Here is a 72,089-nt window from a genome sequence, read left to right on the forward strand (position 1 = left end):
ATACGTGCGATGTGCGAAAAAGTTGGAGTAATGTATTGGTCATAAGAAAAATGGATGTGAGGTTGTAGACGCTGGTAGTTGTGGTGTTAAAGGGTGATAGTGATGGGGATGATGGAAGTGCACGTAGCGCCACGGATGAGTGATTGTGATTTAAAAAAAAGTTGTTGGGGGGCTGTTGGCTCATTATTCTTAAATATGTTTGGCGCAAAACTCAAAGGCGATAAACAAGAAGGGAGACGGCACAAGCGCTTTCTGTGCCCCATGGTGTTTTGTTCGAGTCAGTTAGAGAGTGCATTGGCGAAAACGATTCTGTTGTGGAAATTTAAAGCGCAACAAATTTAGACACAAGACGAATGACACAGGGACAAGCGATTCTGTTGGTTTTCAGAACTCAGCTGGTGTGTCAGTGAAGCACTTTATTTCATTGCTTGAGTTTTATTTAAAGTCTACTTTTATTTCCTTTGACAACGGTATGTCTCTGCAAAGACAAGGGATTTGTATTGGTGCTTCTGTGGCCCATGTAGTCTGTAATATATATTTAGCCGCAGTTGACCGTTCCTTGCACAATGAATAAGACGAGAAGTTAGTCTTAACTTTTTTAAATATGTGGACGATCTTTAGTGGTTCTAAAGAAGCATAGCAGTCTGACGCACACAGAATCTGTTGACTTTATTTTAGCCGCTTTTCGGCGCCATGGGAATGGTTTAGTTTTTACGCGCGATATTTCTTTACACAACTCGTGGCAGTTTTTAGATATTAACATCCGTTTCGGTACCAAGCATGTCTGCTGGCGTCATTCCCGAAGGGCACAGAAAGAGCTGCTCCCTTTTGACTCTGCTGCCTACAAGACTGTGAAAAGAGCAATCGTGCATTCGTGCCTGGAAGCGCCTCTCTCCAAGTCAGGTCCCCATTCTATGGAGGCTATCTTTGATAAGCAAATCGAAAGACTGCTTTCAGCCGGCTTCCCGTGCGCGGTTTTCAACTCATTCGCTCAGGCACTCCTCAAGAACGTAAAGAAGGCACCTCTAGAAGAACGCCTGAGCCAGCGCAAAGTACGGCAAAATCCGCAGTGGTGCCGTACATCTACAAACTCGCCCATCACCTTAAGAAGGTGGCCAACAGGCATGGGATTCTGATCCTGTTCTTGGCGCTGCGCAAGCTGGCCCAAACTTACACGCGCACTTCTTCCAATGGGCGCAAAAAGCAAGGATGCGACAAGACGCTTGTTAGACCCTTTGTGGACTGCGCTATAGGCATAGTTTATCAGATTACAGTTAAATACGGGAAAGTCTATGTCGGTCAGACCGGCGGATGTATCAAGACCGAGCACGGGAACATGAATTGTCGGTAAAGAATAAAGGAGATGCGCGTTTGCCCGCTCATTGCCAGGCCTGCAAGTGTGAGCCACTTCTGAGGGAGATTAAGATTTTTGCTAGGAGCAGAGCTGCGACAGCACGGGAACTCTTGGAAGCTTTTTATATGAATCAAAAATACGATGATTGTATCAGTGATACGTCGGTGGTCTTTTTTTTAAATCAGAGAAATCTTTTTTTTTTCGAGTGTTTCGGTGATTGACACATATGCGTACTTGTGATACCCTACTGTGGCGCATGGTGTGCATGCGCCGGTTGTTTCTATATTTACCGGCTCCGGCGGTAGTTAAAGTTGAATTGAAAATTAGCGCTTGTCCCTTCTCCTGTCTTGTGCACCGTCGTTGGTTTTTGTGCTAAACATATTTATGGATGATTGTGGTGGTGATGGTTACGATCCGGATAATACCTGACAATTTTGGGGCTTCGGGCATTTTAACCGGGGTACCCCATGCCGGCTTTGACTCCTTTATCACGCAGAGAGTACCTTGAGGCCATATTTTTATTTACCCTCATGACGCTGGCCATGGTCAAACAAAAATAACAAAAAAATGCCTTTGCTATGTTGAGCGCTATTTAAAGAAAGCATTAGTGAACGTGATGCTCCCCCTTAATTGTGCACAAATAGGGCTAACATTTTCACCATAAAGTCGTGAAAACTTTAAAAAGGCGAAACAAATATTTGAACATTTTACTTTTAATGAAACACAATAAAAGAGCTCATAGAATACGCGAGTAAAATTTAACATCGCATTTTTGTGCCTCAAAAAATGGCACATATGCTTCCCTACACCACGGCAAAAAGATGCTTATAGGCGGTATTTACTGAAATGTTTAGCGGGCAATTTCTACGTTTTCAAAACTAAAAAATTTCCTGCCTATTCCTTCGTATTGCGCCCGCAACTCGCAAAAAAAAAAAAAAACTCCGGCGTACGTCGTCAACCCATGGCGCCCGATGTCAGCCCATTTCTCGGACCGCGGTATCAACAGACATACAGTTAAACCTGGATGTAACTAACCTCCATGTAACGAATTCATGGATTTAACGAAGATTTTCGATTTCCCATGTCCACCTGATTGATTGATTGTAGGGTTTAACGCGCCGACGCAACGCAGGCGATGAGGCGCGCCGTAGTGGAGGGCTCAAGGATTAATTTTGACCACCTGGGGATCTTTAACGTGCGCCGAAATCTCGTACACACGGGCGTTTTTGCTTTTCACCTCCATCGGAAAAGCGGCCGCCGCGGCCGGGAAACGAACCCGCGACCTTGTGCTCACCAGCGCAACGCCTTAGCCACTGAGCCACCGCGGCGGGTCCATTTCCACCTTCATTGAAGCCTATGTGTTTGCGACCTGAATGCAACGAAGGAGTTGCGACGGTTTAAATGGATGTAAGGTATTCGCTACTCTGATAAGTGAAAATTTCTTGCTTTTTTCTGAAAAATCGTCGGGCAAAATGCACTAATTCAGCGAATTGAGCTCACACCGCAATCTCTCGAGCGTTTCCACGTGTGAGTGCGGTGTCGGTTAGGTGCTAGGCGTCCCTGTGGGCGCATAGTCGCAGTGTGTTCCCTGATACCTGTGGTATGGATTAGTGGATGATTTCTGTTGCGTGAATACGAAAATATTTGTCTTTTCAAGGCAAGCTCGCATTTGAATGCCGTCTCCGCCGGCGAGAAAGAAGAACGTCACCGCCCGGTACAGTATCACAGCTAACATGCCTTCAACAATGTTGTCTGTAGAAAAGAGCATGAAGTTCGCAAAAAAAAGGCGCTTTTTTAGCATAAGTTTGGTTCTTGAATACGCTTCCCGCGACCTGGGAACCGCTCCGTCTGGTGTCTGAAAACGCCTCGAGCTCAAATAAAGTTACTACTACTACTACTACTTTGAACGCGTTAAGGCACCGAAAGGTATCAAAAAGCAAAATTGATACTTAGTTACGCTCGTGAATTCAGGGGCCGTGTATAGTAGTGGGAAGCCAGATCAAGCACTTTTTCTATTGTGAAATCTTTGAAGAAGGGTGAGTTCAGCATCACTGATGTCTAGTATATTGGTTTCGTTTCTGCGTCATTCCCGCGAGCCTCAACTCGAAACCTGCATGCAACGACAACCTGGATGTAACAAAAAATTCCAATTTTTGTCAACTTCATTAAACCCACGTTTAACTGTATTACTAATCTCGCTCAGATTATGTGGTGGCGCTCTTCTTGCTCTCGAGAACGTCGCATCGCCGGGAAATGAAACGACGGTTGCGAAAGAAAGCAACACGTTGCACAAGAGGCGGATACTGGAGTCGCCTGCAAACACGGATGTAGACACAAGACATCCTGTAATTTGCGGTTCAGTACAAAAACAAATAATTGGCCTGAGGAAATGTTTCGCGCTAACGAAGATTTAGATACGATGGTAGCGTAGCAGCAAGTGCATACAAGGCCGTTTGCCGAGGCGTGCTCTGCTTGCACTCATCTCTCAGCTCAAGCGCTGGCGAATCGCAAGCCTTCTAAGAACAAATCATTTATGTTTGTCTTCCGCAGGGCAAACGTTTCGCCAACTGTGTTCTGTTGCTGTCCTTGAACATGTGACAGAGCTTAAAGGAGCGATTGGCTTCCTCTAGCATATGCGCGCCACTTGGTTCATCATGACATAAATTCACGTGTACCTAACCTTCATTTCTCTACTAGTATTGCGACTATTTCGAACGTGTCTTTCGATATATAGACTATAAGGTGCCGCATGAACCAATATTCAGCTCGAGGTATTACTTTCCGTTTGGTGAAGCAGTTCCGAACATCAAACAGCCGTTTCTGTTGTCGTCTGCTGTGCTTTTTCTGGCTCCAGCACACACAAGTACCGCACTTCGAGGAGCCCGACGGGACCAGTGTCACGTTAATTGGTGGCGTCGCCTTGGCAACACATGTAGCTGCTTGGCGTCGCAAACGCATGTGCTCCCGCATGCATGCTATGCTAGTGAATTCGGCCTATACTTCCTCTGTGGTTTAGTTAGAAATGCATTTGGATAAAACAACTCCCACCGTTGCTGCATGAGCTTTGCACAGCTGTTGAAACGTGTACTGATAGTACAGGATTTGTACGTTCTATTTGTTTTCGCTGCTATGAGTGCCTATTAAACCAGCAATTATAAAATGGCACATTAGATGTTCTACCGTAGCGTAAGAATTTCCGCAGAAATTTGATTATTATCCACTAATGCCTAGCATTCTTATGCCACTTGTCTTGAGTGTCACTTCTTCAAAGCCAAATTTCTTGTTTTTTCTAAATCCTGTCCGGCCAAATATCTCTATGTAGGCTATTATAACGATCACAGGTGGAAGTTTCGCAAAATATAGATTATAGCGAAATGCAGGGCGTTACACTGTTCGCCATCTTCCGTACTTTTTATATTTTGCTTATTTTTCTTATGTTTCAAAATCGACCAATTATCTTATTTACGCTATTATAACGATTCCTGGTGGAGCTTTTGCGAAATCTGCATTATTATGGAAATAGGGGTGTTACACGGTTCGCCATTTTCCGCAATATTTTAAAATTTTCCTATTTGTTAATTTTTCGAAAGTTTGTTTCACGAATTATCTTCATTTACGCTATTATAATGATTACAGAAGAAATTTCCGGAAATTTGCAGTGTTTTGTGAATGCAATGCGTTAAATTAAGCCATTTTCGTATATGTTTTTATTGCTTAGTTTTGAGTGTTTCAAAATTTTGTTCGACGAGGTATTATTTACGGTATTATTACAGTTACTTTCGCAATTTTCTAAAAATCTGTATTATTGTAGAATTGCAGGACGTTACGTGATTCGCATTTTCCGTATTTTTTTATATTCTTCTTAGTTTTTTTTAGTTTTCCTAAAGTTTTGTTATACCAATTATCTCCATTTACGCTAATATAACAAGTACAGGTCAAACTACCGCGATATTTGCATTTTTGTGAAAATGCAGGGCGTTACACGTTCATGGCTGGAGGGGTATGCGGCAAAAAAAGCGACGCATTAATAATTATTTACAGACTCCTTTATTTGAGTATGATTCGGTTTGCCCAACGAGCACCAAGGTAATCGCCATGACACGACGGCGCTCTTGACGTCACTGTCCTCGTCCCACCACGGCCGGTCTGCACCTGCGCTATTGACCGAGGGGGTTCGTCGAGACTGTCGTCGTACGCACTCGGGCGGCATGACGTCAACCCCAAAACTGCGCCATGCGACGTGATTCACAAGGCCGAGCGGCGCGTGTTAACATAAGCCAGCGCCTTAACTACGTAAAAGGAGCAGCTTAGTACGAGGCTCATGGCAAGGAAATCAAGCCGTCATGCTGATGCCGGTTTTGAAAGGGTATCGGTTCTGAGCTTTCTTCCCTGTGGAATACGGATTGCTGTCAACTGACTCCAGAAAAACAGTAATGCATGGGTTCTTTCAGAAAATAGGGTTGTTGTAATAACGTTACGCTACCGTAAAAAACGGAAATATAACCAATCCGCGGTGCGACGGCTAACTTTTCTGCTAGTTATGTTTAGATCACTATGACAACTCTAAAAAGATATGGTAATGTTTTTTTTTCATCCCATCAGTACAGATGTTTCTGATTTTTCTCAGTCCTGGAACAGGCCGTTTTAGTCAGAGCAAGAGTCAGTGAACGGCATTTTGCACAGAAATATGATTTTGTTTTTCATACGTCAAAAGAATTCCAGCCAAACTTTCTGACCCTTGCGTCGGTACATTTTACAGTCTCATATAAATAAGCAGTTAGGCACCCCTTCTTTTGTTAACTGGAAATACGGCTCCAGTGAAACTCTTCTCTTGTCAAGGGAAAACAAAGCGACAGCTCTTGTTTCGAAAACATGAATGCTTTTTATTTGATCACGATGAGTAAGTTGCACCTATGTACTTCAATGGTTCCTGTTATTGGTACCCTATTACTCAGGGGAATATGTCGCGATTTCACGCAGTTTAAATTCTTGAAAATTTTAATGCAAACGAACGTGACGCATAAGAGGACACATGCATCAGTTTGTAGTTTTTGGGCACTGAAGCACTACACCGCAGTTTAATCCCGGTCGCAGTCAATGCTTTTATTGGAAGGGAAGAGCGAAACCGCCCGTTAGTAGAGACTTCGGCGCACGTTAAAGATCCACACACGCTTGAAAATAATCTAAAACGCTCTACTAAGACCTTCAGCTCTAGCTTCGGCGCGTTAAAACACTAAAATAGGAATACTCCGTTCGCAGGGTAGAACTTTATAGTATATTCAATTTTAACATATCTAAAAACTTTGCATCTTTATTTCGGTCCATATTGCTTCTTGTTTAATGTCGTCGGGATTTCTTCCCTTTGAGATTTTTCTCAACATAGGCTTCGATGCCTGTTACTGTTTGCATGAATAAAAACCAAAGTTAACTGCAAAAAACGTTGTCCAGTTATTACCGTTAATGTCCCCGCAAACGAAGCCCTTAAGCAGACCAATGCCAAGCCCGTACTTGTGCTCACGAAAATGTCTAAGCACCTTGTCGAAAGTGGTATTGCCATGCAAGGGAATCGCCTCCGGTAGGCGTGATAGTGGCTATCGCCGTCGCAATTCGCTTGAAGCAGGCTGGCACAGCCGATGAGCCGACGTGACCACCGACGTGACCGATCAGGCTAGGAAAGTGGTGGTCGTTTCCCGCAGGTGCCGGATCGGGCACTATATTAAAGGGATTCACCCATAATTCTGATAAACGATTCTTCTCTTTCCTTGGCGTGTTGAGGCTTTGCGAAAGCTGTATTTATCGCCATCACCGAGCGGCACTGCCTGATTTCCTCGTGAGCGGAGATGCGCCTGCATGCCTGCATTGCATTTGTGGCGATATCTTTTACAAGCGGCCATCGAGTGTGGTCATTGCGGCAACTGAAAGGTACGCAACTAACGGCCGGTACAACACTATAATGACGTAAATTGAGAGCTCTGAGAAAGCCAAAACTGGGAAAGATGGAAAAATATTTTCAGCCAGCGTCTCAGTTATCTGATGAGAATAGAGAAGTAATTTAGGGTTGATGTATTTTGTGACCCCCTATTGTAAGTACTGTATGTGTTTATTGAATACACTCTAAAATATTCAACATATAGAAAAAAGTACAGAAAAGTGTGGCAGGCTCTGTTCAAAACGATTGGTGCCTAAAGCCCGTTGCCTAGGGAAAAGAACGAATGCCGCGTCACAAAGCAGAACCAGTGCATCGATTGTACAGAGGGTGTCGTCTAAAAGCTGCCAATCTCTAGTGGTAGGCTTACGTGGGCCAGGTGGGTCAGTGTCTAAACAACCGCCTGCTGGAACATGTGAATGGAGCCGAGAAGGGCACTGATGGATACTTGACCATTCACTAAGGCGAGGTCCTGTGTACGTCGCTGTTTTGAGAAGTCCCTGTTGTCTTTCGGGACGCCGATCAGCGCACTCTGGAGGTTGCTGGTGTGGCCTAATCGTAGCGCGAGGGCAGTTATTCTGACCCTATCTCTGACCACCAAGGAACTAACCTTTCTGGGCGGAGTATACATCATAGTTGACAGAAGAGGGGATGCGGACTTGTGAACTACGCAGTTCTGGTGTAATACATTCTGTTTTGGGGGGCTTGTGGTATATTGAACTGCCAATATTCGGGGCAGCCTTCTATTCGGGCGATAGGGCCACGGAATGGCAAATCACTCCATGATGATGATAATCAACAAATTGAAGAAGAGGCCTGAAGCTACTACAGGGTGATGGGGATTTACAGGTGATGTACGGAAATGTGCCCTTGGGACGGCATTGAGTCCTTACACTAGTTTGTCCCTCCAGGCAGGCAGCCGCAAGTCGCAATCAAGACGACTGTGGTTCTAATGGGTTGGTGAAGGTTGATAATTAAAGATCAGCGCGGTTCAAATGCGGCACAAAAGAATGAGAACAAGGAGCTTTTCCTGGAGTGTTTTTTCACGCCCGGATCTTTAATCATGCCGCAATCAGTCCTCATGATACTATATATGTCTCGGCATGAAAGTAAAAATCACTTGAAAGTAAGCACCTGTAAATATTTCTCACGTATTTTTCTAGAAAACCTTTTCATCCTTAAGAGTTGTTGATCATGAATAATCAACCAGTTCGAATAAGGTTTTAACGAATGCATGCATAACCTTTTTTCATTGTATATATGATGCGCTGCGATCACAATGGTTGTCTAAAGTTCACCAGAAATTTTTTTACAGTAGCTTTTAAGGCTCTGATATGGAATCTCTTCTTAAAGTTTGTAATTATTGCTGACGGTATTTCCGCATACTAAGTATGGCAACATTAAAAACCTAGTTTTGTCTTTGTTGATTACGTACACTTGTATTTGAATGCAAACCTCTATGACCTAAGCATTGGCCCACAAAAATTACATTTCGAAACATGGCGATAAGGTAATGCTTCTTTCGACAGCCAACTTTCCTGCCCCGGGGGTCACTCAATGTGACACCCTTCTTTCACAACCTTATGCACAGCGCTAAATTTTCACAGGGGCTTTGAGGCGGTGTACATCTCTAACCAAAACCCAGAATTAAAACAGTATTTTTTTGGAAGTGAACTCGACCCCGAACCATTATGTATATTTTGGCAATCTGAACTCAAACCGGTTATAAACGGGGAAGGATAGTTGTTTTGAGATAAGAAGGGGCTACATGTTGTTCTTTGTTCGAAATTACAGCGACTGTCATAGGTGGTCTTCATGCATTGGGTACTTCAATCACCTCATCGGCAGATGGTTCATCTACGCACAACTTGAAAAATGTACGAACTCAAGAATCAATATCTATCCAGTCCTAGAAACGCGCAAGGTTTGGATGGAGTATTTGTGAGCTGATTGGTCCTCTGAAACTGCTTATAAGGTACATGTCAAGATGGACGAAAGTTGCAGCTTTATTGACAAGTGATGGTGCAAAATGAGAGGTGCAGGGCTACAGAGTTTCCCCAAATATCCAAAAAACTTCCTGATACCTCTGAAGGATTTCTGTAGTTGTATTTGCAGCGTGATGGTAGAGTAACCGCGCAGCAGATGATTCATTGGAATTGTGTTGTAATGCCAAATGCATCGGTAAATTGCAACTTGACTTCTGAGAATCCAAAATTTAGCGCAATGTACTCTAAAAGTGAAGCAAGCGTCACATCCCATTACGGCGGGTTTAATGAAGACAAATTGCATTTTTGTGTAAGAATGTAGTCGGGGAATAAAATTATTATGCAAATGTGTGATCATGTTATGGATTAATCAGAAGTACCATCAAAGAAATCAAAAAGACCGAATGGCACGCCCCAAACAGCCAGGGCTTTATGACCTATTAGAGAGCTGGGAGAAGAAGGAGCCCAAGCAGGAGGTATAAACACGTCTATGAGGCAGCCACCCTTGGCGAAGAATCCTTATTCCAGCAAACCTTGAGACCTTCCGGCTTCTTCGCTTTTTTTGTCACCCACTAAAACTGGTCGTCAGTAATCAAGCTACAAACGGCTCTCTTCCAATGCTCAGGAGTGGAAAAGGACAGTCGGTACGTGGTTTTTTTTTAACAAAGCCCCACATAAATAGGTAGAAGGTGCCAGGGGCCTCTCAGAAGTGGCTTCGCGAGAAGACCAGGGATGAGGCCAAAATGAAGGCGCCAGTTAGGCGGGGAGAGTAGTAGGTTTGAATGCCTCAGAAGTGGTATCCTTGTTTCGTGAGGCTGTTGTGTGGATGGGCATATATTGTTCGCTCCACGCGATAGGGATTCCTGATTTTTTGAAGGACAAGAGAGGACAGATTTTCCGCTGCTCGCCGAACGCCAGGCTTTCCCGGAATAACAGCTCACGGGCATGCTTGTGGATAGCTTAATTGCCAGGAGCGACGACATAGGCCGGAGCCCAAACAATCCGTATGTGGTTTAGTAAAGCTGTAGATTGGGCTAGTTGGTAATTCATAGCGGTCACATTTACCACAGAACAAACACAAGAGACGAAAAGTATACACAAGGACGAGAGCTAACTTCAAACTGATTCTTTATTCTTGCGACGGCAAATATATATGCTTTGCTTTGCAGAAACTTTAAGAAGAGGAAAGAAGAAAATACTGACAAATCAAGAGCGAATACACCCAACATGCGCCAAACGTTTCGACAATCACCGTGGCCTGTCGCAGCTGGCCTCACATTGCAAGGAATGTAGTTCACGGCCAGATAGCGCAACCGACGGTTTGTTTGCACAGTCGTTCCTTTCATGCGCAATCTGAGCTGCCTCACTGGTTAAGCGCGCTTGCTGGTCGTTAATTATATCGAACACTGTGATGCCAAGGAATTGCGGAGTGCAACCCGGACGCGTGATGACAGGCCGTGCCAAAAAGCCTGCCTTGGCATTAGGTACATTATTTGCATGCCCAGGTCTGCCCAGGCGAGCAGACGGGCAGATGCTCATTGAGGCATCTGCCCCTCTGTCCCACGTAGGTCGCGCCGCATGACAAAGGAACTCTATAAACTACATTTTGAACACGTTCTACGAACGGTGTTCTGTGTTTGACAGTGCATTGGAACTTACGTGGCTTTATGTGACAGGTTCTGATTGCCACCTGGGACAAGTTGTCAGCAGCGCTGATAATTTTCAAGTTAACACGTCGTCCCATTTCCTTAAGGCGATGGGACACGGAGTGCATATAAGAAATCACGGTCACTCTCTCTCGTGTTGCCGCTGTAGTTTGTCCTTGTGTGTCGCCGGCAGTGCCCCTGCATTACTGCTTCCTTCGAATTGTCTCGGCTACGGAAATGAGCAATGGGCGAGCGTACCCTGCTCCGTCTAGGCGCTCCGACTGAGCCACGTGACTGGCTAACGATGCATGGTGGCAAAACCTTTGCAAAGCGTTCGAAAAACTTCTCTGCACAATTGCTCTCTTAGCAAGTTTGCTATGAGCTGATGTTAACGGCAAGATTGGCTTCTGCACGCGGGACTCGTAACACCAGCACGTGTATTCCTCAAAGAAGCGAGTCCTCATGTATAGGAACCGGATATGGTCCTTGCCCTGCATCCCCTGTGTACCCGAAACGTTTTTAGTACCTGGGGTACCAGCGGGTGGCACATTTGCGAATCACAACTCAACGTGAAAGTCGTAAGGACTTTCCGTTACGTAGATGATGATCTCGTCTCATTATCTCAACGTGAGTTTCAATGCGCTGACAAACACAGAGCACCCTTCGTAAAATGTATTGGAAATGTACTATATAGAATTCTTTTTCGTACGGCGCGAGCTATGTGGGAAGACGGGCAGATGCCTCAATGAGCGTCTACGCGTGCATGCCAATGATATACGTCATGTCAAGGAAGGCTTCTAGGCACAGCTTGTCAGCGCGTGTAGGGGTTGCACTCCGCAGTTCCTTGGCACCACAGTGCTCAATATAATTAACGGCAAGCATTCGAGCTTAGCCGGCGAGGCAGCGCAGACGGCGCGTGAAAGGAACGACTGTGCAAGCAAACGGCCGGCTGCGCTATCTCACCATGAGCTACATTTCTTGCAATATGAGGCCAGGCATCACCGGTCACTGTGATCGACAAACATTTTGGCGTGTGTTTGGTGTATTCGCTCTTTCTTTGTCATTATTGTCTTGCTTCCTCCTTTTATAGTCCCTGAAATGGAAAAGCACATATATTTTCAGTTACGTGAAAAAAGAATCAGTTGGAAGTTAGCTTGTATACAACCGACAGAAGGCTGATGGCTTTGTAGTTCTTAAGATCTTTGTTCTCTCTCTTCTTTTGAATTAAAACTATGTAGACATTTACCCAGTCTTTTGGTACTTTTAAAGTCCTTAAACCTACTAAGAACAGTTCAGCAAGCTTTTCTAGAATTATATATCCACCCTCTTTAAAAGGTCTATGGTTATGCAGTCGTCGCCTGCAGCTTTCCCTCTTTTCAGGTCCTTAAGTGCCTTTTCTACTTCCTCTTTCGTTACTGGTGGAACATCGCAAGCCACGCTTATAGGCTCGGTACTCTGTCTCGCTCCTGAGTCGCTGGCTTATAGCCTGGTGTAGAACCGTTCTGCGATTTTTATTATCTCTTTCATATTGTGCGTAACGTTACCCTGTTAATCTCTAACTGCGTACATTCTGTCTCTGCTAATAGCCAGCTTCCTCCTTGTTGCCTTCAACAAGCTTTCTCTTCTTTTTAAAGTTACCTCGATGGCTGCCAAGTTGTTCGCACGAATGTCATTGGTTTTACTTTTATTTATGACTTTTGACAGCTAAGCTAGTTTAATTTGAACCACCGTACTCGAAAGTATCATCTTCTGGCACTGCGAAATAAGTTTCGTTGTTTGCCTAGGCAGTTTCCGAGTTTGCTTCCTACATGATGCTTCTCCAGTAGCCGCTGCTGACTCCGTGATTGCTGTTGTTTGGTTATCATTTAGAGTGTCCACACTGTCCTCGTTCTGACCACCTAGAAGTGCGAACTTGTTCTGAAGGGTTATCTTAAACTCACGCGTCCTGTCTCTTACTGACCTGAAGTTGGGCTTCTTACATTTTCCGAGCTTCCTTCTTTCTTTTTTGAGATTTAGCCTTACTTTGCACCTAACCATGCCATCATCACTGCACCGAATCTTGCTTAGTACCTCCACTTCTTGCACAATTCCTGGGTTGTCACTCAGAATGAAGTCAATTTCGTTTTTTGTAATCCCTTCAGGGCTTTTCCAAGTCAATTTCCCCCTTTTACGTTTCCGTAACAATGTGTTCATTAGTTTGAGGTTATTTCTCTCTCCGTATCCAACAGGTGTGTCACCTCGACAGTTGCGAGTACCTATTCCAAAATTTCCCATTGATTTTTCTTCTACTCTCTTTGCACCTACGTTTGCGTTAATGTTTCCCATTACAACTGTGAACTGCGCGTTTCCCTTATTCATTGCTGACTCGACGTCTTCGTAGAAACTATCTACGGCCTCATCCTCGTCGCTAGGTGTTGGCGTATACGTTTGTATTATCTTTTACCTGTACCGCTTTTTAAGCTTGGTCACAATGATTCCGACCCTTTCGTTCATACTAAGGAATTCTTCCACATTTCCTGCTATTTCCCTGTTGATCAAAATTCCTATCCCGCGCTCTTTCGTTTCGTGAGGCCCCCGATATCACAGAATATGCCAGCTAGTCAGTTCTATGCAGCCCTCTTCTGTTTTTCTAACCTCACTTAGCCCAATAATATCCAGCTTAACGTCTTTCAGTTCCTGTAGTAGTACAGCTAAGCTACCCTTGCTAGAGAGGGTTCGTGCGTTGAACGTTGCCAAGTTGAAGTTCCATAGGCAGCCTGTCGGGATCCAGGGATTCTTAGCACTCTCCGCTGTATCACTTGCCTGACCGCCGCCGTGGTCAGGTGTTCTACAGCTGCTGGGGACTGAGGGTCGAGATTTGGGTTGGTCACTCATGAGGGGGTTGGGCACACTACAGCACCAGGGTGGCCAGATCCTTCTGTTGCGTCCCCAAGAGGCTCCTAGCATGGTTGAACCTTTCTAGTGTAGCCTCCAAATTATTCGGGATGGTGTTTTACTTCCGGACCAGGCAGCACTCCATACCTGGGATATTTTGGCATAACAAAATAACGAAAGAAAAGAAAATAAAAGGAAAGAAAGAAAAAGAAAACAGAAGAAGAAAGCGTTGCACGCGTGTTCTTATAATAAAGCTGCTCCTAAGCGGTACGTTAAATTCTCATACGGTGCTACGGAAAACATTCTGCGTCTATGTAGAAAAGCCGCAGCTGTTGTTTGATCGTTGTAGCTTTTAGGGTCTTACATGGTGTCGGGAGATTCTTAGAAAAGCTGAGTGAGTGAGGCCAGAGCTATTGTCCGCAGAAGAAACAGCCATGCCTGTCGCGCTTTGATAATGTAACCAGTGAATGCTACTTCGGTTCAGTGTATTTTGGATAAGACCGTCTTCAGGCTGAAGAAAAAAGAAAGAATGAGTTGCTCGTAGCTTTCACATCCATCCGGAATACTAAAAAAAACTATTTGTAGATGTACTTGTATAACCTTAAAAGTGCCTAGGAAACCGCATTTGGTGGCAGCCACACTTTTTACTAGTTTCGAAGTATGTCGTCGGTACCCTTAACAATATATGTTAGAAACACAATTACTGAGAGGCCAGCGGACGCCATAGTTGCAAACTGAACATAGGGGAATACACTGCTAGCACCACAAACCATAACAAATAGAGAGGAAAGCCCCAACATACAAGTAGTAAGCGCGTTACAATTCCGTAAGCAGTGATAACCTCGCATAGACTTGATTGATTGTTGGGTTTAACGCGCCGACGCAACGCAGGCGATGAGGCGCGTCGTAGTGGAGGGCTCCGGATTAATTTTGACCATCTGGGGATCTTTATCCTGCGCCGAAATCTCGTACAACCCGGCGTTTTTGCTTTTCGCCACCATCAGAAAAGCGGCCGCCACGGCCGGGAATTTAACCCGCGACCTTGTGCTTAGCCGCACAACGCCTTAGCCACTGAGCCACCGCGGCAGGTAACCTCGCGTCGACAGCAACAGAGGCTGAATATTGTACACAGGGCCATCTGCTACTGAGGATAGTTCTTTTGTGCCTCGGAACGCGAAATACGGTAGCGTCGTTCCGGGAGAGAGGAACCGCTGAACGCTACACTGCACGGGTACCTTCCGGCTGAACTCCGTCATGCGGAGCACGCTGAGGTGCGCCGAGGACGCCTGGCTACCGTGCACAATAAGCAACTTAAACAACGAATAATGAAAGCATTCTTCAAATAAAGCGACGTTCACAGTCAAAAATTAGAAAATCAAATGCCATTGTCTCTGAACTGCAAGCAGTCATTTTGAAGACAAGTAGCGTATTTACTCGCGTAATGCTCCCCCCCCTCCTTGCACACGCACTTTTCTTCTTGAGAAATTATATTCTTGGAACTTTGCATGAAAAATGGAGCACGAATATGTTTTTATCTCCGAATTGTTGCTGGTGCAGTCTATAACCGCAGTAACTTGATATCGCGCCCCAGTACACGCAGAAACACTTAAACTGCATCCTAAGAAAAAAATCTCAACAGTAGCTGAAGACGCGAGCGCAAATTTCATGGCTCACAATTAAAAAATTGAGAACTTGCGGAGCGCCACGTGCTGAACCCAAGACAAACCTTGTGTATAGCGCCATGAAAGCGCTGCGGCTTGCAAACAAAGCACCAGACGTACTACACACTCCTTCCCTGGTCAGTGCTGTTCCGCGACTTCACCATTACGCTCCATCAAGATAGCTATTTACCAAGGTAGTACTTAGCCGCATAACCGCCAGCCTAGACTTCCAACAACCCAGGGAACAGGCTGGGTTCAGAAAAGTATACTCTACAATGGATCACATTAATGTAATCAACCAAGTAAAAAAAAATGCGCAGAGTATGTTAAACTACTTTACAAGATATTTATAGACTATGAAAAAGCGTTCGATACACTAAGCACCGCTGCAGTGATGTACCCCTTAAAGGACCAAGGAATAGAGAAGACCTACCTACGACTGCTAGACGACATATATGAGGAATGCTCCGGCAGAAGTACACTTTACAAGCAAAGTAATAAATTCCTGATCCGAAGGGCAGTGCGACAAAGAGATACCATCCCACCAAAACTGTTCACAGCATGTCTGCAGTGTGTATTCAGGAGGCATGACTGGGAAAAATTACGCTTACGGATAAACAGCGATTACTTGAGCCATTTAAGGTTTCCAGATGACATAGTCTTGCTGAGTGAATCTGCAGAGACACTCCAAAACATGATTGAGGAACTAAAACCACAGAGCTTGGCTGTGGGGCAAAAGATAAAGATAAACATGATGATACATAAACATGCTGAACGCGACTTTTTTAGACTAGGAGAGAAAACACTGGAACAACTACAAGAATATAGCTACCTTGGCCCGATGGTCAGTGCGGACCCAAACCACGAGAAAGAAATCAGGCGCACAATAGGACTGGGATGGGGTGCATTCGGTAAGCACTCGCAAATAGGGAAAAGTAAGGTTCCTCCACTCCTAAAAAGAAAGGTATTCAACCAATGCGTCCTGCCGGTGATGACATACGGAGCGGAAACTTGGCGACTGACTAAACAATTAAAAAGCAAGCTTAGGTCCGCTCAACGTGCCACGGAGAGAATGATGTTAGGAGTGACGCTTACGGACAGACAATTTGCTACCTGGATTAGGGAACCAACTTGGGTAGATGATATCATAGTTCAGGTTAACAAAAAGAAATGGACTTGGGCTGGCCATGTGGTATGACGAACGGACAACAGGTGGACCACAAGGACAACAGAATGGACACCGCGAGACGGGACTAGAACAAGATAAGAAAATTCGGAGGCAAGGAATGGACACGGGTAGCACAGGACAGAAACGGGTGGAGGTCAATGGGGGAGGCCTTCGTCTTGCAGTGGACCTAAATAGGCTGTTGGTGATGACTGATGATGATGATGGAAATGAGCGCTCATCCGCCCGTGTGTATACTTTTCGTCTCCTGTGTTTGTTCTGCACTACATTTGACCACAGCAGGTGAAGTTGGGGTGGATGCTGCAGTAGAATTTGGGAGCAGTTTGAGAGATGCACCGGCTTGAGAAAGTTCTACACGCTTGTTGGCAGTCTTTGATAATGACCTGAAAGATGGGTTTTGTAGCAAATTTGTACCGAACGCGCCTTAAAACGGTGATTTCAACCGAACACACTAACGATAGTGTGCATAAGCAATGCTAATTTCACTAATAATTTCAACAGACCAGATATAATGATTATTTCACGAATGGTGAGTGCTTAATCTAACAAACCACAACTTTCAACGTTTCAGTTTTTTGGGCTTCATTTTCAACCATAAATGGATGTCGTTTAACTTCTGAGGTGAGTACTCGTAAATATTTGGTTAATTACGATGCCGTGAATGCTTGCTCTTTGGCTCCAAAACGCGCTAAACATTTACTTCAAAGTCAGCTCGCTGCAAGTCATGGCTACGTGTCCGAGGTGTCCGAAAAAAATTAGTGTGACTTTTACAAACTCCTACAAGTTTGAAAGCTGTATTACCTACGGATCAAACCTTCCATAGACATTATTTGTACGAGCTCACAGTAAAACGCATGAATAAGAGATGAGCAACTACAGCTAACCAAATATTTGGTATAGCTATAAGAAATACGGTAAGTGAAACTCGCGACACATATTTTACAATTATAATATTTTCCGGCCGTTTTCTTCTACTAAAACTGCCCGGTTTTCTGGTTGTGTTCCGAAGCTGCGGTAATATATAAACCATCGTCATGAAGAATACTGTTGCCGTGAGGTTGTCCAAACCGAATGTTGTGCAGAGTTAGTTGTCACTAGAGGTTGGCGTATGAAGGCCTTCAGTATAACATTTAACTTGTAGAGGCATTTCGCAGCCATTTTAACCTTGATAAACTTTTTATAATCGCCAATGGCTTACAATATTTTATTTCTCTATTAGAAAGGTTCTTTTCCTGTAACCGCAATCTTACACAATACGCTTTATTGCGACCTTGAGAATTAATACGATCAAAGATGAGGGATAGGCGCGATAAGTATGCGCCAACGATCCATCCACCCCCTTCCGTGCGTTTGACGCTCGGCATGACGCGCACTCCATGCTGCAATTCTGGAAACTCCTAACTCGACGTTTCTTGCACGTTCCTGTTACATCGTTGTAACCTTGCTGTCCGCAGTCACCACCTTACTGGTCAACCTTGCTCTACTTAGCAGTGGTTCTGCCTGCCGGTAGCTGCTTTCGAGGTTTACCGAGATAAACAGTTCATTGCCGTCTTTACGATTCAATCCCTACTTTTGCGCACCCGACTTTGCAGTCACTCAGCAGTCCACTTAACTTTGGAATGAACGGCGACAAGCAAATCGCCAGGCGGGGCGCGGCGAAGAGCCTCCGCTTTCCAAACAACTAGGCTTGGAGCGTTGAGATTGAGGTGCCCCCCCCAGTTCAAGTTTGGGTCACCTCTTTTGGCACGCACTGTGTTTTTCGGTCACGGTATGTCTGTGAAATGACATCGCATATTCCCGCGAACGTGTACCATTCCTTGCTCACGTATGAGTAAATAATTGAAAAGGAAACACTGACCACATCTCAAAGTTTCCGAACTGGATGACTAAATGGCGTAGCCGGCGCACGCAGGTGCAAGCCGCGCGCACTCTGCGCTATGTGCGGTGCCAGATTGGCCGGTGTGCCTTTGCCTGTGGCTTGGGTGATGCTTCGGGTTGTGAAACATGTGATGCACCATCAGATTCTTTGGGGCTGTCGTTTCTTGCAGATATAAAATTAAAGTATAAAACCTGGCTACCTTTCTTGAGAAACATAACGCATAGTGTACTCACGGCACTATCGATAGCTGTTCGTGAATTATCATCGTCGTGTTATTTGTGCGTAGGTATCAGTGCGAAGGTGTTAGCCTCTCGTTCGTCCTTGTTATTGGTGGGTTCCGCCTGCCGAAAACAAGTGGAAGCGAACACCATGAAGTGGCCCGATCAGGTGGCCCGATAGTATAAGAAAAAAATAATCCACCAAAAGAAAAAACGAGAACAGCATTTCGGGCAACGCCTCCTACCACGATATTTGAAAGAAGAAATATGAAAGAAAATGAGCGTTGGGGCTCATTAGGAGGTACAAGCGGTGGCAGTTGGGGGGTTTGTAATTCCCTCGGATGCCTGCTCCGTGACCCCTGCTGGGCCGGGGGCGGTGGAGGCGGTGGAGGCGACGCAAATGCCGGCCACAGGTGTAGCGGTGGGGGAAGTAGTTTTTCTACTGGTGGAGGATCCGCTTGGTAGAGGCGTTGGTTGGAAAACGGTCGAGCTTCTTTGGAGACCTCCGCCGTCGAGATCGGTGGCACCGCCGCTGTCGTACTGTCGCAGCAGTTTCCTTTTGCTTTGAGTGATCACTCACATTCTGTTTTAACACAGCGACCTCCATCTTCATATGTGGGCACTTCTTCGATAAGGCATCCTGAGGCCCCTCACAGCTGGCGCACTTGAGGGTAGCTTTAGTGCAGTCGCTAGCCTTGTGCGGCCCAGCACATTTGGGAGTCACAGAGGCTTTCCTGCAGACTGCAGCGACATGGCCAATCTTGAGACACTTGGGGGCTGGATGGGCTTTGGCAGATAGGGTCGGACAGGCTGGCGGAAATGACCCACCTTAACATGGGCAGGAAGCCACTTGCACTTGAAATCTAGGTTCAGGCACCTGGACCTACAAGTGCGGCTAACTTATCTGATGACAATACCTTCATAAGCAGGTTTGAATACTATTTGCAGGTCCTTCTCTGGGCTAGATGCATCGACGTCAAAATGACGCCTACCGTCGTGTCTCCATGCGGAGCGTCATGAGCTCGCATTTTTATGTCTTGCAGTGAAGTATTCTTCCGCAAAAGCTTCAGCGCACTCCGGTGTTGCACGTCCATTGCCGAGACATTTCGACGGAAATTATTCCTGACGTCCTTGACTTCTTCAGCCACAGTGGCCTCGACGAACGCGGAGACTGCTTGCTTGTTGAGCATCCTAAAGTTCTCTGACTTGGCCTCCGGCACGAACAGTATCGTGTGAAGAGGGTGTCTAGGCACGGGCTTTACTGTCGAGGTGCTAGATCGCGAAGATGCCGTGAGGAGCCTTCTTTTCGCCTTTTTTCCAAGGTACAGTTGGAAGCCGTGGTCAGAATCACTGTCAGTAACCTCTGAGAACAGCTTAGTGTCCTCGGTGTCCGTGTCAGTCGGGAGGCTGGCGCGTTTTTTGTAGGCGGCGCCTGCTATTGGATCGACGTCGCATGGTTCCTGCGGGAGAACTCTGTCCATTAACGCTCAGAAAAAGCCGGTGTCCCACGGGTTGAAAGAAAGAGGACAACAAATAGTCGCAGATGAAAAAAGTAGCGTCCTACAGAACAGGCACTTCGTCGTTGTTAACCTCAGTTGGAATAATGCAAATTCTACAGAGAAAAGAATGAAAATTCTACAGACCAGAGAGAAATAGGAAGAACCACAGAAAGTGATTCTGGAGCAGTAAAGCATGTCAGAAAGTCAATGCTTGATAAAGGCCTCGATGGAAACCTTTTATGCCTGTGGGTGAAAGTTGTACCTTTTTAAAGACGATAGTATACACTGCAACGATAGTCTCTCTTGGGCTACTTAAGCCCAGGAATTTCGGTCTGTCTGTCTGTCTGTGACTCGATTGAACCAATTAGCCAAAGTATGCTAGATATTGTGCAATAGTCTTGTATACTCACAGCCAAAGGTAAACGTCTAAGCCCGGTTTATATTTTCATACTTGTCAACTTTGTTGAAGAAGAACAAGACTTTACGCAAATATATACAGGAAATTAGTACACAAGGGATATTTACAGTGTTCCTTTATTAAAAAATTCATGGACGCTTGGTTTTTCGGTATCGAATGATATTCTACATCTACTGCAGAAAATCGCCGCCTGCTGTTGCCCGCGCCACCTGCAGGCAGCAAATGAAAAATCACGTGGCAACAGCAACGAAAGGTTCCACTAGCTAGGTTCCACGTTCTGCTTTGAACGCACGTGGAGCACGGCCACGCGGTTCTATAAACGTTGAAGTCGGCCGCCTCAATTCACGCGCGTCTCCGCCCTACTGCAGCGCTGGCATCGAGGAACGCGGCCTGTAGCAGTGGAAAGCGGTAAATTCAAATCGACTTGAGCAAACCTTTAGTGCGTTTACCTTAGGATGAGCGCCACGGTACAGGAACAATGGGAAAGCAAAGCAAGGTGAGTGGGAAAGCAAAGGGAAGCAAAGGGAGGCGAAATTTGCAACGAAAGGAGCAGGTACGCGGCCGAGCGAGCGAGCGAAGCAACTTTATTAAATATACGCGTCCAATTTTTTTTACCTTACGAGCGAATGAAGCGGAAGGCCTCGTCTTCGCGTATTTGAAAAACTGAAGACGAGACGGGTAGCAATCAATCGACACATTAATTCCGTGCAATGGCTGTACTGTTGCTTCATCTGCTGTCTCCTCGTTGTCAATAGCAGCGACAGGATCTGCGCTTCGGACCTCAGAAATGACGCCACCTATGGGGACGCCCCGCACCTGACGTTTTACGCGTAGACATCTACGTAGTCCCAAATAAACCGCTTCCGTAACGTCTATTATACGGGGTTGAAAGTTCCTTTACCCGATTTCACTTCTACGGGTTTTTTTGGCTTTCCAGAGGTGACGCAGGCTAGCTTGTGGGAAGCGCGGCCGTTTCTCAGGCGTTGTGCCCTGCACCAAACTGCCGGCGGCGTTCCGCGTAATTATAATTATCTGCGTGGCACCCCTCGTGTATAAATCGCCGGATTTCCCGCACGTTGGCTGCTACAGATACTTGGGCGGGCAAAATCGTACAGTTCGATGTATCGAAAAATTCACCATATTGAAGATAGGAATAACCTGGTTTCACGGTATTGGCAAATCAGAGCGTCTTCCCATCGGCCAATTTCAGCACATTGGTGCAAGGCATGGGCTTTGTTTTGTTTACTTTTGCGTTGTGTTGCCGGCGTATGGCCACGCCAGTGTGCCCTATCAGTTTTCGAAGTGAAGCGTGTGTTCTTATCTCTTTCTTTTGTATGCCGGAGAAGCTATCTTATTAAGAGCAAAGATGTTTAACAAATGTTCAGAGTTTTGAGTCCGCAGTTTTTAAAAACCAGGAAATTCCGAGCGCTCTTGTGTATCTGCCTCGAAGCGACCGCCCTGCGTCCCCGGTGTACGTTTGGGAAAACAAGCACACCAATTTCGGAAGATTAGCCAAGATCGCGGCGACCGTATGGCAGTTAAGAAAGCTAAGAAAATGCTGAGCGCTCGTGTGTGCGTGCCTCGCAGAGGCTGCCCCGCGTTGGCTACGCAAATAAGCAAACCAAGCATAACCGCTACAGGAGATTGGCAATTATTGGCCAAAAAACGCCAGTGTTCGCCTTAACCGTTGCAAGATATACTCAGAACGAGAGATACACGTCAGAGAGTATGCCCCTCCAAGATGATATCGAAAGATTATTAATTCCAAAAAATGAACGAAGCTCACGCATAGCAAAAAAAGTCACAGCCATCTCCACGAAGTGAATGATGATGAGAGGGCGAAGCTAAAATGCTTATCGGTGAAACCGTGAAACATTGTTATAGGTCTTCTTGACGGCGCGCACCATCCCAATGAGTGAAGGACATAAGGCGCGTTCGTAGCCATGCTCGCGTCTAGGTTTGTAGTGCAGTGGGAATTGCGCCACGTACCTCCCGTCGCGGCCAGAGAGTCGTGGGATCGAAACCGGGCGCCGCCGCGTCAAGACCACGACTCCTCGCTCGCAAAGCTTGATACTTCCCACCGCTCCGTTGATAAGCCCGTCGACGACGTCGATGTTTGCAGTAATTATATAGGGCTTGTTTGGGACGACGAGAATCTCCATGGGTAAGTTGGCGAATTCGGTGTGTGACATTTTAGCCACCTTGGCCGTCGCCTTCTGCAGAGCATCTCGTGTCGCGTACCCCCGGTACGTGTCTTGAGCTCGCAGGCGACGAACAACAACCTTTTCTTCTTCCTCTCCTCCTTGTTGGGCAGCAACGAACGCGTTGAACGTTTTGACCTGTTCGGCCAATCTTTGGTTGGCCAATCCCTAGGGGGATCCTGCCACAATCATCATCGTGGTGCCGTGTACAGCAGCAATGAGCAAGAGGAGCTTCGTCCCTAAAATTATGAAGTAAAGGTCGTTTCTGCGGTGAAGAAAGAGCAAATTGCCTGCAACCGTGACTTAACCGTTGTGACCGTCGTGAATGCTCCGTACAGCTTCTCTATCTTCAAGGCTTATGCGTTAGAGTGAGCTTCCTTTATTTTGTTGTAGGGGGAGTGTTTCACTCTGTCTTTACTAAACTATAATGGTCGTCTTTGATCGACAGAGCTCTTTAGTTTATTCGTGGGCTTCAGAAACAGTCGCGGGGAAACATAAACGCACTCATGGCAAACGCCGCGGCATGTGATTCTCCGACACTAGTATGTTCAAGCCTTTTTGCGAACTGCCCCTTCCTGTCTTGCCTATTCTTCGAAATCTTAGCGGAGCGCAAGTTCGCTCCTCAAAACTATGTTTCTTCAAATAACCAGCGTCGTCTTTGGCTAATGGCTATGTTACATCTGGTGGAGCATCGGGGTACCTGAATCCTATGCCGCCGCAAGCCGTCTAGCAAGTGCGACCCGTGCCAGTCACCGACTGCGACGCCTTCTCCCCGAATACGCTCACACTCAAAACAGTCAAATGCACATGGACACACAGTGACAATTACCAACCCTGCGAGTTTATCTTCCGTGGTTCTGCTAGGCCCCTGCAAACATCATCGTTCCGGGAATCCCCTGATGAGGGCCCAGAACAATGGTTTCAGAAGCGAGAATGCATCCACAACTTAAACAGGGGGAACAACGACAAAAACCATTGGGCATGCTGTCTTTTATTTGGAAGATGCAACTCGAACTTCCATCGAAAACCATGAGATCGGCGTGACCAACTGAACCCCCGTCAAAACGGAGCTTTTTAAGACATTTGCTACCGTCGTGCGGAAGGAACGAGCCGCTGTGATGCTGCAAATGCGAACAAAACACCTTATGAAGGAGCCGTGCTTTTCTTGAGCAGATGAAGAGATTGTTTCTTCGAGCACACCCATAAATAACAAAAGAGAACAAACTGCAGTTTATAATGCAAGGAGTGAAACAAGAGCGCTTTGCTGCCTCGTTCGTAATTCCTCCAAACCAGTAGTCCAGTTCTTGTCTGAGGCGGCCGCAATCGGGAATACGTCTGAAATTCGCACGAGGCAGTAAACGCACTCGTGACGAATACCATATACGGTTTTGTTTGGTCTGACAGACTTGGCGAAACCATCAGTAGAGTGGTTTTACAGATCTGCGGAAAGTTTTCCCTACGACGGCGCAACCACAAGTTTCTTCCATAATTAAAGTGATCCCTGAAAAACTGCAATAAGCACTGGGGCTTCTAATTTGCCGGAAGCGCTCCTTGAGTTGAACGCTATTGCGCCACCCCTTTTCGCCGCCCCCGCCCATCGGTAATTACTCGTCAGAAGGATCTGTACTGCGTAAAATGTCGCCCGCCAGACACCTGCGGTGAATCGTTCCACCCCCAGGACAACCTATGTGTGACGAATCTCTGAACATTGTCGTCTATGCTACCATTGCCTCCGCAATGGTAGCATAGAAGATGTAATAGCATAGAAGATGTAATGCGAAGGCAAGATAACCATTGGTGATTAAAGACAACAGAGTGTATTCCTAGGAAATGCAAGCGTGGCAGGGGCGGAAGAAAATTAGAAGGGAAGATGAGATCAAGCAGTTTGTGGGGACACATCGTTCGCAGTTTTATCATTACCATGATAATTGGACATTAATTGGAGAGGCATTTGTCCTGCAGTGGGCGTAGATAGGATGATGATGATGATTACTGCACCAAGCAAAGTTGGTCAAACGTCGGCCTAGGGAGAGGCATCGTAGGAGAAGTAGATTTGGGCTTCAGTGGCAGTCATGGTAACGTATCTGAAAAACCTGAGCCTAAATGCGACCCCCCCAAGCGCCACCCACTGGTTTTCTGTAGAACACCCTTTCTATTCTTGTTAGCGACTTCCAATACGGCATTCCTGTTCCGTCTGACTGACCTAAGAGGAGAGTCATGGGTTTCAAACTTGACTGCCAGGGTTCCAGCCACACTGCTTCCATTCTTCGCAAGACCATGACACATTTTTCTGCAGCATGTTCGCTTAGATTCATCATACGTGTTATTGCTCAAGAAGAGACCAGATCGGCATATGGTAGGTTGTTTTAACTTATAAGCATGTTGGTTATTTCGGTGATTCTTCCAGTACGACGCGAAAAAAAAAGCAAGGGGGTGTCATAGCCGCGAGATTTGTCGTATACGCGCCCCAGTTCTCACCACGAGCCGACGGTGGGGTGCAGTGCCGGCGTTGGAGAAAGGTCTGTAAAAAATAGGTACTTGTCATCTTTTTTAGGATTGGTGCCTAAAAATCAAGGGAGTCAGCTCTGGTAAAAACGGGGAGGTGTTCGTCTGAAAGCTCACAGAGCCTTGCATGAAAAAACAATTCAAGAGAGATTTATATCAATAGGTCAGGTGCCCTACGGCACGACAATATGAACATAGGCGAGAGGTAACTAAGAATAGTACAAATACTGCCCGTTGGGCATTGCAGTACCGTGGCCCATACAACTCGACCTGTCAATTTCGCGACTCCACTATAGGGACCAGGCAGCTGGACGGGTGGCGCCACCACTCGGCGCTCCGCTCGTCAGTGGAATGAGCCGGTGCATTGGACTCCACAGCCTCCCGTTGTTTTTGTCGTGTTTACTTCGGTGCTTTGTACGTTTTGGTGGCGTTGTGAGCAGACATGTGAGATGAAACGAAGTCTAGTCAGGTGTGTTGGGTTCTTAGATGCAGCAATGACTACGTAAACTTGTCAGACGCGTCTAAAGTTGGGTATCGGCTGCAATGGCATGAGAGCTTTTTGCAGCGACCTGCGCTCGGCTCCACCCGTTCTGAGCTAGAATAAAACTACTATTATTAGTATTATTTTTTTCTTAAATGCACTAACGGCTACGCAAACTTATTGGATGCTTGTAAAGTTGGGGAAGGGCTACATTGACACGAGCGCTTTTTGCAGCGCTCTGCGCCTTGCTCCGCGCGATCTGAGTAGGAATAAAACTATTAGCAATATTAAAATTCCCTTCTACCACTTTAAATTATCTTCGCTGGTTTCAATGTATACGGTTTCCACGCCAGCCTTAGCGCTGGGGTACCTCGATACGTGTGCTTTAAATAGAAAGGCACCTGCATACGAGATGGATTGCCGTGTACGTAGAAATGTTGCGGTAGTTTGCACTTTCTGTAACCGTAAGCTTTGTACCTTCGGTTTTGGCGAGCGACACTGTGACAGCATGGGAGCCTGAAAGCCGAAGTGGAAATCCCACGTTTGTGGTGGTGATTTTATCAAGAGCCAAAGTTATTCACCAACTCAAAAGCCCAAGCTACAAACCATCCCTCCTCCGCTTCCCGTTTTACCACCTGCGTAGAATAAATGCTGGCACCGATAGTTAAAAAATGTGGCAGTGTTAACGTCAGCCGGTGTTTTTTTAATGCTAAAGTATTCTTTACAGAGTACCTAAAAAATCGTGTAATGCCTGGTTAAGACACCAAAAATGCGCGATTAGTTGCCTCAAATATGGGTGCATGAGCCCGAGTCCTCCACCACAGACATATTTCCGATACGCTGAAAAAGTTTAGATTTGGAGAGGGGGCATTGAAGTTCAAAATTAAACAGAAAAATCATCTCCTCCTCCATCTAATGATTATGATGGTTGAACACAAAGCTTTCTTCGTGCGAAATCGAATGGGAAATGGTCAAAGTCAAAGACGCTGCGATTAAAATACCAAACTGCGTGCTTGTAAAATGCGACGCTTAATTAGTCAAAGTTTAAATCCAGAAGGCAACCAAGGAAACCCATACGATAGAGTTTTGCGATAAACCCTCATCGTCGTTAGACGAAGGTGTGCATGATTTTTCGAGCGTAGGCGGCAGCTTGTAAACCGACCGCAGCATTCAGTTGTGAAGCTGAGTACAGGTTTAGGGCACCCTCCTGTCTTTCGTCCTTCAGCCACGCAGGAATTGGTTTTTGAAAAACCATTTAACAACTAGCCAGCAACTATTGTAATTCTTGTAAAGCAATGCTTCTCCACGACAAGCAATAACGTTCTCCTATCATGCGGTATTTATTCTATCAACGATTCCCGATGACTGTAGTAACAGCATTTCTGTGAAATTAAACACGTTTCAGCCGTCGGTAATAAAGTTACGGAAGCGTCGTCCATCACAATTTCTGTTTTGAGGTAAATCTTCGAAGACACCCCCAAGCTTTGTCTTTCGCTTGTGCACGACGTCGACGCCGTTTCGTCATCAACTGCCAAAGGCCAGCGCCGCAGCATTCCTAGATCGGTTGCACACCCCGGCTTTGTGGGAGCATTTAGCGGCAATATACTCCTCGATTCGCGAAACTGCATGCAGGCATGAAAAAAATTGCATGAAGCAACGAACTTTCACTTCCAGCTTGACTTCCAGCTTGGCGCATTGAGCGTCGTCTGCTATTCGTAAATACCGAGTATGGGCGTAAATAACACACATGGCATCCCTCGTAAACGTCACACCCACGCTCAAGATTTACCGATTTGAAAAATGCCCGTGGGGTTACGTATGCTTTGCAAGCCGCACCGCAGAAAAACGACAGAAAGCCATGCACAACTACGCTGTGCTGACCGCCACCGGCATTCCACTGACGAGCGGTTCGCCACGGGCGGCGCTGTTCGCTGAAACGACGGTGGTGCCATACAACGGCCGCCCGGTACCCTATACAGAATGTGAATGTGCAGCATCTGCTATGGACCTAACCGGGACTGCATGAACTCCGACTACGGCATTTTCGGGCCACGGCCTCCAACTTAGTCCCCCTTTAGACCTACAGGGCTGGTTTCATTCACCAGTTAGTCCACAACTACTGCACTTAATACACGAATCCAACTTTTCAGGCGCCTCTGAATTCGTGTGCCATTATGCCGCAGGGCCAACTTTCCAATACAAAATACAACCAAATCAAACGTTAAAGACATAGTAAGAATGAGGAGAGTAAACTATTGCTCGAAAGTAGTGGATTTCACTAAAAAAATTAGCAGTTTGATGCTTCTGTAAGACGCGGAAATCCTACAATATTCACCGACCCGGCTGATGATGCGGAGCTATCTCGGAGACGAACTTGGCTACTTGCAAAGGGCTCCTTTAGTGAACTCGAGGCAACCGATGACGATTACAGAAATTCAGAAACCAGAGAGCACGATGTCACCTTCAAACGCCGGTCCCAACTGACGATAAACGCATCCACAGAACTCACCGTGCCATCATGACCATCCAACAATACCGCGTGTTCTCCGCGCGGGCTCTCCTTTTATAGTTGCAATAAAACGAAAGAAGACAACACGCAAAGCTTTCGTTGTAGTTGGGCGGCCAATTTTTCTTTTCGGCACCTTCTCGAGTCGTCTGTCGCGTAACACTGTGAAAATCACGTGGCCTACGCAAAAGGGCTGGAAATTCCTCAATACCGGGAAACTTTGGTGTTCTTAACAGCGAAACAGTTTAAGCCGAAACTTATCCGTCCGGCTCACAAAAAAACCTCGTGCGACGATGGCGTCACCTCGTGTTGCCTGGTAACCCATGGCGCAGACCTTCACAGCTTCGCGCTAGCTTCTTTAGCCTAGGCATGGCTCATACGAGCCTCACCGCCGGCCGTCAAGCCATCACGCCACTGCATAAACACATGGTATGAAAGCTCGTGCGCAGCGGCTGTCCAGCAGATGTGCGATGGGGAAGCCAAAGATTCGTAGTACCGAGGAGGGAGCCGCTTACTGGAAATCGCATCGTGCTGGTAAGCGAGAAAATGATAGTCGACGCCGAGGGGACCATGAACATTAAAAAAGTGGCCATGGCCAGCGACGCCACCGAGGCGAGGATACTGAGTACGCCAAGCGAGAGAGGGCGAGAGGTCGGGAGACGTGGCTAAGAAAAGCTTAGAAAACCCAACCTAAAATCGCAAACCTGAGCAAAACCTCCAAAAGCCAGGGCCAGCTAGGTGCGATCAGCTCCGCTGTGTCTGTAGCTTTGCACCCCTAGTGCAAGGTATACTCATTTTTTTCTCGTTTAATTGCCGGCGAGCTGGCGCAGTGCGGAAGCAATGACTGCATTTTTAATGCAGTAATGTACATAAAATTTAGGAGTTTAAATCTTGCTTCACCCTTGATGTCTTTACAGGGTGGCAAAGCCGTTCCGGATTGTACATTAGAGGACGGAAGCTGCTACGTTGGGGGTACCATGTGCAATGTAAGTCGAAGCCGTTTTTGGATTTTTTCCGAATAAGAAGTACGCATGTACGTACGCTTCAATGTATGTTATATATGAACATGTACCACTTTACTTATAACGTGTGTCGTTTTGTCATGAGCACCATAGACACCTTAACTTGCGGCAATGAAACAACGAACCATAAAAAAGGTTGGTCTCTTCCGCCACAAGAAGAATTCAATGCGATACTTTCTATGCCTGAGTGATGGTGAAAATCGCATCACCAAAACGTACTCGAAAAATGTAGTGCCCTCCCACGCTCAGAAGAAGGATGACCTGCAAAGCAGCACGTCGTCCACGAAGTGCACAAAACAAAACACGTTTGTTTGTAATTTACAGCTTAGCATACTTCCTACCCAATTACCTCAATAAAATTTAGAAAAGACCCGAGCTTTATCCTCGAGCTGTCTTTTCCCCTTCAGCGTCGAAGGCAACTTACGGTTTGTGTAACACGCCAACCCAATCCTCTCTACCACAGATGACACCATACGGGTCGCATTGGGCTGTTTGACGGCCACATTGAACGTCACGCCAACACAACGGACATTTCATCAGTAAGGGTATAAAAAGCTGTTACTGCTCCTGCCACTTCACCTACCACCCGCCGCTCCCGAACCGTGCATGCATCAAACGGCAACCGGTCATGCTCGGGTGCTTAGAAGTGAAACATACCGTCGAACACGTTGCTCTCAAAGCCATTTAAGCTGCGCGAGTGATATTGACCCACGTCGACATTCCCACCGGTCCAGGTGATGTTTACCCGGCAGGGATTCCCAGCTGCACAAACAGCTGGGACATGAGCCGGCAAGGGCGGCAGCAGCGACGTTCCGTCGTTTTGACGCCCATTCACACTTTTGTTCGGGCTGATGCTTCTTAAGTTTCCGCTCTTCTTCCCCAAGCCGCAGTCATGCGTCCGCTCATACCGTTTTAACACCTCCACGTGTGTGTCTATTCTAGTGGACACACGTCGGGGTTCATTTCGCTGCCCATTGTCTGTGTAACGCACCAACCCAGACCCAACCACTTGATTGTGGAGGACAGCTGACTGGGGTTATTCCGCCATGAGACTGCCACGCTTAAATGTCCCACCACCCCGAAAGGTATGTCACCGGTAGCGACATTAAGCCCTGCTGTGCATGCATGCCCCCTTCCCTTCACCCCCAACCCGTGCACGCCTAAACCTAATTAGGCTTGAAATACTCTGGCGAATGGAGTCAGAAAGACTTTATAGGCGACAAGAATACGATCTATGATTATTCTTCCGCCACGACAACTATGACCAGCTGGTCAACGTGGGCCGCCGACGTGACAATGTCGCTCGGAATGGCCTTAAAGCTGCACAAGAATAATGTGCTCAAGCCAGCCTTCCAACGGGGCAAGTTGCTTTCGACGGGCAAGGGCACGTGCCTAGTTGGCGAAGTGGAATTGGAAGCGGCACCGGCCGCGGCTACACTCTCGGCGGTGGTCTTTGCGGCGGCTCTCGGGTGTCTATACCACCCATTCCCGCTGGTGTTGATTATCCGCGATCATCTGATGGCGGCGCTACGGCGGCTATCAGCCTACTACGCAAGTTGTGAAAGAGGCGTGAGGGGTGGCGAGGGGAATAATCGTTGTGATAACCCTTCTAAAAGAGGGTCGGCGGTGGCGAGCAGGAGCACCGGAGTGGCACCTAGTAAATCTGCACTTGTAATGACTTACGTGGAGGTGTTAACTCGCTATGGGACGGACACATGTCGCTCGCTTGGGGGAAGAAAAACAAAACCTTAAGAAGCGTCAGCCCGAACAGAAGTGTCAATGGTCACCAAAACTACGGAAATCCGCTGCCTCCGCCCCCGCCGGTTCATTTTCCAGCTGTTTGTGTAGCAGAGAATCCCTGACGGGTGAACAGCAACTGGACTGCTGGGACTTCAGACGTGGGTCAAAATCACTCGCTCAGCCTAAATGGCTTTGAGAGTGGCATGTTCGACCGTATCTTTCACTTCTAAGCACCCGCGTATGACCGGTTCCCGTTCGATGCTAGCACGGGTTGGGAGAGGCGGGTGGTAGGGGGGGGGGGTCCACGAGCCATAACAGCTTTTATACCCTACCTGATGACATGTCCGTTGTGTTGGAGTGATGTTCAACGTGGCCGTCAAACAGCCCAACGCGACTGGTTCGGTGTCATCTGTGGTAGATCGATTAATTTTATGATTGATTGTACGGCTCAACACTTAAATGCAATGCAGGCGATGGGGCACGCCATGGTGGAAGGCTCCGGATTAATTTTGACCACCTGGGGATCTTCAACGTGCGCCCAAATCTCGGACACGCGGGCGTTTTTACTTTCTCCTTCATCATAAAAGCGGCCGCCGCGGCAAGGAATCGCACCCGCGACCTCGAGCTCAGCAGCACAACACCTTTGCCACTGAGTCAAAGCGGTGGGTATCTGTGGCAAAGTGGATTGGGTTGGCGTGTTACACAAATCTTAAGACGCCTACGACGCGGGAAGGAAAGAGACAGCCCTACCTTTGTCCGCTAGGATAAAGCTCGGGTCTGTTCGAAATTTCATTCAGGTAATTGGCTAGGAAGTGTGCTGAGCCGTAAATTACAAATAAACGTGTTTGTTTTGTGCACTCCATGGAGTATGTGCTGCTGTCCGGTCATCCTTTTTGATAAAGTGGAAGGACACTAATTTTTATTTAGTTTTTTTTGTAGGTACCCTTAGGGCCCAAGCGGGCAATACATAGCGGGGGAATGAGTTCAATACCGGCAGAACGTACAATATTGTAGAAGAAAAGAATCAACGCAACAAAAGTAACATTTAAAAACCATAAAAGCACAAGAAGTATACACTACAATTGCAAAATAATTTGCCAACCATTGTATCCAAAAACAGCAAGTGTAAAAGTAACAGATAACCTCGTATTTAAACGCAGGACCACATATTTGCAGCCTAGAAAAGATGAGCATGATTAGGACAAGTTAGAGTATTTTGAAAGATAAAAATGTGAGGAGTGCGGTTTGAAGAGAACAGGCGTCTGTTAGATTGACTAGACTAGTTGGTAAAGATGTCCACTCATTGATTGCCAATACAAGTGCTGAGTTGTGATATTTGTTCGAGCAAAATTTCGATAACTCTGTGAGAGGGCGGTTGGTGCGTACGTACATATATAATGTGCCGGAAGGATGAAATTGCGAGCGAATGGCGTTGAATGATGGTGGAGGATGTGAAAAAAGTTAATCTTGAAAACTGCCTGCGTTTGGTGAGAGGAGGGAGAATAAGTAGTGTCAATCAAGGCAGGTACACTCTGGATTCCTGAGTACGACGGCAGAATGAAGCGTGTGACTTTGTTATGTACGGCTTCAAGCATGTTATACATATTTGGTGTTGATGCCAGACGACTTGCGCATATTCTAGTGACGAACAGGAGACAGTGTTATACGTGTGTCGGAATTAGCCAATTATAGGCTACGCTTGAGCAGGCCGAGCGTTTTACATGACTGGGATGGGATTTTTTCATAAGGGGGTGCCCTGTTTAAATTGAAGGTGAATGTAACTAGAAGATATTTACACAATGAAACTGATTCAATTTCGACCCTATCTATTAAGTAAACATAAGTTTCTGATCTTGTGATGAAAGAAAATCGCACATGTTTAGCTTTTTCCACGTTTATTTTCATCGTCCATTTTTAGCAGCATTACGTTACAGTAAGTAAATCATGCTGGAGTGCAGAAACGTCGTCGGAAGTTACTATTTCTCTGTAAATTACAGTGTTGTTGGCAAAGAGGCGAACTGACAAGGAAATGTTACACGCTATGTCATTTATATAAATCAGACATAGTAAAGTGTTTCGTACGGACCCTTGGGGGACTCCTGATGGGATATACAGAGTTAAAAACGTGGCCGTTCAATTTTACAGATTGCCAACGGTTTGTTAGAAAAGTCCGAATCCAATGAACAGTTTTCCCATCCAGATTAAAATTACAAATTCTAAGCATTAGGTGCTGATGTAGAACCTCATCGAAAGACCTAGACAAATCGATAAAAATGGCATGCGTACAAAGCAACCTATAGCTTTTTCAGCTGTGGGCCCAGCGCAAAGAGGCTGAACTGGCTGCCTTGCAAGAGCCCTCGTGTGCGCCGGCTCGAATGCGTCTGCAACGCTTGACCGCTGCGGCCAGACGTCATGAGAAACGTCTTTCACGGCAACGATGGCTTAGCTGGTGTTAGTCGCTCGGCCCTTCGTCCACCACATCTTCTATTTGGCGCACTTTTCGGGCAATGGAATCAGGCGGCCGCACTCCGTATGCAGCAGCCAGTGCGTGCCTGGCCTTAGGCAAAACCCTGACCAATTTTCATTCGATGTAGTTCGAGCCTTGTACCCTGCATTTGACATCCTCCCGGCAAGCAACCCGTGCGCGTTTCCTCTACCGCGACACGTCGGTGCCTCTCCTTCTGATGATGTGGTCCGTGAAATACAATCGGCTTTCACCATGGCTGAGTTCCTGGCTGCGATAGACCAGGCGAAACTTCGGTAATCACCTGGCCCAGACGGCGTTACGTACGAGGTTTATAAGAACCTCAACGATCCGGCCCTGAGCCGTGTCCTCGATTACATCAATGAGGGGATGCTCTCCGGCCAAATACCAGAGTCATGGCTCCGGGCAGATATCGTCCTATACCGAAGCCAGGCAAACCACCCGAGCATCTTCCCAATTTTCGCCCAATAGCATTAATGGGCAACTTGTGGAAACTGTTGGAGCGAATGCTCGCTACGTGAATTCAGTGGTGGATAGACACTTACAGGTGGTATCCCCCGGCACAGATTGGGTTCAGACCTCATCTGGGAACAGAGGATGTACTTGAGCACTTCTCATCATTGGTGCTACTTGGTGGTCGATCTCACAAAGTGCGGACGTTGCTTTCCATGAAAATTCACGAGGCATATTACAGCGTTAGCCACAGTACTATCCTGGAAGTTCTCCAAAGCCTACTTGTCCCGGAAAAGGTCCGCTCTTTCATCCGGACATTCCTGACTAAAAGGTCATTTTCAGTACAGATTGGTGGAGCTAGTTATGGCCATTTTACCCCCGTCTGTGGAGTGCCTCAGGGGTCAGTGATTTCCCCCTTACTCTCTAATGTAGTTATTCTGCCGCGTGCCTGGAATCTTCGCTCCATATGAGACCTACACCTTGTGGTGTACGCGCACGATATTACAGTATGAACTGTCCACCCAGACCTGTCTCCGCAAGCGGCGAGCCTTCAACAAGCTTTAACTGACACACAGTAATTGTGTGAATACGCTCGTCCTCGCTTTCAGTCGAAAAGACAGCCATTCTATCCGTGGCCAATGGATGGGCCATCGCAGACTGGAGATGTCACAGATCGCGCTACAACTCTCCGGCCAGCCTTTGCGCCCTGCGACCTCTCTTCACATTCTCGGATTGTTGATTTCATCGTCAGGATCAGCTGCCTTGTGGCTTCGATATGCCCGCCAACAGGCAGGGCAAATGCTACACCGTATCCGACGCATTTCCCAAATGTCTGGATGCTCCTGCTTCAAAATCGCCCGACTCTTGGTGCGGTCAGTACTGCAGCCTCGACTTGTCTATCAACCTCAATTCCAGCGTATGACCCAGGCGGAGTGGGCCCGACTTGACTCAATAATAGAGCTGCAATTCGGATAATCACCTGCCTCCCTCAAAAAACGCCTATACCACCTCTTCAGGCAGAAGCTCAACTTAACACCCTGGACAAACTTGTAGATTAACGCCGCTCCGCCCGCCAGCACAAACTCAATTTTGTTCCGGAGGCCGTGGTGTTGGCGACCTACATGGACCGTTCTCTACCCGCCTTACCAGACCCACCTGTAGCTAGGCCGCCCTGTCTGTACAATCAAGTGACCGACAACCGGATGCTTCTTCGACTGCACAGTCGGTCGACGGGAAACCCATGCGCGCAACCCGCAGGCGTACCATTACGAGCGACTGTGAACCAGCCCCACCTTTTCGAGGCATTTTTGAACGCTGAGGCCCAAGACAGCGTTTCAACTACGGCGTTCGAATGCCCCTGTCATTGAGAAGCGAACCAAAGCTGCGCTTACGAAACACTCGGCACCTAGCCTTCCGTGCTGGTGGAGTTTACAGCCATCTGGGACGGACTTGAAGAGCTACTACCGGAACTTCTACAAGCCCCTGGACGTTTTATGGCACAAATTTTCACGGACTCAATGGCGGCCATACAAGATTTTCGACGTGTAGCCTTCTACTCGTCTGTCTCAAGAGACATTCATAACCTCCTGGACAAGTACCCCGTGCACTGTCCGACTGTCGTGAATCCGGCGTAATACTATCACCGCTCATATTGCAGCGGATAGTTCCCGTCCTCTCACGTTGGTTCCACGGCCCCTGCCCTTGCTGACAACTGACCCACATGAACAATTTCTCCAACTAAAGGAAGATCTGCGTCGCGCCACGCCCGCCCTCATCCCACCGTGTGGAACAGACCTTCCCAGTGGTCTTGCTCGATGGGAGGAGGTTTGCTGCGTAGACGTGGGAGTTGGGGTGGCCCTCACTCCTGCGGTAACCCGGGCGTGGCCACCGCATCACGTTCTGGAGTTTCTTAGCGTAATACTCTGACCCAACAACATACTCGATGCATTTCACCAACAGAATGACAGACGTCTTTGCAACAGGAGTGGTTTCTACAGAATCAATAAGAAACTTGTGGAAATGTTCTGATTTACTTTTAGCTAGCACTTTGGTTCGGCCCCTTTTGGGGGGGGGGTGATCATTGGACTGGGGAGATAAAGAAAAAGAAATGCGATATTGCAAAAAGCATGGGACGCGGGTACTTTCTTCACTCGGTTTAATCTGATGCCGAAAGAGGTCCCAGAGCTCCCTGTCTGGTACACAGACAGGCAGCCCAGCCGCGGAAGCTTGACCACGGTTCCGACGGCCACCATTTCTGGTTTCTTCCCCTCACCTTGAAACTCCTAGCCACAGTAGAGTACAGCATCAGAATGGGCGCTCGGGGTATGTGGTGGCACCAATACCGTCACCAAGATTACTCAAGGTGCCCCATTGCGGGGTGTCACGGACTGAACCAACTGGTCTTCAACATCGCCAACAAAGCGTTGACGAAAAGGGGGGTTCGTCTGTCCGACACAAGCATCTAGAAGCAACTATTGCTGAGTTCGAACAAGGTACTCTACTCACTTGCAAATATCAACATTTTCTTCCTAGTCACGCCAGAATATTGAATCGTCATTCATTAAACGCCTACGTGTCATTCCTTTTGATCCGTTTCTTGTGCAGGAAATTTATTTTATGTTCGCGCATGTGTGTAACTTTCTAATTCCAAATCTGAAGCGCAGTATCTTGACAGCACATTTGAAGACCGAAGAGGGAAGTTTTATATGTGTTTGACTTGTAATAGACACAGCACCAAATGTGCAGTTGCCTGGAGTATGTGCAGTTCTTCCTGAAAAAATTCGTATATATATATATATATATATATATATAAATATATATATATATATATATATATATATATATATTCTAAGGGGATGTATTGCTCAACGCGAGGTAGCTGACGAAAGGCCTTTAATGACCGTTATCCAAGATTGAGCCGGTTCACAGACGCGCGCCTGTCGTCTTCGTCGTCGGTGGTTTTTGTCTTATTGCCACTGTCGATGCTGCTTTCGCGGCTGCGGAGTCTGGCGCACTATCGTGTTTTGTTCACTAGCGCCTGTACCATTCATCTCCCTTACAATTTCCCCGGGACGAATAGGAGCCATCCTGGCGACTTAGGGGCACGAGACCATGGCGGGTTCGAAGTATCGCTTCAGGCGTGCGACGTGAACGGTCTCTCGGCCACGGCAGCGATTGTCAGAGGAAGGAGTCAGAGGCTCGACCACATAATTAACAGGCGACGTCCGTTCGAGTACACGATACGGTCCGTGATACTTTGAAATGAGCTTGCTCGACAGCCCAGGAGTCGTGGCCGGAATCCAGAGCCAAACGAGATCACCCGGACGAAATTCTGGGGTAGGCGTCGACGCATCATGGCGAAACTTTTGGCGCCCTTGCTTGTCCGACGTGAACGAGCGAGCCAGTTGGCGACACTCCTCCGCACGTCGGGTGACGTCAGAGATTGACAAGGCTTCAGACACGTCGGGACTGTAGGGGAGGATCGTGTCAAGCAGGCACGACGGCTCGCGTCCATACACAAGGAAGAAGGGAGAGAAACCCGTGGTGGCTTGCTTGGCAGTGTTGTAGGCGTAGGTGACAAATGGGAGAATCATATCCCAGTTGGAATGGTCGGATGATACATACATTGCCAGCATGTCCCCCAAGGTGCGGTTAAAACGTTCCGTTAAGCCGTTTGTCTGCGGGTGATATTCAGTAGTGGTGCGGTGGACGATGCGGCAGGCCTTTAGGAGCGCTTCAATGACGTCAGAAAGAAAGACACGCCCCCTGTCACTGAGAAGTTCACGAGGAGCGCCGTGACGTAGGATGATGCGGTTGAGCAGAAATTTTGCAACGGCGTCGTCAGTACCGGCACGCAGCGCAGCGGTTTCGGCGAACCGTGTCAGGTGGTCGACGGCTACGATGACCCACCTATTGCCAGCCGCAGTACAGGGAAGGGGTCCGTAGAGGTCGATTCCTACCCGGTCAAAAGGTCGAATCGGGCACGCCAAAGGCTGCATCGGGCCAGACGCACGAGGGGGTGGTGGCTTGCGCCGTTGACAGTCCGTGCAAGAGCGAACATAACGACGAACGAAGCCATACATACCACGCCAGTAATATCGCAGTCTAAGGCTTTCGTAGGTCTTTAGCACGCCGGCGTGAGCACACTGAGGCTCACTGTGAAACTGGTCGCACACTTCAGAGCGCAGATGGCGGGGAATGACGAGCAGCCATTTGCGCCCATTAGGGTGGTAGTTCCGCCTGTAGAGCAAGCCATCACGAATAGCGAAGTGGGACGCTTGGCGCCGAATTGCTCGAGGTACCGACGAGTTGGACGGGTTCGAAAGGTAGTTGCAAAGCGACATGACCCACGGATCTTTTCGCTGTTCGGATGGCATGGAACTCACGTCAAGGAGCGATACAAAGCACTCAGAGGGGGAATTAGTCGTCTCGTCAGGCAACATCGGACACCGGGAGAGGGCGTCAGCGTCGTGGTGCTTGCGGCCAGAGCGATACACCACGCGGATGTCAAAGTCCTGAAGGTGGAGTGCCCAACGTGCCAGTCGGCCAGAAGGGTCTCTCAGGGACGACAACCAACAAAGCGCATGATGGTCGGTGACCACGTCGAAAGGTCGGCCATACAGATAAGGACGAAACTTCGAGAGGGCCCACACAATTGCCAAGCATTCCCGCTCAGTGACAGAGTAATTCGACTCCGCAGGTGTGAGTGTGCGGCTCGCGTAGGCGACCACGTATTCGTGAAACCCGGCTTTCCTTTGAGCCAGAACAGCACCCAGACCACCTCCACTCGCATCGGTGTGGACTTCAGTTGGGGCCGACGGGTCGAAATGACGAAGAATTGGCGGGGACGTGAGGAGGCGACGTAGGGTTGTAAAGGCCTTGTCGCAAGCCGATGACCATGCCAAAAGACCCGTCTTGTTGCCAAGAAGTTGTGTCAATGGCGCGATGATGGAGGCGAAGTTACGCACAAAGCGGCGGAAATACGAGCATAGCCCGATGAAGCTACGAAGCTCTTTGATGGTGGTCGGCTTCGGGAATTCAGCCACGGCACGAAGCTTGTCCGGATCAGGAAGAACGCCATCTCTGGAAACGACGTGGCCAAGGATCGTCAGCTGGCGAGCAGCAAATCGGCACTTCTTTAGGTTTAGTTGGAGGCCTGCGTCCTTCATACAAGCTAAAACTTGCTCGAGCCGCCGTAGATGCGTGGGAAAGTCGGGTGAGAACACTACGACATCATCCAGGTAACACAGGCATGTTTTCCATTTGAGGCCGCGAAGAATATTGTCCATCATCCGTTCGAATGTGGCGGGCGCGTTGCACAGGCCGAACGGCATGACGTTAAATTCATATAAACCGTCTGGAGTAACAAAGGCTGTCTTCGGACGATCCGCATCTGCCATCGGGACTTGCCAGTATCCGGAGCGCAGGTCAAGGGACGAGAAATATTCTGCTCCTTGAAGGCAATCTAGGGCGTCGTCGATGCGTGGTAGCGGGTAAACATCCTTGCGAGTTATTTTGTTTAGGCGACGGTAGTCGACACAAAAACGGATGGAGCCGTCCTTTTTCCGCACGAGTACTACCGGCGACGCCCAGGGGCTGTTCGATTGTCGAATGATACCGCGCTGGAGCATGTCACCCACTTGTTCGTCACTTATGCTCCTTTCGGAAGGGGCAACGCGGTAAGGTCGCTGGCGTAAAGGCGCGTGGGAGCCGGTGTCGATAGGGTGGCTGACCGTCGTGTAGCGACCAAGCGACGTCTGCGCACAGTCAAAGGACGAATGAAATTGACACAGTAGTTTCATCAGTTGGTCTCGTTGGGGCGGCGTAAGGTCGGCGTCGATGGCACGATCGAAAACTTCCGGGGATACCCGAGATGCAGTGGCAGGAGGTGGGCAGAGTCCGGTCACCTCAACGTGCGGCAGGTCGTCCAAAGCGGCGATGACAACGGCGGACTCCACTGACTCGGCGCGTCCAAGGCACTCGCCGCGGAGCAAAGAGTGAGGACTAGCTCCAGGATTAGAAACGAACAGGGTGGTTTGGCCATCGCGGATACTGAGCAAGGCGAAAGGAAGCAACAGACATCGGCGTTGGCAGAACAATTGCGACGGCATGAAAATTGCATTGACGTCGGAAGGAAGATGGCAGATCAAGGGCACAGGGACGGTGGAGCATGAAGGGATAGTGGTGTCGTCGGCGACAGAAACTTTCACAGAAAGAGGTGTTGGAGAAATTTCTGATGGTATATCAAGCGGCGAAAACAACTCAACTTCGGCTCGGGCGCAGTCAATGATAGCGTTGTGCCGGGAGAGGAAATCCCATCCCAGGATGACGTCATGTGAGCATGAAGAAAGGGCAATGAACTGAACAATGTACAGAACGTCTTGGATGAACACCCGGCCAGTACACGTACCGACTGGTTCGACCGAACGTGCTGCAGCAGTACGTAAGGGTGGTCCAAAATGCGGCGTCATAACCTTTTTGAGGCGGCGGCAAAGCTCTAGGCGGATAACTGAAACGGCGGCTCCAGTGTCGACAAGCGCATGAGTGGCGACTCCGTCTATTATAATGTCGACGACGTTATTGGGTGAGAAGGTAGGTCTTGAACAGTTCGACGATGACGCAGCTCTTGCCTCCGGAACTGCGGCGCCTAGTTTTCCGCTTCAGGAGGCAAGGGGCGCCGATGCATCGGCGAAAGTGAACGGCGTCGCGGGGATGGGTGACGGTTGGGGGTGTCACGCGAGTTGGCGGGCGGAGTCGTCTCGGCAAAACTGGTCGGATCACGAGGCATCGACTGCGGCGAGACATACGGCACGTTCCAAGAAGGCTGCCGTGCAGGCATCCCCCCGCGGCGGCAGTAACGCGCCACGTGTCCGGGAGTTAAGCAAACAAAGCAGATTGGGCGATTGTCCGGCGTGCGCCAAGCGATGGTCGAAGATTACGGGTCAAGCCGTACGCGTGGCGGCCTCTGCAACACAGGCGGCATCGGCAGATAGCTGGGATACGTTGGTCTTCCTGTGAGCTCAGTGGGCTGTTGCGGCATGACCGGGAAGATTGGCTGACTTGTGACGGCTTCGGCAAAGGGCCTGGAGATGGCGTCGGCGTAGGTTAGAGGTCCGGCAACAGGTAGTGTTTGCACTGAGGTCACGTACGTGGGCGGAACAGCAGGTGGTGTGGGTTGCGCGATGCCGGCACCGATGAGCGAAGCGGTCACAGGTGCGTGTTGGCGGGAGCATGGAATGGTATCGGCCACCTGCTGCTGGATAGCACTTCTCAACGAAGGGGCAAGGGTGGCGTCAGACGTCGGTGTGAAGGGAACTAGGGAAAGCTGACGGGCAACTTCTTCCCGGATGAACTGCTGAATGCGCGGAGACAGAGTGTTGTCGCTACCAGCAGTTAAACTCGACACATCCTGGCCAACAGATCGCCGTGTAAGAGCTCGCTGTCTCCTGAGCTCGTCATAGGTCTGGCACAGGTTGATGACGTCGGTGACCGTTTGGGGATTCTTCGCCAGCAGCATTTGAAAAGCGTCATCTGAAATGCCTTTGAGGATGTGCTTAATTGTGTCCTCGTCACTCATCGTGGCGCTCACCCTCCTGCACAAATCCACAACTTCCTCGATGTAACTGAGGAAGCTCTCACCGGGCTGCTGCGCTCGTTCTCGCAAGCGCTGCTCTGCGTGAAGCTTCCGCACTGAAGGGCGACCGAAGTGTTCCGAAAACCTCGATTTGAATTCCGACCACGTGGGGTATCGCTTTCCGTGGTTGCCATACCAAAGCTCGGCCGTACCGGTGAGGTAAAATTCCACGTTGTTCCGCTTCACGTTGTCACCCCAGTTGTTGTGCGCGCTTACTCTGTCGTACGTGACGAGCCAGTCTTCCACGTCCTGCTCGTCTGTGCCATTGAAGAATGGGGGATCCCGCTGACGAATAGAACCGGAACAGATGATGGTCGTCGTAGTAGGTGCAGCCGGGGGCTCAGTCTCGCGAGGAGGAGCCATGGCGCTGGGGAGCGTCCGGGAGCGGAGTTCCAGTGTATAGAGAGGTCAGGACCACAGCAACCTCCACCAATTCTAAGGGGATGTATTGCTCAACGCGAGGTAGCTGACGAAAGGCCTTTAATGACCGTTATCCAAGATTGAGCCGGTTCACAGACGCGCGCCTGTCGTCTTCGTCGTCGGTGGTTTTTGTCTTATTGCCACTGTCGATGCTGCTTTCGCGGCTGCGGAGTCTGGCGCACTATCGTGTTTTGTTCACTAGCGCCTGTACCATTCATCTCCCTTACAATATATATATATATATATATATATATATATATATATGTATATATATATATAAATAAATCTAGAGAACGATAAAACTCACAAAGCGCGCAGAAATTGTATAAGTAAAGGGTCGGATACACAGCAAGAACAATAACAAACAAGGTTTACTTCAGAGTAAAGTTACATGATCTTGCTGTCGCAAACATTTGGAACACATTTCTAATATAGGTTTGCAGAAAACTGTGAGAAGGAGCGGAAAATGTTTCGGAAATGGAGAGTATGCATACAGTCGGGCTACGTCTATGTTACAACAACGCCTATGTTTTCTTTTGGTTTGTTGTTGTTGTAACATAGGCGTAGCCCGACTGTATGCATACTCTCCATTTCCGAAACATTTTCCGCTCTTTTTCACAGTTTTCTGCAAACCTATATAAGAAATGTGTTCCAAATGTTTGCGACAGCACAATCATGTAACTTTACTCTGATGAAGGCAAGTCCCGTTGCCGCTACGTGAGTAAACCTTGTTTGTTATTGTACTTGCTGTGTATCCGACTCTTTACTTATGCTATATATATATATATATATTCCAATGGTGTTTAATTCGATCAGTTGTCCAAGCGAGAGGCGGGGAAGAGCAGTCTCTTCAAACAACGGCCAAACCAGAGATAACCTTGCAAGATGCACCGACAGGCACTAATGATGACTGTTGCAGGTCCGCAGCACATACCCACGCTTAGATTGTCCATGGTTCTGCACATACCGTTCCCTGCTCCAATTGTTCATTACAATCACCCCCCCCCCCGAAGAAGGAGCCATCCTGGTGACTTACGGCGAGTCCAGGACGAGAGGGTCGTAGTATCGCTTTAAGCGGCTGACATGAACAGTTTCGCGACCACGACGGCGGAGATCCGCTGACGGAGTTAACGGTTTAACCACGTAGTTTACAGGTGATGGAGAACTGATGACACGGTAAGGGCGGTGGTATTTGCAAATCAGCTTGGTAGATAGACCTGCCGTTGTAGAAGGTATCCATAACCAAACTAGATTACCAGCATGAAATGTGGGTGAGGAGTGGCTCTGGTCATGATGCGCTTCTGACGACCCTGGTCATTTGCCGTGAACGAACGGGCAAGCTGTCGGCATTCCTCGGCATGATGCCTCACTTCGGAAAGATGGCGGCGTTCGGAAGCGTCAGGGCTGTATGGTAGGATAGTGTCCATGGTACAAGAAGGTTCGCGGCCGTAAAGTAAAAAGAAAGGTGAAAAACGCGTTGTGCTCTGTACCGCCGTGTTGTATGCGTACGTCAGGAAAGGGAGTACCACGTCCCAGTTTGAATGGTCTGAAGCGAAGTACATCGCAAGCATGTCCCCCAACGTACGGTTGAACCTTCCGGCGAGCCCGTTCGTTTGCGGATGACATGCGGTCGTGGTGCGATGCACAATGTTGCATTCGGTCAGAAGCGCTTCAACAGCCTCAGAGAGGAATACCCGCCCCCGGTCACTGACGAGTTCCCGGGGTGCACCGTGGCGTAGATCAAGGGAACGGAGGATAAATCCCCCGACGTCGCGCGCAGCGGCAGCGGGCAAAGCGGCTGTTTCAGAGTAGCGCGTCAGGTGATCTACAGCCACGATGATCCAGCGATTGCCAGAAGGGGTGTGTGGTAAAGGGCCGTAGAGGTCGATACCGACTCGCTCGAATGGACGAACGGGGCACGGCAAGGGCTGCAGCGTGCCAGCTGGCTTCGGAGCAGGTGTCTTGCGTTGTTGACACTGGGGGCATGCGCGACTGTACTTGCGCATGAAGGCGTACATTCCCCTGCAGTAATACCTGTGGCGCAGCCTAGTATAAGTCTTCAGGACTCCTGCATGGGCGCTCTGCGGATCCGCATGGTGGGCGAAACACACCTCTTTTCGTAATCTACGTGGCACCACTAGCAACCACTTCCGACAGTCTGATATGTAGTTCCGGCGGTAGAGGAGGTTGTCTCGAATAGAGAAGTGGGCAGCTTGGCTACGGATGGACCTAGACGGAATTCGTTTTGAAGCTGGCGACAAGAAGTCAACGATTGCAGCAATCCATGGATCCTTCCTTTGTTGGGAGGCCATGTCTGTGAGGGTCAGCAATGACAATAGGACATCCGTTGTGTAAATGCATTCAGCATCAACAGGCTCAGGGGAGCGCGAGAGTGCGTCGGCATCAGAATGCTTGCGTCCAGACCGATAGATAACACGAATGTCATATTCTTGTAAGCGGAGGGCCCAACGGGCCAGTCGTCCCGTGGGATCCTTTAAAGACGACAACCAACACAGGGCATGATGGTCGGTGACAACGTCAAAAGGCTGGCCGTAAAGGTAGGGTGCTGTTTCAACGTCAACCAGCACGAATCCTGGAGCTTCGAAGCCGCAGGCTCCCCATGCCCACTACCCCCGTTGACGCTGTTGATCAACAAGCACCAGCGATTGCACAGATCGTCTGCGCTGGTTCCATCCGTCAGCGCGATCCCCCATTCTTCAATGGCGAGGGCCATCATGATGCTGACGATTGGCTGTCGACATACGAGCGGGTGAGTGCTCACAACAAGTGGGATGATCCCGCCAAGTTAAGCAACGTCGACTTCTATCTCACGCAATTGGCTCAAACGTGGTTTTTGAACAGCGCACGTGACTTCAAAATATGGGACGATTTTAAGACCCGCTTTTGTCAAGCATTTGGCAGCCCGGCCGTGCGCAGACTGCAAGCAGAACAACGCCTCCGCGGAAGAGCTCAGACGCAGGGGGAGAACTTCATCAGCTACATCGAAGACGTAGATCTGTGCAGGCGCGTCGACGTCGCCATGTCTGAAGCAGATAGGGTGAAGCATATTTTAAAAGGCATCGATGATGATGCGTTCACTATGTTGCTTTCCAAGGACCCGAAGGCCGTGACCGAGGTCGTGAGCCTCTGCCAAAGCTTTGATGAGCTGTGCAGGCAACGAGACCTGGTCCGGCGATCCCGGGGGACAAATGCAGAACTCTCCGGTTTGACTTTCACTTCCGAGCACTCTTCACTTGAGACAAAGATAAAGGACTTCGTCCGCGAGGAAGTAGCACGCCAACTATCGATTGCGCCTTCGTTCAAGAGCCACGCCAGCGGACGGAGGCATCGCCTTAATGCCTTCCTCCGTCTCTTCAGCGCACCATCCGGGAACAGGTCACCGAGGCCCTGCCAACTACTCGCAAAATGGATGCAGCTCCTGCTCCCCTTACTGTTCCCCAAATAGCCACTGTTGCTCTTCCACTGGCTTCACCGGCTGCATTAACCAGTCCCCTGACGTATGCTGAATGTGTCACACAGCCCCCCTGACCGTTTACCCATTCGTTCGAACCAACCATCCCAGCAACTGTGCCGTCCAGCTTTGAGCAAGTCTCCCAGTTTTAAAGTCCAGTGCAAGTGGTCGTGCAGCAATCGAATCCGTGGCGCACCCCGGACAATCGCCCTATATGCTACTCTTGTGGATACGCCGGACATGTCGTCCGTTACTGCCGCCGTGTGGTGCCGCATCCTGAGGTTTTCAACACTCCAGGATACACGCCTAGGCACGTTCAGCATCGCGTATCCTCGAGGCCTTCCCCAACGTCATTTGAGCCTGACCAGCCGACGTTCACCAGTCGCCGATCGCCTTCTCCCCGCCGCCGCTCCCTGTCACCTATGCGCCGTCAGCCTGCTCCTCCGGAAGGGGGAAACTAGTGCCCGCAGTTCCAGAGGCACGAACTGCGTTCTCAGCGAAAATTCAAAGTCCTCGTGCCTATCCACCAAACGTTATAGATGTAGTTGTTGAAGGAGTCCCTGCCCTCGCTCTAGTCGACACTGGTGCCGCCATATCTGTTATAAGTGCTACACTCTGCCGCTTGCTGAAAAAAGTACTGACGCCACTTTCTGGACTTTCGCTTCGGACTGCAAGTGCAGCACACGTGTCCCGGATAGCAGCCTGTACTGCTCGAGTGAGTATTCAAGGCACTTGCTATCCCATTGAGTTTGTTGTCTTATCTTCGTGCTCCCATGATGTCATCCTTGGCTGGGATTTCCTCTCGTACCATCACGCTGTTATCGACTGTGCCCGAGCTGAACTGGAACTTTTTCCACAGTGTGACGTCTCTGGTGACACAAAACTCATACTTTCCAAAGACGACGATATTCCGCCACGAAGTTCAGTGTTAGTGGCTCTTTCTTGTGGTACCCTACCGGATGGCCATGTTCTATTTACGCCATCCGAACTTTTTGTTCGCCTAAAGAATTTATTTCTTCCGTTCGCCGTCCTTACGCTGCGTGCTGAACACACCACGATGTTCATTACCAACCTCACAGACAACCCTGTCAGTCTGCTTCGCAGCGAGTCGATTGGCCAAATTGAACGTACTTCCTCTATTCTCAGCTTGGACATTTGCAATGACCCGCCTACCCTGCCGCTAACCGCCCTGACGTCATCCCGTCTCACCGACCAGCTTCTATCCGACGACGTGTTCACGAAGTTTATCGACACCGCTTTGGATCCTACCCAGCACCTCCACCACTTCCAATGGTGTTTAATTCGATCAGTTGCCAAGCGAGAGGCGGGGAAGAGCAGTCTCTTCAAACAACGGCCAAACCAGAGATAACCTTGCAAGACGCCCCGACAGGCACTGATGATGACTGTTGCAGGTCCGTAGCACATACCCCCGCGTAGATTGGCCATGGTTCTGCACATACCGTTCCCTGCTCCAATTGTTCATTTTTTTATCTCTTGATGATCTGCTACCTGGGGTGTTCATATTTGTACATTATACGCCGTTCGATGTGCGTCGAAATTGCTTACTTCATTTCGTTTCAGAATTATCGGACACTATATTTTAATAAAAGTCAAATGTAACGTTGTAGACCCGTTCTAGTGTTCCCAGTGTAACTGAAACGCCTTCATTTTGTATTAAAGAACTAGTACCTACAACTTTTTTAAAAATTTGTAAAGAACAAGGAACGAGCTTCAGTTCCTCTTTCTTAGACGAAAGCGTACCACACTGAAGGCAGCTATGCCGGTCTTCACAACCTTGGAATACCCAGAACTGAGCATAATCACCGGATTCCGTGACCTAGGGCTCTAGTCACAACGAACCTGTCTTTTTTCAAAGAAACACTTGATGTCCAAGAACTAAATATGGTTTTCTGTGGAAGGTGTAACGTTAATTTGAGGTCTAAGCCACACTTCTTTAAAATTTTATTCCATCAGGTATGAAATGACAAGGTTTTGTAAAAACTATTGTGACATCAACATATCTGAATACTTTTCCGCACATCCCGCCTAGGTTTTTTTCAAGGCTTATGTCAACCTTACCCATAAAATACTAATAAGCACTGGAACAACCTTTGAGCGTAGCCCCCGTCGCCACTCAATGAGGGGGGAACTAAAGTAAAATAAAACAATCTCAAGGAAATTGATAAATGATACCATTCTGCACCAACTTCATTTCATCTCTGCCCTCAGTTATACATTCCCTGACAATTTTCAGAAGTTTGTCATGCGGAAAAACGTAATACAGAACTTCTACGTCCGGGTGAACACTTGACAAGAACAAGGGTTATGTTCTTTGAGGTATCTCACATCCGCTTCGGAATTTGAGACTGGGAATTGGTCTCTCTAAATTAGTGAATTCAAGTGCATCTGCAGGAACGCAGACGCTCGCCATTGCCGTGTCTTGTTCTCGGATACTAGTGCATGGAATGGTACCCCGCGTTTTCGCAGCAAAGAACACATTTCAAACATCGCTTTTAAAATTCGTTACAGACGGCGCTCATTTTTTCAAATTGTGCTCATTTAGTAGCGCAGTCCTTCACATTCCTCGCCTTGTCATCAAAACATATAAACCAGCATGTCAGACAGTTGAGATTAATATAACAAATAAAAGATACCGATGCAGTATATGTACTTATTGAACAATATTTGATAATGTATGGTCGTTTCTGTGTCTTGAAGGATACAAAAGATGTCGCCAGAGACCAGCATGTCGGAGAGATGATACAGGCTGTTCATAGTAGAAGGAACAAGGTTTGGTGTGTTAGTGCTCGTTCTGCGTAATTACTAAAGAATGAATTTTACTTCAAATCTGCTATAATAGTGGAGTCGCGCTACTAACTGACCCCCCATCTGGAAAAAGTAGCGTCGTCTGTACGTAAGGCTAAAGGCAGTGTTTTAGAGGTGTTATTTGCAGCCAAAACCCACAAGACAGAGGTACATCTCGTGTAATAGTTTTCGAGAACAAGACGTGGCATTCGACATGGCATGGCATGACGTACAGAAGCACTTGAATTCAGTTATTAAGGGAAACCCATTCTGTGTAAAATTCGGAAGTGTTTGTGAGATATATCGAAGAACATAACCCTTTTACTTGTTAGGTGTTCAACTTGGAAGAGAAAGATATATTTTTGGGCGACGCCGAGGAATGGTTACGTCTTCACTGGAGCCCATGTGTAGTTCGCTTCAGCGCTTGAGCCCGTACTTCTCGGCGACCCGCGTAGTGTGACGGGTTCATATTTCGAGGTAAAGGAAGTATCTTTATTTCTTGTCACCAATTATCCAGGAGTACATCACCCTGAGTGACATTCTGTGCTGCCCAGCCAATCTGGTTAAGGATACGACGACCCAGTGCAGTTCTGCTCAGTGAGAGCGTCTGGTTAGAAACATGTCCCTCTATCAGCTCTTCAACCGTGTTTTCGAACCCCATCCTAAGCAGCTTCTCTGTGGACGCATTCATGGGAGTAACACTGGCCTGCTCAACCGCCTTTCTAGTTATTACATCACGCATCTTTATGTCCTCCTCGCCTAGAAGAAGAGGGGGGTGGTGTGAATGATTATCGGGAGGACAAAATCTTCAATTATTCGAAGGGTATCGGCGTACTTGAGGCCTCGCTTCTTGGTGGCAACTCGTCTGATCACGTGTAAGATTTGATTGAGGCTGTGGTTGAGGCGCTGGAAGGATACGTCACTTTTGGTGTTGATCTGGAGATGTAGGCCCAGGATCTTGATTCCTGGACTTCGAGTGATGGCCTGGCCGTCAACGAGTATTTAAATGTCTTTCGTGATGTGTCGTTTCATGTGAGGGCGGACAGCAAGTAGCGCTGATTTTAGGTAAACACTGGAGGCCGCACACTTGAGCATTTGCGTACTACGCCCATGGCCTGTTCGAGCGTATTTTGGATCTATGTGAGGGACGCCGTCTCCTTCCAAAGGGTGGTACCATCGGCGTACAGGGTGTAGCCGAGATTTGGTACATGCGCTAGTTTTTTCGGGAGGTTCAGTAGGGCCAGGCTGAGCAGTGACGGAGAGAGCACGGACCTCTGACGAGTGCCGCGAACACAAAGACGGACTGAATCGGATGTAACTGTGCCAATCTTGAGTGTCCCCGTACGATTGGATATTAAGTCTCTGATGTATGAATGACTTCGTTCCCCGCAATCGGGGCAATAAGGGCAGCCAGTATGCTTTCAAGAGAAAAGTTACCGAAGGCCCCCTTGTGGTCAAGGGCCAAAATTTTACAGGGTAATTTCGGGTGGCCTGTGCCACTCCTTTAGTCAAAAGAGTATAACCTGAGTGCCGAGATTTTCCTGGACACCAAACATGGCCGTGGGTGTCAGCTCCGCGTCGTCGACGTGTTTTTGTAGCCGTTTGAGGACGATCCTTTTCATCACCTTCCCCACGCAAGACGTAAGGGATATGGGTCCGAGTTCATCCACATGGGGGATTTTCCAGGTTTATAAATGAATCCTACCTCTGCCGCTTTCCACGAAGGAGGGTGGGTGCCTGAGGCCCAGATTGAGTTTAGGTGTTGTAGGAGGAAGGCAAGAGAGTCATCCCTGGAATTGTTTTAAAGTTTGTAAGTGATGCTGTCAGGTTTGGGGGCGCTGTGTTTTATATCCTGGCTATCGCTGCCTGAGTTCGTGAAGAAGGATTGGCCGGTCTAGGATGTCGTTGGGGTGCCCTGTGTAGTTACCTGGAGGGGTGCCCAGTGGGTCTGTCTGAAGATACTTATCTTCCAGTGCATTGCCCTCGTAGTTGTTGAGAGTGCGAACTAAGCTGCGTTTGCTTTCGGTCTTACTTGTTAGTTGGTCAAACAGGTTACGGAGAAGTTGCCACGTTTTCTTGGTTGGGAGTTCGCTATGAAGGCCGTTGTAAAATACGATGTAATTTTCTCTACAGAGTGCTTTGGCGCATTCCGCAGCGTACTTCTTGGGTTCCTTGATGCATTTCCGCAGGTGAAGATTGTGTTTTTTCCGCTTCCACCGCTTTGTAAGACTCCTTCGTGCCTCTCACAGGTGGAGCAGGCGACAGTCCACTCACGGCGTTTGGTGCGTAGTGATGGTCGTCTGCACGTGTATCTAGGCCAGGACAGATGATGTGATGCCCACTCCTCATAGGTCGAGAGTTTCGCCGAGGGTTGCGTAATTGTTCCTTCCAAAATCTGTCCCAGTTGGTAAGCCGGGTTGACCGTATGGGTGTCTTACATGTGTCTTCGCTTGTCGTAAACTGAAGTATATCATGGTCACAGCCGCGGTTGACCTGAGTGTTTATACATGCCACGTCCAGGGAGCCGAGCAGTAGCGAAAGCTGCGGCATAGTCACTCTTGCATTAGTAGTGCCTTGACGGGCGGGTGTCTCAGTATCATACAAGAGGGTTGGGTGAAGGAGATCAGTAAAGGCAGTATTTTCTTGGCTCTCTTGGAGCAGTACTTGTAACCCCATATCCGGGGGGGGGGGTTCATTGGACTCCCCATACAGGAAGAGGCGTCTGCTCTTGGCCGTTTGCACGACATTTGAAATGTAGCTGTTATGCCTGGTTGCTTGCGTGACGGGCGACAATACAAATTTAGTATAAAAATGTTTTGGCGCTGCCTATTTGGCGACTATGTAGCTGTACCAACGTGTGCTCACACCTCGTTGGGGAGTAAGATGTTGCGGAGCAGCTATGTTGTTTCGGAATAACGTTGCGTGGCTCGTTGCAATGGGTCGGAGTAACTCCTATATCTCAGCAGCTTATGTGTGCTGTGTGGTTCTTGTGTGGCAATGACGTCTGCTTTGGTTTCCAATGTATCTAGGTGTTGTTTTAATTAGTCAGCCTTATCTTTAAACCCTTGGCATTTCCACTGAAGTATCACCAGCGCAGTCCCCAGCAGTCCAAGAAACGATCCACAGCAAGGTTGCCTTTCGATGCATGACATAAGCACTAGTTTTGTTAGTGAATGCGAGCAAAAAAGACGTATGTTTCACCGTATTCATGAGAAGTTTGCCTTACTCTGCGTTTCATTGTGGTTTTTGGCAATCACCTTGTTACTATAGCCCAGTCGGCCCTGTAGTGGCGTTTGCCGATACCGCACAAAATATCCTCTAGCACCTTGAGGACAAAGCCAAAAGTGTTAGTTTTCCCGACGAGAGTTCTCCGAAGATGCCTCCCGCAATAGACATAACCTTTGTTGCGTTTTCGTGGAGGCGGCTGCTATGAAAAGAAAGAAAGGTTTAGTAGACACTCCGTGTTACGACGGCGCGCTGAATAAACTGAAATCCTGATTTTCCAGGAGGTCCACATAACTACAAATACTTGGACTACCGCCGGCTTAGTTTTTTTCTTTATGGTCAGGGTGGCGTACGTTTTAGAAGAATAGGACACCCTTCTCTTTCTACTTGAAAAAATTATTAATTACGTTGTGATTCAATCATTTCTCGGTCCGGTAAATTATAAAATACTCGCACTCTCAGCTGAAATTCTTTGTACGTTCTTCAGGTCAGAAACCGTAGGAATGCTTACAAAAACAGTCCCTCCTCAAAATGAAAATTCCGTTGCTGAAAGTGTGTAATCCATACGATGGCCAAACGTCATGTAGTGATTTTCTTAGGACAATTTTTTTATGACTTTGCTCCTTGAAACGCACTGAAGTGGCTATATGGGCATGTGGGTTGAACATGATTAAGGGACGACAGCCCAGCTGGGACACGGACAAGTAAGACAAGTAGACACACACAAGCAATGGTCGTGTGTCTAGTTCGCTTCCTCTTTGTCCGTGTGCCAGCTGCGCTGTCAGTGCCAACTTCATTGTCTGTCCTAGCTTATTACGCCCACTTTTAGTCGTTCGGGTGACGTTGGTAGTTTGTCTTTAAAAAAATCTCGATCAGGTTGCAGTGTTGCAGTTTACTTGAAAGGTGGTGCAAAAATGTTCATATACAGAGGTGTCTCTAGTGCGGCTTGTCTCGAAGCACAAACTACATTGATGAACATAATGCGGTAGTCAAATTTTCAAGACATTCACTGAGTATGCTTATATTAACCAATAAAAATTACCATACAGAGGAGATGATAGAGTATTTTAATTTATATTTTTAATATTCAAAAAAGAGATTTGGGAATTGTGGGGCACGTGACAACATTATTGCAGTGTATGGCATAGGTTGCATACTTCAGCACAGTGTTCCTGTGTTTCACAAAACCTATTTTGTTATTATTTGTGTTTATTGCATTACAGTCGTTTTTCTCTTTGCCACTTACAGATAACAGGACAAAGAGAACCAGGTCTCTGTTGTAGCGGTGCCTGCAGGAGAGAATGTTTTGGCTATGACAGACGGTGATTACAGACCCAATGCACCTTAATTTGGAGATTTCTTTTCCGATTGCTCAGGCATATATTGTACGCTTTATGCGGTAGTGTTTTTGTTCTTGAACATAAAATGTACTTTTGATAGCCGAGTTATCTGAACTGATAATAAATTCACTACATCTCCATTAAAAAAACTTGTCTACTTGATATTACCTTCTCGAAACGAAATTATCAACATCGAATGTGTAGCACTAGTGCGCAACATACCGCGGTCATTTCTTGCGCGCTCTGATGCCGTGCACTTCTATAGGCCAAACAGAGAGAGAGAGAGAGAGAACTTTATGGAAACTCCTGCAGAGCGGTTAGGATAGCCCTTAATGGGGTCCGTCAGAGTGACGTGGCGTGGACGACGTCGTGACTGCGTCCTGAGGGCCACTTCCTTGTTCCGCCCATTGGTGTAGAGAGGCTTGTGCCCCCCTACTCCGCGCGCGGCTTCCCCTGGTCGCTGCCTCTCGAGGGCCACCGCGACCTACTGGACGGACTGCAGCGGTAGTCCGTAGTCATAGCTCCTTGTTGCCGCCTCCAGCTATGGTGGGATCATTGTCATCTTGCTTGCCTCACGTGGGTTCACCTCACAGTTCCACAGGATGTGAACTGCCGTACCTCGCTTACACAACCTACACATATCACTCTCATACACACTGTGGCAAATATACTTGGCAAGCACCGGGGTGATCCGGCATCCAGCCTGCAGCGGTCGGTAAAGCATTGCATCTGCGTGAGTGAGTCCCGGGTACCGGGGGGGGGGTAGCATATTTCTCCTATTCCGTCGATACCACTACACGATATTGCTGAAGTTGATCATTCTATCCTTGCTGGTGTCGGACGGTCTCCACTCCGGGTCGGCCTCGCTGGCTGCCGCGCGGTTGGTGAATCCTCGCGCGACTGCATTGGCCGTCTCGTTTTGGTTCTCGTTCTCCCTGCTCGAGACATTAGGGCCCATGTGGGCCGAGAACCATTTGATAGATAACGCTCTCTTGTTGTGTTCTGTGTTCCGCAGGATGTCCGCCGCTGCCCTGCACACCCTGTTCTTGGCATATTTCAGCACTACTGTGCAGGAGTCACACATCATCGTTGTACAGGCCTGGTCCGCGATAGCCAGGGCGAAGGCCACCTCCCCTGCTTGATGTACCTTCTTAGTATAAATGCTCCCGACTGTCTTGATCTCCCCCCCGGTTAGATGCCGCGACCACCGCAGCCACGTAGGCCCCAGGGGTGTCTGGATATTCTGTCACGTCCACGTACACGGCACCGTTGTCGGTCGCGTGAAGGTCGATGAGGACCTTGGCTCTGGCTAGTCGCGTTCCTGATTGGGCTCAGTGTTCATGTTTCTGGGAACAAGACATATGTTAAGTCGGCGGCTGACAGCATCCGGCCGCGAGAGTGCACTCTTTTGTCGGTCTGCCGTGGGGACTAGCCCCAGGTGCTCCAAGATGTGCCGTATGGTCCTCGTTCAGGAGAGGCATTCCAGCTGGGCCGTCCCTTGTGCTTCTGCAATTCGTGCAGGGTATTGTGGACAGCCAGATCAATGAATTGTTTGGTGCTCGTGCTTCCCAGGAGCCCCAGCGCCGCCTTTTACGTCTTGCGGATAGTCGCGTCATTATTTGCTCAATCGCAGGGCCGCCAGTTGTGGAAGGCAGCCCCGTACGCAATGTGGCTGATTGCAAAGGACTGGACGGGCGGGTGAGGCTCTCCTCCTTCATGCCTGATATTCCTATGGATATCCGCCGAATGAGGCGCACTGCCGCCTCGGCTTTCGTTGCCAACTTAGTGACTGTAGCTCCGTTGACTCGGTTGCGTTGAAACAGCAGGCCCAGGACTCTACTCTTGCCCACTTCGGGTATCAGTTCACCCCCTTCCCTGCAGACCGTTATCCGCGCCGTCTTCGTATACTCCTTCCTTCTGCCCTTTGGCGGAATACCGAGCAGCTCCGGTTTCGACGGGGAGCAGATGAGCCCCGTCCCTCATAGGTGGTCCTCGATGGCGTCCACAGCCTCCTGGAGCGTTGTGTGTGTATGCCCATCGCTTCCTCCTCTTACCCACAAGTGACGTCGTGTGCGTGTATTGTGTGTCGGACATTCTCCACTTTCTCGAGACGGTTGCCCACGCCAATCATTACCAAGTTGAATAACAACGGGCATATCACCGACCCTTAGGTGGAGCCCACGCTGCCTAGCTGTTTGTCCGGTAGTTGCAGGTCGCCCCCACCAATCATTGTGATCCGGCCCGTGAGGAAGTGTCTGACGTACGCGTACGTCCGACGGCCCATGTTCAGTCGAGAGACTTGTGCAAGGATGGCAGAGTGACGGACTTTGTCAAAGGCACTCACTCTGCAGATCTAGACCCAGCATGGCTCTGTTGTCTCGAGTACCCACTGCGTCGTCGACAATCTCGTGTTACAGAAAGAGCATGGCGTCCTCCGTCCCGAGCTTCTCCCGGAATCCTAAGATGGAGTTTGGGCACAGAGAAAAAAGTATTTCAGGAGGGGAATCCGCTGGGCTGGGACAGCGCGGGCGGGCTGCGCGTTAATGTCACTGTCTGGGAAACGCAGACAGTGGAAGGGGAAACACAGCTTGCGGAGCAGCACAACAGATGGCGCGTCAAGCGCGTTGCCATTAAGTAATTTTAGGGACCTTAGTTGCCATAGTTTACGTGTTCTTCTTCGGGCGCGACTCACAAAAATCGTATTATCATCGAAACTATTGTGAAAATTGCCAGATTTCTTCCTGTAAAATAAATAAATAGAAGTGCTCGATATTTTAGCACCAGTTATTAATAATTACTACCCTAGCTACAAGCCGTACCGCGCTTGAAAAGAAGCACTGGAAGCAATCCCGGAGCAGACGACATCTGCCGACGCCACCTTCCCACTATGACTGGTTCACTCTCCCCGCTCTCTCCTCTCGCGGGCGTCTTCTGAGATTTACGCGCGCTTTTCATGTTGCGCAGACAGGGCGGCGAAGTTAGGGCAGTCTAAATATGAACTTATTGCATTGAAGATAAGAACCATCATTCACTGGAACTAATCACACCTAGATTCTCAACAAGGTTCTTTTATTTTAGGTTCGTGTTCTAAAAAAAATCAAAGCCCCTTCGTCCTACGAAAAATGTTTGAAACGCGATGACTTCATCCGCCGCAAACCGACTCCAATGAAAGTCTAGTCGCGCGACGCATTTGTCGGCGTCGTCTGCCCACGGCGGCGGCCGGCTATGCACTGACTGACCTTGAACCGGCGAGCCTTTTTCCTTTGGAGCCTCGTGACAGAGCGCGTCGGTGCCGTGCCCGGCGCCGTGACTTAATAGAGCCGCCGGAGCAAGCCCAGTTGCGCCTCCTGAATAATTCTTGTTCCGTGAGTTTGGGTAAAGCCCGGAGTCTTCAAAGTACTGCTGCCATCTGTTCATGAGGACGTGCTCGAGGACACTCCCCACGCACGACGTAAGCGAGATGGGCCTAAGATATTTATGGTGGGTGGCTTGCCCGGCTTCGGAATGAGGATCGCCTTGGCTGTTTTCCATTGCAGGGGGAGCTGTCCTGCGGACCAGCATCTTTTGAAGTAACGCGTGAGCGCTACTATCGCCGCGTCGTTCAGATTCTTGAGAGCCTTGTTGGTCACCTTGTCAGGGCCTGCCCCTGATCTGCTGTTGAGGGTCTGCAAGTGCGCCCGGACCTCCTACACCTCGATGTCTCGGTACAGTATCTCATTGTCAGCGCCGGTTTCGTAGGGGTTGTCGGCAAGTACTTGGCATCTAGACGCCTGCACACTTCTTTCTCCCCTAGGTCTCGGATGGCCCTGTGAAGGGTCTTCGCAAGGTTGTTGTCATGGTAGCCATTCGTCTTGGTTTCGTCCAGCAAATGCCATAGCATGTTCTATGTCCTACCCCTGTGCATCTCTCCATCGTCCTCGCTGCAGACCGCGTGCCACTGCAGCGCGCAGAGCATTCTGCAGTGGGTCTCTATCTGCTTGTTGAGCACGGCGACTTTTATTCGCAGGCGCCCGTTAGTCCGTTGCCTTGTCCATCGCTCCTGGGTGGACTTTTTGGCTTCTGAGAGGCGCAGGATCCGCCTGTCGACCCTGTCGATACTCTCATCTATTTCGAGCTCTGTAGTCGTGTCCGCGGTGGTCTTCACGATGGCCTGTGTATACTGCTCAATGTTTGTGCTTTCCGGCTGTTCCGCCGGGAGAGTTCTGCGGAAGACGTTCCAGTCAGTAAGACGGTGCTTCCGTGTTGCAGTAGCGCTGCCGGGGCCAGCGAACGGTAGGACGGCTTCCACGATGTAGTGGTTGCTGCCCAAGTCACTACCCATGTTTTCCCAGCAAGTGCCTCGCGAGTTTACCCGCAGTCCTGAGGAATGTAAGGTCTGTGGCAGTATCCCGTGAAACTGAAGTCCCGATTCTGGTGAGAAAGGCGGGGTGCGTGAGCAGGTGCAGCCCCACGTCCATAGCGTCTTCCATGAGGTATCGTCGCTTGACCGTCGTCCTTGGGTATCCCCACTCCTGATGCGGGGCATTAAAGTCTCCACAGATCAGCAGCGTACTTCCTCCACCTACCCGGGTAGCATTGTGAATGAGTGGACGAAACTTTTGTTGCCGATACGCAGGGTTGCTATACACATTCACTATGAACGCGCTCTCCTGCCGCTTGCCCGTGATGATTTCCACCGCGCAGTACTCTTTTGCGCTGTTGCCAATCAGGTCCTGCCCTACAAAGGTGATTCCTTTGCGCACAAAGGTGCACACCCCATGTCTCACTCCTTTGGCTGTGTAACATGCGCTCCGTGGGCTGGCGTGCGCGCGGTTGCCAGGGAGCTTCGTTGTAGTCCCACTGTGCGTCTCTTGGAGCATAATGACATCGGGTGCGCGGGCGACCTGCTCTTGATGCTGTTGTAACACTGCTCGTTTGCTCGGAAAGCAAACGACGAGGTCTCTCACTGAGAGACGAGGCGAGTGAGAGACGAGGCGACGAGGTCTCTCACTGGGGTAGGTGCTGTGCGGGCTCTCTGATCCATGGCTGGTGCACTGTCGGCGTGTTCTGCTGTTCAGCACTTGGTGTGGGTAGTCCGAGGAGCGTCTGAAGTTGCGTTTGCACTTGGATCCTCATCGCTTGGATCCTTTACATGGTCGCCGTCATCTGCTGGCACGTTTTTTCTAGTGCTGTGAGGCGTTCGTTGGTGATTTTCGCACAGGCTTCCAGCTTGTCCAGGTGGTCGTCTTGATTATCTATCCGTGAATCAGTTTCCGGTCTTTGGGACCTTCGAAGGCTCGTCTCTTTGGGGTTGACTCTATCGCCTTGTAGGCTCGGGGAGCTATCGCAGGTTCCGGCTCATCCTCCACGAGCTCATCTCGTCTTTTCGCAACCTGCGGTGGCTTTTTGCGGTGCTGTTGTAATGCGAGGAGTTGCGTCAGCTTCTCGCTAATGTTTTTGATGCTGGCATCTTGGTCGGCTATCTCCTGCTTTAGCTTCTCGTTCTCGGCTCGCAGTTCAGCTACCGCAGCACTCTGCTCAGGCTGTTGCTTTGAGGGGGCCCTAGGTGTCTTGACAGCGTCTGCCCAGACAACCGCTCCCTAGACTGCGATGGCTGTCGGTGGCGGCTGGCGCTTCCCTTGCTATTTGATCTCCGTCTGCTGTTGCTGCGTTGTTGCGACAGTCCGCGTTGCCCGTCGGTCGACGCCTGGCGTAGCGGAGAGAAGCTCTCTATGCCTGGAGGTTGTTGCTGTCGCTACTTGTGCGGGGTCTCCATCTTGTGTTCCAACTGCCTCTTCTTGACGACGTAGAGCATCTTAAAACAGTGTACCTACTATAAAAGTACCCAGCTGAAAGCAGTTTGTGTGAAGATATGGATAATTGATGCGATATCTTTAAATACTGTTATTATAACAGAGTGTGGCATGTCTATGAAAAGCTTACCTCAATCACCTGCATAAGCGGCTACCGCAGACAATAAGAAAGCAGAGACAGCCTGCGGCTTCTTTTGAATTGATTCTTCTACAGCAGCCACTCCCCTCCCCCCGGTGACGAAGCCTTGCGGGGAGCCGGGAGGATATTTTAAGTGATTTCTGGAATGTTTATGGCTGAAGTTACGAGGACAGCTCGTGAGAATTGACCACGTTAGCGTCAGGGTTTGAGCTTGGGTACGGGGGTGGTTCCTCTGCTAACATTCATTTGAGGGATTCGATTGACGCAGTGTACTGTCTGCCAAAGAGGTCTGCCCAGAAATGCTTGTCAACGCGGTGAATGACGCGTTTGGGTTTCCCTTATCGGCGCTACAGTGGCTTGAATAATGTGTCAGGGTTAAAGGTGTTGTGCCACCAAATTTTAAGTCTGTAAAAAGCCTGCTGTAGGCTTCCTCTGCATGCAACGACCCTCAACACGAAGTGCTGGGTACAGCAAGTGCTTAATATATATTTTAATTCGCTTCTAAAAATTACCTAAATGCTCTTCTGGAAATCGGGACCCATCGCTAGCGCCACTAACCATGACGTCAGTGTATTGCCAGCGCAGCAAAGTTTGTGACGTCATACAACGCTAGCGACTCGAGCGACGTGAACGTGAACTCCAGTTACCACAATTTGTTTGGTCGCTTGGTCGTATCGACACACTATACCGATACGACGGCGACGCCGACGAGTCGTTAAAACATCGGCCAACTGACCGCGTTGTCACACCACGCCGACGGCGACACAAACACGTCGGCCGATGCAAAGTCGCCGTAGTGTGACTGACTCGCCGACCGAAGACGCCAACAAAACCGGTCGCCTGACTGGTCGCACGACGCGTCGTCAATCGACCGAGAAGCGAAAACTGCGCCCCGACAACATTCGTGCCGCAATGAACGCGGCTCTATTTTGTTAGTTTCTGGAGGGTAATAAACTCAGTAAGTTCCATGAAGCCCATACAACTCAACACTAGCGCTAATGCGATCCATATTTTGGCGTTCGACGCTTCGGCCGTGCTCTTCGGCGACGCCGCTACCCCGGAATGCGTGTGCGATCGGCTCGCCTGTAGAAAATATAAGGTCAGTTTCGTGCAGAAGAACAGTTACGTAGGGTAATTTGGGTAATAAGGGATCAGTATCGGCAAAGGTTTTTAACGTAAAACGTAAAACCAAAGTACGGCAAGCACTATCCCTTCAGTGCAAAATCGCAGTCGCAGCCGGGCACACTTATTTTTGCGAGCGCTTTCGCAGAAGAGCAGAGTTGATGGCGATAAGCTGTCGCGGGGGCTTCGCGGAACCTTGCTGCGCAAGCGCTATTTAAAAAATGTGAGTTTACAAGCCATGAATTCTGTAAACTAGCTAGTAAACACCGACGTACGACTCCAAGGATGGGCCTCCATCTAGTACACCGGCTATATCGCGGGGCGGAATCGTTTGTTCGCTGGCTCAGTGGTCTCGCGCGTTCCGCCCATCCGGTCAACGTTGCCGGTTCGATTCGCGGCGGAGGCAGCTTTTTTTTTTTTTTTTTTTTTGAGCGTTTTTTTAGCATTTTTATGGTTTGCAAATCCATGGTTTTCATTTGTCTGCATCCGAGGATGCAGACAAAGAATCCGCGTCGGAGCTGTCGCGGCTTGACGTGACGAGTCGGCGTGTTTACTTCCGTGGTGAAGCACGTATGTGGGGGAGCAGACGCCGCAGTAAAGTCGCAACGTACCGCAGCGCCGCCGTGGCAGAACCTCCTCGCAACACTTTGACGTCACTGCTTGAATCGGCGCCCAGAAACCGAAACCGAATCCTGTTCACATGAATCGTGCGATAATAAATTTTTCACTCAGAATATGTGCGTGTGAGAGCATGTATCATGCTTTCTAACGAATTATAAAACGTTTGCAACAAAGAATGCACAAGCAACAAATTTGGTGGCACAACACCTTTAACAAAAACGTAGGCGAGGGTCTTCAGCTCTTGATAGAAACCCATAAACACATTGCAGCGTGGTTCGGGTGAGAGAATGGAGCGAAATGCAGCTCCAAAACCTTTAATGATATGCGTAGGGTCCCGACATAGAGATGAATCAGAAAACGTGTATGTGTCTTTTAGTAGGCCCTACCGCTCGCAACAGTAACGGGGTATCACAAATCATCCTTGAGAGAGTGGAGCGCATAACCTGCTTCAAAATAGCCCGAAACTCCACAGAGCCAGAAATGGCAAGCTAGACCAGGCGGGTAGCGTCAGCACGCCCCTTGACGAATGTCTTGAGTTGCCGGCGAAAACGCCCAAGACCGTTCGCATTCGAGTGGAATGCCCTGGTACGGAAGCGGAGAGTGCCAAAGTGGGTGTGCGGGTTATTGGGGACTGCGGACTCAACCTAGCGTAAATGGTCGAGTGTTATAGTTGATGAGACAGGACTGAGGGAAGCCCAACCACCGATATATGCGTTGGCAATGGTCTTAATGCGGACGAACTTTGAAATGCCTAGGGTATGCGCGTGGAACAATCAACGCTTGTTACACTGTAGGTTTAGTCGTTTCACAGCAGCTACAGCTCCAGAAGTCAAGGTAACAACGGTGAAAGTGCTCGGTTGGTGGCGTACATTATCCGTGTGGGAAAAACTTCGTTGGGGTGTCTAAGGCGTCCCAGAAATAGCTCCCAAAAGTTGGCGCACCTATCATCAAGTTTGATGATCTCTTCACCAACAAGCTTACTTTTCTCATGCACTTGATTCACTGGCCATCTCAGGCGGATTTCTCACGTTCATCGGCGAAGGTCAAGTGGCTCGTGCAGTTGTGTCATGTAGCTCAGCCTATGGAAGACAAGAAAATAGAAGACCTCATCTTATTGCGAAGAACCGACGCGGAATAAGCTGGAGTTTGTTTCATGCGAGATCGGACAAAGATTTCAATGTGCGATTCTTAGCCCAACTATTGATCATGAAATCTTTGGTGATTACTCTACTCGTTCGTCTAATGAAGCCAGGTTGCCTATGGCCACTTTCTCAGTTCCTTCTTTCCCGTAATCTGCCGTGTCGTCAGCTGCCATTTCTATTAACGGCACCTCATTCTCCATTGCTGCGCGTAGTGCTGCAATACCTAGGGTATTAATCCTCTCCCGTACAAATGCACTACGAGAAAACCTTGGTCAAAGTTCAATTTATAAACAAATATAGTGCCCTTACACTATCTGAAGAAGGATTACCTTCAAAGCAACACGCCTTCCATGGAGTGCACGAAAAAACACGGTGGTTGGTAATTTACGACTGAGCATACTTCGTACCCAATTACCCGAATGAAATTTGGAAAAAAAACAACTTAGAGCTGTCTCTTTGCCTCCCGCTTTGTAGTCATCGTACCGTTTGTGTAACGCGCCAACCCAATCCACTCTACCACAGATGATACCGGACCGGTCGCATTGGGCTGCTTGATGGCCACTTTGAACCCTATGCCAGCATAACGGCATGTCACCAGTAAGGGTGTGAAACCTATATGTGCGTGCTAGTCCCCCTACCATCCTCCTCTCCTAACCCGTGCACGCATAAGCCGCCAACCGGCCATGAGCGTGTGCTTCGAGGTGTAAGATACTGTCGAACATGTCGCCGTGAAAGCCCTTTAAGATGAACGAGTGATATTAGCCTAAGGCGGCGTTCCAAGCTGACCAGTTGCTGCTCATGCAGGAGGGATTTGTAGCAGCTACACAAGAAGCCGGAACTTAAAGCGACAACGGCGGTGGCACCGGCTTTCTGTGTTTTTCGCGCCAATTCACGCTTTTCTTCAGGCTGACACGTCTTTAGTTTCCGCTCTTCCTTCTCCAAGCGAGCGACATGCGTCCGCCCATAGCGAGTTAACAACACCACCTTTGTGTCTATACTTGTGGATACACATGGGTGTTCATTTCGCTGCCCATTGTCTGTGCAAACCACCAACCCAGACCCAACCGCTCGATCGCGGAGGACACTTGACTGGGTGCATTGAGCCATGAGACTGCCACGTCTAAATGTCCCACCACCCCAACGGCTATGTCATCAGTACCGGCAGAGGCATTGAGCCCTGCTGTGCGTGCATGCCCCTCTCTTCACCCCCAACCCGTGCACGCCTAACCTAATAGGCGGGAACTGCACTGCCGAATGGAGTCAGAAAGACTTTATAGGCGACCAGAATATGACCTATGATTATTCTTCCGCCGCAAGAACTACGACCAGCTGGTCAACGAGGGCTGACGACGCGACAACGTCCGTCGGAATGGCTATCAACTAAAGAAGAATACTGTGCTCACGCCAGCCTTCCAACAGGGAAAGTTGCTTTCAACGGGCAAGGGCGCGTGCCTAGAGGGCAAGGTAGAATTTGAAGTGGCAAAGGCCGCGGCTACATTCGCGGCGGTGGTCGCGGCGGCGGCTCTCGGGTGTCTGTACACCCATTCGCGCTGGTGTTGATTCTCCGCAACCTGATAGCGGCGCTACGGCCGCTACCAGCCGCCTGTGCAACTTGTTAAGGAGGCATCAGGGGTGGCGAGGGGAATAATCGCTGTGATAACCGTTCTAAAACAGGGCTGATGGTGGCCCGGAGGAGCCCCGGAGTGGTGCAGAGTAATTCTGCTTTACCGGAATGGAAACCGGGATGGCCGGGGGAGGGGCGGGTGAGACATATACAGCTTAGCAGTAATAACGTCGTGGGAGCAACTACGGCATCGCATGTGATCTCTTTACCACGGTGTCCAGCAGCGAAGCAGGCGAGAGTACGCGCAAGCGCAGAAAACTGTCTGCCAGATGAGTGTGGTCTACACAGCTGCTCCTAAAGTATCACACCTGGCTTTCGTACCTGCGAGGACCATTCCTCAAGCCGCCAAAAGAAATAGGCAGCGTAAACAATGCTGACGAGTTTTCCCGGCAAAAGGTAATAAATAACAAAGTAACAAAGAAAGCTGGTTAATAAATCAGGTAATAGACGAGACGAGGTAGACGCGATTAGAATTAGATGTATTTACACTATTTACAAAAGGGGGAAATTAGAGACACATCAGATGACCGTTTTAGCTCCTGCCGGGCGCCACACCGATCGTCTTCTTTTTTCTCCTCCACGATTGGCCTCATGCCTTGCAGGGGGATTTTTCTCCATAGCAGTGGCTTCACCGCTTCGCCAAGGAAGTCTACACCGTACATAACCCCCGGCGGGGGAAACACCGTCCTGGTGTGTTCTGTGCAGGAGCCGACAACGTATAAGTGTAGGGTTTGAGCCGAGCGACACGAACAATGTCTGTCGTAGCGACGGAAGAGGTTGACTGAGTCGGGGTGATCTCGTACTTCACGTTGGTAACTCGGCGTAACACCTTGTAAGGGCCGGTGTAGCGTAAAAATCGTTTTGATGACAGACCCACGTGGCGGCGAGGGGATCACAGAAGGACGAGGGAGCCTGGGGCGTACTCTGCGTGACGGTGGCGCTTGTCGTAAGCAGCCTTTTGGTGGCCTTGGGACTGGTTTATGCGGGTAAGGCAATCTGGCAGGTGTAGTCAGCGCGGGCGATTGCACCGGTCGCGTATTCTGCCACAGAAACCTTGGACGAAGGAAGTAAGCTATCGAGCGGCAAGGAAGGGGTTCTCTTCCGTACAAAAGAAAAAATTAGGAATATGTCACGGTGTCATGCCGTGACGAGTTGTAAGCAAACGTCACAAACGGTAACGTTACATCCCAGAATCGATGGTCCGGTGAAACATACATGGCTATCATGTTGGTAATTGTATGATTAAGGTGTTCAGTGAGCCCATTCGTTTGTGGATGATACGCTGTAGAGAACTTGTGCATAGTGCCGCACAAACGCAAGATGTCCTCGATAACTTGGGCTAAAAAAGACCGTCCTCTATATGTGAGAAGTTGGTGAGGGGCTCCATGGTGTAGAATAACGTCATGTAAAGGAAGTCCGCCACTTCAGCAGCACAAGAGGTTGGAAGGGCCTGGGTGATTGCAAAGCGAGTTGCATAGTCAATGCCGACAGCAACCCACTTGTTTCCCATTGTGCAAGTAGGAAAAGGTCCTAGCAAATCTAGGCCGCCACGGTAAAAGGGTTCAATGGAGACGTCGATGGGCTGCAGCAGGCCGGTGGGGGCCACGGTAGGGGTCTTCCGTCGTTGGCAAGAATCACATGAGGTTACATAGCGCTTCACCGATCGGTACATGTTCGGCCAGAAGAACCGGCGTCGAACGCGTCGTAGCTCCACGCAATGCCTAGGTGGCCAGCAGGGAGTTCGTCATGACGTTGCTGAAAGACAGACAATCGCAAGTGTTCAGGAATGGCGAGCAAAATATCGGGGCATCTGCACGAAGGTTTCGACGGTATAAAGACCCGTCCATGAGGAGATAGGGACGAAGCGAAGCATCCTTCTGAGGAGAATGTAGGCGTCCGATGATGTGCCGCAAGTATTCATCGCGTCGTTTTTCAACTCCGATTTTGAGCAGGCAGGAGACAGAACAGGTTTTACCTTCAATCTCATTTCCATGTGGGCTGTCGAAGGGATAGCGGGACAAGGAGTCGGCGTCCTGGTGCAACTATTAGGACTTATGGACAGCAGTAAATGTGTATTCTTGAAGCTGGAAAGCCCAGGGGGCGAGCCTTTCAGTGGGGTCCTTCAATGATGAGAGGCAGCAAAGGGCATGGTGGTCTGTTACCACAGAGAAGGGCCGTCCAAAAAGATACGGTCTAAACCTGGTGACTGCCCATATCAGTGCCAAGCAGTCACGTTCAGTGATTGAGTAGTTCCGTTCGCCGGGAGACAAGAGACGGCTTGCATAAGCGATCACGCGATCTTGGCCGTGTTGGCGTTGCGCCAGAACCGCTCCAATCCCATGGCCGCTCGCATCCGTGCGAACTTCTATAGGGGCGGAAGTATCGAAATTTCCCAGGATGGGAGGTGTTGTCAATCGCGTTTTTGAGGTCGAAAAGGCACACTCTTGAGCAGGCCCCAAGGAAAAAGGCACATTCTTCTTAAAAAGCTGTGTCAAAGGGTGTGCGATCTCGGCAAAACGTTGAATAAAGCGCCGAAAGTATGAGCATAACCCAAGAAGGCTGCGTACGTCTTTGGAACAAGTAGGGACAGGAAAGCTTCGAACTGCCTTGAGCTTTTCTGGGTCAGCTTGTACGCCCCGTGCGTCGACATGCTTGCCGAGGATGGTAATTTCCTTGAGTCTGAAGCGCCACTTGGAGGAGTTCAGCTGGAGACCGTCTTTGCGGAAAAAGGCAAGGATGGCCGATAGACAAGAAAGATGAGTCGGAAAAGTAGGGGAGAAAACGATCACATCGTCCAGGTAACAAAAGCATGTGGACCACTTGAAGCTGTGAAGGAGTGAGTTCATCATGCGCTCGAATGTTGCTGGCGCATTGCAAAGGCCGACGGCATGACCTTAAACTGATAAAGTCCGCCCGGTGAAATGAAAGCAGTTCTTTCTCTGTCCATGTCGTTGGCGGCGATTTGCCAGTAGCCTGAGCGAAGGTCGATGGAGGAGAAGTACTTGGCGCCGTGGAGACAGTCGAGGGCATCGTCTGTTCGGAGTATGGGCAAACGTCTTTCTTAGTAATGTTGAGATGACCATAGTCGACACAGAATCTCCACGTGTTGTCTTTCTTCTTGACCAGGACCACCGTCGATGCCCATGGGCTGGACGAAGGCTCGATGATGTCTTTTTGAAGCATCTTATCGACCTCCATTCGAATGACCTGGCGTTTAGCGGCGGAAACACGATATGGCCGCTGATGGAGGGGGCTCACGTCGCCAGTGTTGATTCGGTTTTTAAAAAGGTGGTTTGGCCTAAAGGGCGGTCGTCAAAGTGAAAAATATCCCGAAAGAAGCTCAAAAGGGCCCAAAGGTCGTCAATTTCCTGTGGTGTTAGATCAGGGCCAATCATGTGAACAAATTCATCCCATCTGGCCTCGCGGCTCGGCGTATCATTCAAAAAATTAGAATGTCCATCAGTCGTTAGGGTCAGAATGTGGCAGTGGTCAAGGGAACGCAAGATCGCCAAGGACATTCCTTCATAGACGAATTGTGGCGAAGAACGAAAATTCTAAAGCGGAAGCGTGGCGTGATTGTTGGTGACTAATGTGGGAATGAGGAAGAGTCAACTGACGTAACAGCAGAACTTCAGTGATCGGGGTAAGGACGTACGAACCATCGGGTACGGCAGGAGTAGAAAAAAATTTAACGTATGTGACAGTTTCTGGTGACAAAGGGATGAACTTCGCCGACTAAAGTCGACATTCTACTTCATCGGTGATGTGGGGAGAAATTGGCAGCCCAAGTCGAACTTCACCCGTGGAGCAGTCGATGAGCGCAGAAGTCTCTGTAAGGAAGTCTAATCCAAGGATGATATCGTGAGGACAGTGCGGTAGGGCATGAAACACAACAGGGATTTGGTGATATGCGATGGCTACACGAGCGGTGCACGTGCCAAGAATGGATGGTGTGCTCCCATCGGCCACTCGCACTACAATGGACGGGGAGGCAGTGCGAACTTTTTTGAGCCGCCGGCAATGGTCAGAACTTATTTCAGAAATTTGCGCACCAGTGTCCACGAACGCCTGAACACATACACCATACACAGTTATCTCTAAAAGGTTAGTACGGGGTGGAACAGTCAATAGAGGATTTTCGGGCCGGGTCGTAAACGCATCGTCACCTATAGGCGCTGCATCGTCTAGTTTTCCGGAATGGGGCTTCCAGGATAAGGGGGAAAAGAGAAACGGCGGGGCTGGGGCGAAGGCGATAGGTCACGGTGAGGGGACGGTGAGCGACTGTGTCGGCCAATAGGTTGCGCGACAGGCGAGCTGGAATCCGTGGCGTCCTGGATTCGGCGAGGGACAAAAGGTCGGGTCGTGATTGGGCATTGGTAGCTATAAAACCAGGAACGGGGTCCTGGTGGCCAGCGGCTTGCACAGTAGCGAGAAACATGACCGACGCGTTGACACATGAAGCAAATTGGTTTGTCGTCATGTGTACGCCATTCATCCGGGCTGCGGTATTGAGGGGGCATGTATTGGGTACGGAGAGCACTGATGGGCGGAAGATCGTGGGTGCAAGGGCGACCTAGGGAGCACAACGAACCGAGGCCGCGATTATCAAGTTCCTGGCGTACCACGGTCTGCATCAGGGATAGCGTGGGCGTTACGTGGTCATGTGGTGAAATTAAAGTTGGCGGAGCCATGGGTTCCAGTTCCCCGCTCACAATCCCAGGCAGCACAGGACTGCTCGGCCTTACTCAAGCCGGTGTACTTTGGCCGGCGATTTTCTGCCCGGCCTTTCTCCGGCAACCATATTCGACCCGTGTCCAAATGTGGGCCCTTTGGCCGTATACGGCCGTACTCCCCTCACTGTCCAACTGCCAGTGTCCGTCGGCCAGTCGACCGGCTTACTTTCATACGGCCAGATTCCAGCCGTAGGGCCCCGGAAATCCCAAAGCTACCCGTGTGCGGCCGAAGTACGGGCACCGGAGGGAGGACAGCCGAGATGCGGTCGTCGTACTCCAGCCGGACTGAAGCTGCCGGAAATTCGGCCGTGCTACGGGCATTGTAGTTCAGCCACAGTACGTTAACTGTACTGAGGCCGGTGGACGAACACTGCATGCAGCGCAAGCAGATGACTCAATCGCGCTATACAGCAGCACAAACCCACCATTTTAGGTCCACTGCACCCACATCAAAGTGAGCCCGCGCGCAACCACCAGCCGTCCAGCCTTCAGCGCAGCCTGGCTTAATTATCAGCGTCAGTTTACACCAAAATCAATTTATTCAACAGTGCTCACAAACGGTCATTCCCTTAATTGCTGTACCTCTTTTACTGTCGAACACAGCAAATATTCATTTCTTTGCTGAGCTGGAATAGATGTATTGTCCAGGTCCTGATATCTTCTGTGGGGTGGCTTACCTGTAATAAATAAGGAAGGATAGGAGGGGTGGAGGGAGGCGCATACTTTAGTGGGTTGAATTTCACAAATATAAAAGTACCCGCTTTTAGGCAATTTCTTTTAAGACAATACTTTCATGCTCTGACTAAAACAACTATTTTTACAACAGCTGCTTGACCAGTTGTTTTCTATATAAAACCGGTGCGAATGCCTTTACGAAGAGGTTCGGTACTCCACAAAACACTCAGCAGCATTCAATATAATTTATTTCCCACAAAAAGTATGTCCAGTATTTGCCCATTTTTCTTGCAAAGAAATTTTCTACTCGATCAACTTTTTTGAAGATCTTTCACAGGGCTGATCCTAGAAGAGATCAAAGAAGTACTTTCAGTTTCAAAATAATTTTTATGTTGTTTTCATCACTTACGTGCCCACTCCTTAATAGTCCAAAAGAACTTAATTTTCCTCTAAGTCGTACTACGTTAAAAAAATTCTAGACGTGTTGCGAATGACGCCCTTCTTCAGATGGCTGCAGTTGTATCCCTCTGTGTTCACGCAAGGAAAGGAGTAAGACAAGAGTTGCATATTTTCTTTCAAACAAATCACTTAGCGATTCTAGTATTCATACAGCAAACCTTGCATACTGCAAGGAATAAAGCAATAAATATTTCATTGGTCAAGTTTGAATGCGTACAGTTCTCAACCCGTCGGAGGCCAACTTGCGGCTCCGAAAGTTTATTTATTTATTTATTTATTTATTTATTTATTTATTGATTTATTTATTTATTTATTTATTTGATACCTGCTTGCCCTTGCATGCATTACAGCAGGGAAATACATAACACTAAGCATCAAATATGGGACCAAATAACAAAATAATTCTACAAAGCGCGGTGAAAATCGTCATTATAAACAGTGGATAAAATCATACGTGGACGTGGAAGATAATTACACTCTCATCTCGATCTAATATGAAATGAATCGCGCAAGGCGTCACCTTAAAGGAAAGTTAATAATTTTCTTCAAGCTAGCGATCCCACTTTGGGATATGTAGAATGGCGCTTGGATATACTTCTCCCCTTCTATTCCAGTTTTCGAATGATAGATATTACGAAAAAATTCAACCTCAAGTTTCGTCTATGATCTTTCCCGTCTTACCATTTAAATTTACTTTTACTTTTCCTCATCCTAAGTTGACAGTGCCAATACCTAATACGAGTCGCACTGCCCTATTCTGTATGTTTTCGAGCGTATCAACCAGCTCTTTGATGTAGGGATCCCAGAAAACACATGCGTACTCCTACATTGAGCGAACATGAGTGAAATACGGTTGTTCTTTTAAGTTAGTTGGAGGCTCGCGGAAATTTTATCTCGGAAAGCCAAAAACAGGTGCAGCCGTAACTTTAATGTTGTGAACGTGCCTATTTCTCTAACAAATCGTTAAATAAACTCCTCGTTATTTATATTCCCCGGTCGTTCTAAAACCAGTGTAATTTACTCTATACGCATTCAATTGGAATGAAGCTTTTCTTGTAAAGTTGATGTTAACACACTTTTTAAGATTCAACGACTTTTCTGAATCAGCACACCAGGATGTTATTATTTTGAATGATGCTGCAAGTATGTTGAATCACGTTCATTCGCTATAGTCCTGTAAATTACAGTAATTCGCGAACATTTTTAACAAAGATTTGAGGCCACACAAACAAAAGAGGGTCCGCAACTGAGCTTTGGGGAATTCCTGAGGTGGCGGGAACATATCCGGACGAACAACCATTGAGAGATATATACTCTGGTATCCATGCAATAGCCGATTCATTCAGTTTATTGCCCGCAATGTAATAACAAGAAGGTGATATGAAACACCGTCAAACGCTTTTTTGCCGCACAAGAAAATAGTCAGCTACTTTAAGCTTATCTATTGCTAGAGCCAAATCGTGCGTGAACTCAACAAGCTGCGTTGAGCAAGAAAAACCCGACAAAATCCGTGTTTGCTAGGATGCTGGCGATTATGTTTAACCAAATGAGTCATATCCCAAATGTAGCTAATCTAAATTTCAAACACCGCAACTAAATTAACATCCACGCTTCGTCATTCACAAGGCTCTGTTGTTATGGCAAACTCAAAATAACACTTGTTTCTAAAGAGGCAGTCATAAAATCCTATGAAATAACATAGTGCAGGGCACGAAGTTGATCCTACCAATGCACGAGCTTAGCCTCTTCTACGTTTATCACAAACAATATAGTGCACCTTGTTGTTCGTAGTATTATTGTGATAAGAATATCCGGAAAATTGCGCTTTTCCGCGCCCTTGCCTTTCTTTGGTGGGGAGTCTTTGACAATGCGCCGGTTGAGCTCCTGCGTCGTGGCCGCTTGCTCGACACCATTTAAGGCCACTTATTTTGGTGAACCACCGCCATCTCGGGTCGGACATCGCTGCCGGGTCAATGTCTCCAATGGCCTCCATTTCTTGAGGGGGCGAATAGCCACGAGCTGATGCGTCGGCGAAGCCGACGGGCGAGGCATTGTAGCGGCTATGACTGGCGAGGCTTAGCTAACCCGTCGGCGTGGCACAGTCTTCTTGTGGCAATAAATGGCATTTCGATGGCCTAAACGTTTCCCTGGTAATGTCCAGTCAGTCCTGGCACCTTGCCCGTTCACCTAGAACACTCATCACTGTTTCACAAACTTAGTTCGTTCATTTAAAACGTAGAAACATCGAGCGGATGAAAAACGTGTCTGCGCCATTCGACGCCCTAACGGCTCCTTCTTCACCCAGGGAAAAAACCGGTCCTACATCGACGGGACTTCTTCCAAGCACGTTTGTGGATGAATTCTCGGCGCCCAGACGCGCGCCGTTGTTCGCATAATGACGTATAACCTGATACCTTGCGAAGGCCGGTCTCCTCTTGAACACCGGTTGCCGAAAATTCTGCGGCCGTTCGCTTGCCGTAATTCGGCCGAGGACCGCTAAACAAATGATAAACGTACATTCTGAGGCCGTAAGTCGGCCGGTATCCTTTATAACACCGGCTGCCCCAAGAAAACGAATATTCTGCCGCCGGACGGGTGGTTCACTGTTGAAAGAGCGGATGCGCGGCAGCCGCGCTACGGCTGGTCTCCTTTCGAAAACCAACTGCCACAAGAATACGGATATATCCTGTGACCGGTCGCTTGCCGTGCTTCGGCTGAACACCGCTTCCCGATGGAAAAACGGATGCTCTAAAGCCGTACTCCGGCCGATTTCTTTCTCAACATCGGCAGCCGAAAGCCAACTGAATATCTGGCAGCCGTGCAGCTGCCGTTGTGCGTCTGAACACGG

The 72,089-nt window shown here is 48.8% G+C and overlaps 1 protein-coding gene and 1 long non-coding RNA gene across 2 annotated transcripts; one reads left to right on the top strand and one right to left on the bottom strand.

Moving 5' to 3' along the window:
- The first annotated feature begins 17,203 nt into the window (after positions 1-17,203).
- Positions 17,204-53,058, top strand: LOC144166748 (uncharacterized). Its single transcript, XR_013321754.1, has 3 exons — positions 17,204-17,253; positions 29,257-29,325; positions 52,843-53,058. It is a non-coding gene; the product is annotated as an uncharacterized LOC144166748 (long non-coding RNA).
- On the bottom strand, positions 40,974-42,250 carry LOC144166764 (uncharacterized). Its single transcript, XM_077696250.1, has one exon. It carries the CDS (start codon positions 42,033-42,035, stop codon positions 40,974-40,976), a length of 1,062 nt encoding a protein of 353 aa, XP_077552376.1. The 5' UTR covers positions 42,036-42,250.
- Positions 53,059-72,089: the final 19,031 nt, after the last annotated feature.

This window comes from Haemaphysalis longicornis, unplaced genomic scaffold (assembly GCF_048455015.1).
Source record: "Haemaphysalis longicornis isolate Haplotype H1 unplaced genomic scaffold, Haemaphysalis longicornis Haplotype H1 scaffold_19, whole genome shotgun sequence".
Lineage (NCBI taxonomy): Eukaryota > Metazoa > Arthropoda > Arachnida > Ixodida > Ixodidae > Haemaphysalis > Haemaphysalis longicornis.

What these genes read in the sequence shown, in the direction of transcription:
- LOC144166764 (XM_077696250.1), bottom strand. Translation starts at nt 42,035, where the DNA reads ATGGCTCCTCCTCGCGAGACTGAGCCCCCGGCTGCACCTACTACGACG.